Source organism: Phocoena sinus, chromosome 1 (assembly GCF_008692025.1).
Source record: "Phocoena sinus isolate mPhoSin1 chromosome 1, mPhoSin1.pri, whole genome shotgun sequence".
In the NCBI taxonomy this organism is placed as follows: domain Eukaryota; kingdom Metazoa; phylum Chordata; class Mammalia; order Artiodactyla; family Phocoenidae; genus Phocoena; species Phocoena sinus.
This window is the reverse complement of record NC_045763.1, coordinates 108,146,037-108,218,125: the sequence shown is the minus strand read 5'-3', so window position 1 is coordinate 108,218,125 and position 72,089 is coordinate 108,146,037. Positions and strand designations below refer to the sequence as shown.

Genomic DNA, 72,089 nt, shown 5'->3' with positions numbered 1-72,089 from the left:
AAGTTTGTTTTTTTTTCCTTCCAGCACTTAAAGTTACCATTCCATTGTTGTGGACTTCATAGTTTCTGATGAGAAGTCTTTAAACCTTCTTATCTTTTACCTATGTATGTACAATGTGTTTTTCTAGTTGTTCCTATATATGTATGGTGTCTTTTTCTAGTTGATCAATTTTCTAGTTTTCAATAATTTGATTGTTGTATGCCTTATGGTAGTTTGGTGTGTGTGTATTTTGCTTAAGAGTTCATTAAGAGTCTTCATTCTGTGTGTTTATACTTTTCCAAAAAGTTAGAAAATGTTGAGCATTTATTTTTTCAAACATTTTTCTGCCCATCTCTCTCTTATCTCTTTTTGAGACAACAATTTTGGATATACTGTATTACTTAACATTGTCCCACAAGTCACTTAAACTCTTTTTTAACTCTTTTTTTCAACTCTTTTTTTCCTCTTTGATTTTGGATAAATTCTTTTTCAATGTCTTCAAGTTTAATGAAAATTTCTTCTGCAGTCTCTAATCTGCTATTAATCATATCTAGTAATATATATTTCTATTTCTGATATTTTGTCATCTCTAGGAGTTCTATTTATACTTATATCGTCCATTTCTCTCCTTCTATGTTCATTTCTTTTCATTTTTGAACATATAAGCATAATTATATGTTTTAATATTTTTGCCTAACTCCATCATCTATTTTATTTCTGAGTTTGTTTCTGTTATCTGATTTTTCTCCTGGTTATGGGTCATATTTTCCTGTCCTATGTATAATACTTTTTATTAGATGCTGAACATTGTGACTTATCCATTGTTGGTTACTGAATTTTGTTTTTAAAGATTGTTGAACTTTGTTCTCCCTAGAAGCTAAGTGACTTGTGTTCAGTTTGATTCTTTTAAGGCTTGTTTTAAAATTCATTCAGGGCTCTCCCACCTCAGAGGCACAGCACTGACTCCTGGCTGCAGCACCAAGAGCCTTTCATCCACACAGCTCAGAATAAAAGGGAGAAAAAGTAGAAAGAAAGAATTAATAGAAGAAGAAAGAAAGAAAGGAAGGAAGGAAGGAAGAAAGAAAGAAAGGAGGGAGGGAGGGAGGAAGGAAGGAAGGAAGGAAGGAAGGAAGGAAAAAAGAAAGAAAGAAAGAAGATAAAGTAAAATAAAATAAAGTAAGATAAAATATAATAAAGTTATTAAAATAAAAAATAATTATTAAGAAAACAAATTAAAACAAACAAACAAAAAAAACGGACGGATAGAACCCTAGGACAAATGGTGGAAGCAAAGCTATACAGACAAAATCTCACACAGAAGCATACACATATGCACTCACAAAAAGAGGAAAGGGGGAAAAATCATAAATCTTGCTCTCAAAGTCCACCTCCTCAATTTGGGACGATTCGTTGTCTATTCATGTAATCCACAGATGCAGGGTACATCAAGTTGATTGTGGAGCTTTAATCCACTGCTTCTGAGGCTGCTGGAAGAGATTTCCCTTTCTCTTCTTTGTTCTTACAGCTGCCGGGGCTTGGCTTTGGATTTGGCCCCGCCTCTGTGTGTAGGTCGCCGAAAGGCGTCTGTTCTTCGCTCAGACAGGAAGGGGTTAAAGGAGCAGCTGCTTCGGGGACTCTGGCTCACTCAGGCCATGGGGAGGGAGGGGTACGGAGTGCGGGGCGAGCCTGCAGAGGCAGAGGCCGGCGTGACGTTGCACCAGCCTGAGGTGCGCCGTGCATTCTCCCGAGGAAGTTGTCCCTGGATCCCTGGACCCTGGCAGTGGTGGGCTGCACAGGCTCCCTGGAAGGGGGTGTGTGGATAGTGACCTGTGCTCGCACACAGGCTTCTTGGTGTCAGCAGCAGCAGCCTTAGCGTCTCATGCCCGTCTCTGGGGTCTGTGCTGTTAGCCGTGGCTCACGCCCGTCTCTGGAGCTCCTTTAAGCAGTGCTCTTAATCACCTCTCCTCGTGCACCAGGAAACAAAGAGGGAAGAAAAAGTCTCTTGCCTCTTCGGCAGGTCCAGACTTTTCCCCGGACTCCCTCCCGGCTAGCTGTGGTGCACTAACTCCCTGCAGGCTGTGTTCACTCTGCCAACCCCAGTCCTCTTCCTGCGCTCCGACTGAAGCCCGAGCCTCAGCTCCCAGACCCGCCTGCCCTAGCGGGTGAGCCAACAAGCCTCTTGGGCTGATGCGTGCTGGTCTGCACCGATCCTCTGTGCAGGAATCTCTTTTCCTGCACAGAGGTGCTTTGCCCTCCGCACCCCTGTTGCTGCGCTCTCCTCCGTGGCTCCAAAGCTCCCCCCTCCGCCTCCCGCAGTCTCCACCCGTGAAGCGGCTTCCTAGTGTGTGGAAACCTTTCCTCCTTCACAGTTCCCTCCCACTGGTGCAGGTCCCATCCCTATCCTTTTGTCTCTGTTTATTCTTTTTTCTTTTGCCCTACCCAGGTACGTGGGGACTTTCTTGCCTTTTGGGAGGTCTGAGGTCTTCTGCCAGCGTTCAGTAGGTGTTCTGTAGGAGTTGTTCCACGTGTAGATGTATTTCTGGTGTATCTGTGGGAAGGAAGGTTATCTCCACGTCTTAGTCTTCCACCATCTTCCCCTCGTCTCTCCCGCCATCTTCCCCTCGTCTCTCTGTTTTGTATTTTAGATTCCACATGTAAGTGAAATCATACAGTATTTGTTTTTCTCATCTACATCTGATTCATTTGTTATTTTTTCCTGTGTATTGTGTGAGGTATGTTACAATTTTATCTTCCTCCAAATGGTTATCTGGTTGTCCCAATACTATTTATTATAAATTCCATCATTTCCAGTAAGTTGAGATTCCACTGTAATCATACTAATTTTCATTACATTTTTAGGACTTCGTTTTGGACTTTCAATTCTATTCTGTCTGTCAATTAATATAACAGTAGGACACATTTATTCATAGATACTTTATCCTATACTTTTAAATCTGCTTTTCTTATTTAGGCTTTCTTCACTAAATACTAAATACTGTGAAATTTAGTACAAAACTCTTGGGAAACAATGTGGTATTTTTATTTGGATTGCATTAAATATATAAATAAGGGGAAACTAAGGTCATTGTAATATTGACTTATCCAAGTATCTTATTCAATGTGTTTACATTGGTTCAAATATGCTTTTGTATCTTTTAGGGGTATTTTAAAGTTTTCTTTGTGTAGGTTTTGCTCATTTCATGTTGATTTTATTCTTAAGTATTTTATTTTTATTGTCACAATTTTATTTTTTATTAAAGTATAGTTGGTTTACAATATTGTGTTAGTTTCAGGTGTAAAGTGACTCAGCTATATATTTTTCAGATTATTTTCCATTATAGGTTATTACAAGATATTGGATATAGTTCCCTGTGCTGTACAGTAAATCCTTGTCACTTATCTACCTTATGTATAGTAGTTTTTATGTTAATCCCATACTCCTAATTTATCTCTCCCCTCTCTTCCTTTCCCTTTTGGTAACCATAAGTCTGTTTTCTATGTCTGTAAGTCTGTTTCTGTTTTCTATATGGATTCATTTGTATTATTTTTTACATTCCACATATAAGTGATATCATATTTGTCTTTCTGTGTCTGACTTACTTAATTTAGTATGATATTCTCTATGTCCATCCATGTTGCAGCAAATGGTAATATTTCATTTTTTTTATGGCTGAGTTATATTACATCATGTGATATATACATTACATCTTCTTAAACCAATCATCTGTTGATGGGCACTTGGGTTTTTTCCCCATGTATTGACTATTGTAAATAGTGCTGCTACGAACATTGGGTGAGTATATCTTTTAAAATTAGAGTTTTCATCTTTTCTGGATCTATGCCCAGGAGTGGGATCACTGGATCATATGGTAACTCTATTATTAGTTTTGTAAGGAACCTCCATACTGTTTTCCATAGTGGCTGTACCAATTTACATTCCCACAAGCAGTGTAGTGGGGTTCTGTTTTCTCTACACCCACTCCAGCATTTATTATTTGTAGACTTTCTGATGATAGCCATTCTGAGTGGTGTGAGGAGATACCTCACTGTGGTTTTGATTTGCATTTCTCTAATAATTAGTGATGTTGAGCATTTTTCATGTGCCTGTTGGCCATCCATATGGCTTCTTTGGAGAAATATCTATTTAGGTCTTCTGCTCATTTTTTGATTGAGTTGTTTATTTTTTGATACTGAGTTGTATGAGCTGTTTGTATATTTTGGAAATTAAGCCCTTGTTGGTTGCATCGTTTGCAAATATTTTCTCCCAGTCCATAGCCTGTCTTTTCATTTTGTTTATGGTTTCCTTTGCTGTGTCAAAGCTTTTAAGTTTGATTAGGTCCCATTTATTTCTATTTACTTTTATTTCTATTGCTTTGGTAGACTGACCTAAGAAAACTTTGGTGCAATTTATGTCCTAGAATGCTTTGCCTATGTTCTCTTCTAGGAGTGTTATGGTATCATGTCTATATGTAAGTCTTTAAACCATTTTGAGTTTATTTTTCTGTATGGTGTGAGGGTGTTCTAACTTCATTGATTTACATGTGGCTGTCCAGCTTTCCCAACACCACTTTCTAAAGAGATTGTCATTTCCCCATTGTATATTCTTGCCTCCTTTGTCAAAGATTACTTGACTGTAAGTGTGTGGATTTATTTCTGGCCTCTCTATTCTATCCCATTGATCTATATGTCAGTTTTTGTGCCAAAACCACACTGTTTTGATAACTGTATCTTTGTAGTATTGTCTGAAGCCTGGAAGGTTATGCCTCCAGCTTTGTTTTTTCTTCACAATTGCTTTGGCAATTCTGGGTCTTTTATCATTCCATATAAAATTTAGGATTATTTGTTCTAGCTCTGTGAAAAATGTCATCAGTATTTTGATAAGGATCACATTAAATCTGTAGACTGCTTTGGGTAGTATGGCCATTTTAATGATATTAATTCTTCCAATCTAAGAGCATGGGATATCTTTCCATTTCTTTGAGTGATATTCTCTTTCCTTTATCAATGTTTTATACTTTCCAGTGTACAGGTATTTTTTGTTAGAATTTTAAATGTGTTCTTCTTCCTTGATGATTTCTAATCATATATCATTTGTATATATGAAGACTATTGAATTTGTATGTTAAAATTTTATATATTGCTACTTTACTGAGGGTTTTTACTTTTTAATTGCCTGAGTTTATAATTGATTATTTTGTTAAACTCTCATATCACCTTTTAACATAGATAGTCTAACATCACCTTTCCAATTCTTATGTCTCTAACTGTTTTCTCTTTCTAGTTACATTGGCTAAAACCTCCAGGACAATGTTAAATAGTAGAGGAGATAATAGGTATCTTCTTGGTTCTTGACCTTAGTAGAAATGGCTTTAGTGTTTTCCCATTTAGTAAAATATTGGCTGTAGGAGTAAGGTGTATATATTTTATCATGTTTAGGCTGTATCCATCAATTCCTAATTTGAGTATTTTAAAAAATAAAAATGAGGACTTCCCTGGTGGTCCAGTGGTGGAGAGTCTGCCTTCCAGTGCGGGGGACGCAGGCTCGATCCCTGGTTGGGGAACTAAGATCCCACATGCTGCGAGGCAACTGAGCCCGTGCGTCACAACTAGAGAGAGAAAAAACCTGCACACCACAGCTAGAGAGAAGCCTGTGAGCCACAGCTGAGACCCAATGAAGCCAAAAATAATAATAAATAAATATTTTTTTAAAATTTTAAAAAATAAAAATGATTAGTGAAGTTTTTAAAGACATTTGTGGAATCTATGGTGATAATCTTATGCTTTTTTCCCCTTTTGATATGTTAATACAGAGAAGATTACCTCAATTTATGCCATATATATGTAATTTGGTATAGTGAATCTTATTTCATGTGACTTAAGTTTCTCTTTTTTTTTAAGTTTGGCTTAAATGAAGCATAATTGACATATAAAACTATGATATATATTTAGATAGGTATAGCAAGAGAAACAATTTAAAACTGTAGTGTAAGTACAAAACAGTTAATGACAGTTATATTTGTCTTATACCTTTTATCACTGTGAGGTAATTTTCTTTGATGCTTTCTCTTGAATTCTATTTTGTTTAAAATTAACATTTTCTAATCCTAATTCTTGCTGTTAGTATTTCTTTGGCATGTATTTTCCATATATTATTATTTTATTATAATAAGGGAAGTAGTTTGCCATTTAATACAGTGTTGTTCAGCACCTGTGCAATTCTTGCTGGGTGACAACCCAAATGTTAATTGACTTATTTCCAAGTATGTGCAAACCATATTATGATTCTGGGATCAAATTTATGAGCTAGCTAGATGTTTCATTTTCATCATACCTACTATCTCAATTGTTAAAATGAAATGGCTGTTTTCTCATTGTTTGTATTAGTTAATTTTTAAAAATTAATTTAATTAATTAATTTATTTTCGTTGTGTTGGGTCTTCGTTGTTGCGTGCAGGCTTTCTCTAGTTGCAGGGAGCGGGGTCTACTCTTCACTGTGGTGCACAGGCTTCTCATTGTAGTGGCTTCTCTTGTTGTGGAGCACGGGCTCTAGGCACGTGGGCTTCAGTAGTTGTGGTGCACGGGCTCAGTAGTTGTGGCTTGCGGGGCTCTAGAGTGCAGGCTCAGTAGTTGTGCCACACAGGCTTAGTTGCTCCACAGCATGTGGGATCTTCCCAGACCAGGGATCAAACCCGTGTCCAGTGGCAGGTGGATTTTTAACCACTGTGCCACCAGGGAAGTCCTGTATTAGTTAATTTTTGATGTATAACAAATAACCACAAACTCTAAGTGGTCTACAGCAATAAGCATTTATTTCACTCATGGATCTGCAAGTCCTCTGCTTTAGCTGAGGGAGCCCTGCTTCTCACTAAGTTCTGCAGGTCAGCCAGGTATAGCTTTGCTTCACATGTGTTCCACTAAGGTATAGGCTAACAGGATTACAGCTACTCATTGGAAGATCACATGGTGATAGTACGGGGAAAGAAGGCAACTAGAAAGAATTGAGGTCTCAAGACTGAGGCTCAGAATGGCAGACTGTCACCTCTACCCACATTCCATTTATCGAAGCAGGTAATATAGCCAACCCAAAGTCCAAGGGTGAGGATGTGGATACTGTGAAGGGTAAATATTGACACCAGTAATTTAACCTACTACATTTACCATCTACTTTTGTTTCTATTTTTTTTTGTCAGGGATTTTTTTACTTTGTTACATTTACGTATCTCTATATAGGACTATAAAAATAAATCGTATATTCTATTTAACTCCCCATCACCCATCTATTGAGACAGCTAATATATTTAATCTTATTCCAGGTGAATAACGTTTATCCTTTTTTTATTCTTTTAAATTTTGGCTTTATTGAGGTATAATTGATACATAATACTGTAAGATATTTTAAGTGTATATTGTGGTGATTTGATATATGCATACATTATGAAAGGATTTCCTCCAACTAGTTAATTAACACAACCAATACCTCACATATTTATCTTTTTTTTTCCTTTTGGTGAGACATTTAAGTTCTACTCTCTTAGCAAATTTTGATTATATAATAGTGTTATCAACCACAGTCACCATGTTTACATTAGATCTTTAGACCTTATTCATCTTGTAGCTGAAAGTTTGTACCCATTTACCAACCTCTCCCTATTTCTCCCAGCCTCCATCCCTGGAATCCATTTTTCTACTCTCTGAATTTGAGGGTTTTTTTCTTTTAACATTCCACATATAAGTAATACACGCAGTATTAGTTTTTCTCTGTCAGGCTTATTTCACTTACCATAATGCCCTCACAGTCCATCCATGTTGTTGCAAATGTCAAGATTCCCTATTTTCCTCTTTGATATTTTGTACTTAAAAATATAATCAGAAATGGATCACTAGGCCATATGGTAATTTTATTTTTAATTTTTTGAGGAACCTCCATATTGTTTTCCACAGTAGCTGTACCAGTTTACATTCCCACCAACAGTGCACAAGGATTCCCTGTTCTCCACACTCTCCAACACTTGTTATTTCTTGTCTTCTTGATGGTAGCCATTCTAACAGATGTAGGTGGTATCTCACTGTGGTTTTGATTTGTGTTTCCCTGATGGTTAGTGATGTTGATCACTTTTGCATCAACCACTTAGCCATTTGTATGTATTCTTTGGAAAACTGTCTATTCAGTTTCACTGCCTACTTTTTAATTTTATTGTTTGTGCATTTTTGTATTGAGTTGTATGAATTTTAAAAATATTTTTTGGATATTAACCCCTCATCAGATATATGATTTGCAAAAACTTTCCGCTACTCTCTGGGCTCCTTTATCATTTTATTGATGATTTCCTGTACAGAAGCTTTTTAGTTTGATGTAGTCCCATTTATTTACTTTTGCTTTTGTTGCCTTTGTTTTTGGTGCCAACAGTCTCTATTCTGTTCCATCGTCCTATGCATCTGTTTTCATGTCAATATCATACTCTTTTGATTACTATAGATTTGTAATATAGTTTGAAATCACGAAGTGTGATGCTTCCAGCTTTGTTCTTCTTAAGATTGCTTTAGTTATTCACTTATTTAGTTATTTGTGGTTCCATGCAAATTTAAGGATTATTTTTCTATTTCTGTGAAAAAATGTCATTGGAATTTTCACACAGATTGCATCAAAACTGTAAATTGCTTTGGGCTATATAATCATTGTAATAATGTTAACTTTTCCAACCCATGAGAACAGAATATCTTCCCATTTATTTGTGTCTTCTTCAATTTCTTTCATTAATGTCTTATAGTTTTCAGTGTAAAGGTCTTTCACCTCCTTGGTTAAATTTATTCCCAGGTATTTTACTCTTTTTGATGCAATTGTAAATGGATGTGTTTTCTTTATTTCTCTTTCTGAGGGTTTATCAGTGTATAGGAATGCAATAGATTTTTGTATATTGATTTTGTATCCTGCAACTTTACTGAATTTGTTTATTAGTTCTGTGTTTTGGTGGAGTTTTTAGGGTTTTGTGCATATAAGATCATGTCATCTGCAAATAGAGACAGTTTTACTTTTTATTTTCCAATTTGGATGGCTTTTATTTCTTTTTCTTGCTTACACACTCTGGCAAAGGCTTCCAATACTATGTTGAATAAAAGTGGCAAATTGGGCATCCTTGTCCAGCTCCTTATCTTAATGGAAAAGCTTTCAGCTTTTAAACATTGAGATTGATGTTAGCTGTGGGCTTATCATGTGTGGCTTTTTTTTAACTTTTTATTTTATATTGACGTATAGTTGATTAACAATGTTGTGTTAGTTTCAGGTGTACAGCAAAGTGATTCAGTTATACATATACATGTATATATTCTTTTTCAAACTCTTTTCCCATTTAGGTTGTTACATAATATTGAGCAGAGCTCCTTATGCTATACAGTAGGTCCATTTAAAATATAGCAGTGTGTACATATCAATCCCAAACTCTCTAACTATCCCTTTCCCCCACCCTTCCCCCCGGTAACCATAAGTTCCTTCTCTAAGTCTGTGAGTCTGTTTCTGTTTTGTAAATAAGTTCATTTGTATCATTTCTTTTTAGATTCCACATATAAGCGATATCATACGATATTTCTTTCTCTGCCTGGCTTACCTCACTCAGTATGACAGTCTCTCGGTCCATCCATGTTGCTGCAAATGGCATTCTTTCATTCTATTCAATGGCTGAGTAATATTCCATTGTATATATGTACCACATCTTCTTTATCCATTCCTCTGTCGATGGACATTTAGGTTACTTCCATCTCTTGGCTATTATAAATAGTGCTGCAATGAACATTGGTGTGCATGTATCCTTTCAGACCATGTTCTTCTCCAGATATATGCCCAGGAGCAGGATTGCAGGATCATATCATAGTTCTGTTTTTAGTTTTTTAAGGAACCTCAATACTGTTCTCTATAGTGGCTGTACCAATTTACATTCTTACCAGTGTAGGAGGGTTCTCAGCATTTACTGTTTGTGGGTTTTTTGATGATAGCCATTTTGACTGGTGTGAGGTGATATCTCACTGTAGTTTTGATTTGCATTTCTCTAATAGAGAAATAATTATTAAATAATTATTGGAGAAATGCAAATCAAAACTACGAGATATGTGACTTTTTATGCTGAGGTATGTTCCCCCATACCCACTTTGTTGAGAGTTTTTTTTTTTTTAAGTCTTTATTGAATTTGTTACAGTATTGCTTCTGTTTTATGTTTTGGTTTTTTGGCCCTGAGGCATGTGGGATCTTAGCTCCCCAACCAGGGATCGAACCTGCACCCTCTGCACTGGAAGATGAAGTCTTAACCATTGGACCATCAGGGAAGTCCCTGAGAGTTTTTATCATGAATAGATTTGAATGTTGGCAAATGTTTTTTTCTGCATTTGTTGAGATGATCATACAGTTTTTACCCTTCATTTTGTTAATATGGTGTATCGCATTGATTCAACATCTACCATTCAATTGTTCTTGCATTCCCTGGAATAAATCTCACTTCATCATTGTGTAAGATTCTTTTAATGTATTTTTGAATTTGTTTTGCTAATATTTTATTGAGGATTTTTGCATCTATGTTAATCAGGGATATTGACCTGTAATTTTCTTTCCTTGTGGTGTCCTTGTCTGGTTTTTGTATCAAGATAGTACTGGCCTCATAAAATGAGTTTGAAAGTGTTCCCTCATCTTCTATTTTTGGAAGAGTTTGAGAATGATTGATGTTAATTCTTCTTTATATGTTTGGTAGAATTTGCCAGTGAAGCTATCAGGTCCTGGACTTTTCTTTGTTAGGAGGTTTTTAATTACTGTTTAATCTTCATACTAACAATTGGTCTGTTCAGATTTTCTGTTTCCTCATGATTCAGTCTTGGTAGGTTATACACTTCTAGGAATTTACCATTTTTTCTAAGTTGTCCAATTTTTTGACATATTTTTCATAGTATTCTCTTATCCTTTGTATTTATGTGATTATCAGTTGTAATATATCTTCTTTCTTTGTAATTTCACTTGAGTTCTCTTTCTTGGTGTATCTAACTAAAGGTTTGTTTCTTTGGTTTTGGGTTTTTGTGGTTTTTTTTTTTTTAAGCTCTTAGTTTCATTCATCTTTTTAATTTTCTTTTTAGTCTCTATTTTATCTATTTCCACTCTAGTCTTTAGTTCCTTCTTTCCACTAATGTGTTTAATTAGAAGATTACCCCTAAGGCCACAGCTGTGAAGATAAGCTAATTGGCTCCTTTCACAGGAAGGCTGTGGGTTCATCTTACTGGCAGCTGGTTAAGAACTCTTTCTCCATTTGTTACAGTTCTGTGGGACCCCTGAATTTAAGACCCACTGCCACAAGACCCAGGTAATCGAGAGGTGTCCCCTTTGCCTGATAAATCAGCCCCAGTCAGGGCCTTCTGCGGGGGGGGGTGGGTAGCACTGGGAAAGTTTCTCTTCCTGCTTCCTGTGTAACCACACTCATACACAGCTGACTCAAACACAAGTTTCAACTATGTGGGTGCACTTACTTATATGTGGATTTTTCAAATAGTAAATACAACAGTACTACATGATCTGAGATCTGTGGAATCCATGGATGTGGAACTGCAGATACAGAGGAACCACAAGTGTATGGAGGGCTAACTATAAGTTCTACATGGGTTTTCGACTGCACAGAGGGTGGGTGCCCCTAACCCCCACGTTGTTCAAAGGCCAATTGTATTTTATTCCTTTTCCTCCAGTGGTGTATTATATTTTCCTTTCAGGAGGGCTGGACTCTGCAAGTTCTCTCTCATGGCCACTTCAGCACTCACCTAATTCTTGCTCAACAGTAGCAAGAGGCATCCAGGAAGTCTCACTGGCTCTGCTGGTTCCACAGTTTGTATGGAGGTATGTCTGTCTGCTACTGGCTGAACTGGTGGGCAGGATTCTCCTTGGATCCCTTGGGGAAAGGTACAAGATCTGGAAACCCTCATAGAGGCGACCTTGTTCATTATGGATGTACAATTTGTTGATTAATGAGGGGGATTAAAAAGGAGGAATATCTTATGCTGCCACATGCTGATGTCCCTTTCCAACTTATAATCTAAATAAGTAGAGAGTTTCTCTTTACTAACTGGTGTGGAAGTTTTTCAGTGTTAACCAGTAGTGCTCTTGTACCTTGAATATTAGCTGAGAATCAGCACCTTTGCTCCCACCTGTTATATGCCAGAAATGTCAGATAAACTGATAAAATGTGTAGAAAAATTTGGTGTCTTTGGAAAGATTTACTAAAGATGAGTCACCAAAAAATTGATGTCAAATTACATTTGGACAAGATAATTGTAAAAGGTTGAGGAAAAAATCATTTTAAAATATGTAGGACAATGCACTCAGTTGGCAGGTAAGTCTTAAGTTCTTTTACTTGCTAAGTTATGAGAATAGATTTTTAATACTAATCTGTTAAATACAAAGTCAGTTTAACCAAATTAGTTCATACACGTTGCTAGATTTGATTTGTTTTTATGTTATTTAGAATTTTTGTACTTATGTTCATAAGTAAGAATAGCCTATCATTTTCCTTGCTTTTATTGGCTTTGTTTTATTAAGATTATACTGGCCACATGAAATGAATCAGGGATACCACCTCTTTATCTATCTTCTATACAAAAGGAAGTATATACAAAAAGGGAATGACCTTCTGGGTTATTTAGTAGAACTTTTCTGTAAAGTATTTTGGGCCTGGTGTTGCAATATTCATTTGCCTGAAAATATCTATTTTGCTTTAATTCTTAAATGATATTTTAACCAAGTAAATAATTCTAGGTTATTATTTACTTCGCTGAAACGAAGTTTCAGCAATTTGAAGATATTAATCTACTATTTTTTAAAACATCTTTATTGGGGTATAATTGCTTTACAATGGTGTGTTAGTTTCTGCTTTATAACAAAGTGAATCAGTTGTACATATACATATGTTCCCATATCTCTTCCCTCTTGCGTCTCCCTCCCTCCCACCCTCCCTATCCCACCCCTCCAGGCAGTCACAAAGCACCGAGCTGATCTCCCTGTGCTATGCGGCTGCTTCCCACTAGCTATCTACCTTACGTTTGGTAGTGTATATATGTCCATGCCTCTCTCTCGCTTTGTCACAGCTCACCCTTCCCCCTCCCCATATCCTCAAGTCCGTTCTCCAGTAGGTCTGTGTCTTTATTCCTATCTTACCCCTAGGTTCTTCATGACATTTTTGTTTTCTTAAATTCCAAATATATGTGTTAGCATACGGTATTTTTCTCTTTCTGACTTACTTCACTCTGCATGACAGACTCTAGGTCTATCCACCTCATTACAAATAGCTCAATTTCGTTTCTTTTTATGGCTGAGTAATATTCCATTGTATATATGTGCCACATCTTCTTTATCCATTCATCTGTTGATGGACATTTAGGTTGTTTCCATGTCTTGGTTATTGTGAATAGTGCTCCTATGAACATAGTGGTGCATGTGTCTTTTTAAATTATAGTTTTGTCTGGGTATATGCCTAGGAGTTGGATTGCTGGATCATATGGTAATTTCTATTTTTAGTTTTCTGAGGAACCTCCATACTGTTTTCCATAGTGGCTGCACCAGTTTTCATTCCCACCAAAAGTGTAGGAGGGTTCCCTTTTCTCCACACCTTCTCCGGCATTTGTTATTTGTAGACTTTTTAATAATGGTCATTCTGACCAGTGTGAGGTGGTACCTCATTTTAGTTTTGATTTGTATTTCTCTGCTAATTAGTGATGTTGAGCATCTTTTCATGTGTCTATTGGCCATCTGTATTTCTTCTTTGGAGAAATGTCTTTTTAGGTCTTCTGCCCATTTTTCGATTGGGTTTTTTGTTTTTATTGTTGTTGAGTTGTATAAACTGTATATTTTGGAGATTAAGCCCTTGTTGGTTGCATCATTTGCGAATATTTTCTCCCATTCTGTAGTTTGCCTTTTGTTTTGATTGTGGTTTCCTTTGATGTGCAAAGGCTTGTAAGTTTGATTAGGTCCCATTTGCTTATTTTTATTTATTTATTTATTTATTTATTTTGCGGTACACGGGCCTCTCACTGTTGTGGCCTCTTCTGTTGCGGAGCACAGGCTCCGGATGCGCAGGCTCAGCGGCCATGGCTCACGGGCCTAGCTGCTCCGCGGCATGTGGGATCTTCCCAGACCGGGGCACGAACCCGTGTCCCTTGCATCGGCAGGCGGACTCCCAACCACTGCGCCACCAGGGAAGCCCCCATTTGTTTATTTTTGTTTTTATTTCTATTGCCTTGGGAGACTGAGCTAAGAAAATATTGATACAATTTACGTCAGAGAATGTTTTGCCTATGTTCTTCTAGGAGTTTTATGATGTCATGTCTTACAGTTATGTCTTTAAGTCATTTTGAGTTTATTTTTGTGTATGGTGAGAGGGAGTGTTCTAACTTCATTGATTTACATGTGGCTGTCCAACTTTCCCAACACTACTTGCTGAAGAGACTGTCTTTTTGCCATTGTATATTCTTGCCTCCTTTGTCAAAGATTAATTGTCCATAGGTGTGTGGGTTTATTTCTGGGCTCTCTATGCTGTTCCATTCATCCATATGTCTGTTTCTGTGCCCAAACCATACTGTTTTGATTACTGTCAGTTTGTAGTATAGTTTGAAGTCTTGGAGGGTTATGCCTCCTGCTTTGTTCTTTTTCTTCAGGATTGTTTTCACAATTCAGTGTCTTTTATGGTGAGGAACTCTAACATTTAATGGCTGGGTGTTTGGGGCTGAATTGTGTCTTCCAAAATTCATGTGTTGAAGCCTTAATCCCCAGTACCTCTGAATGTGACTATATTTGTAGATCGTGCCTTTAGAGAGGCATTAAGTTAAAGTCAGGCCATTAGGATGGGGCCTAATTCAATCTGACTGGTGTCCTTGTAAGAGGAAATTTGGAAATACAGATACCGGGGTATGCACGCACAGAGGAAACAACTTGTGAGGATACAACAAGAGGGTGGCCATCTGCAAGCCAAGGGGAGGGGTCTCAGAAAAAGCCAACCCTTCTGACATCTTGATTTTGGACTTCAAGCTTCCTGAACTGTGAGAAAATACATTTATTGTTGTCACCCAGTCTGTGGTATTTTGTAATGGCAGCCTTAACAAACTAATACACTAGGTAAAAAGGAGACCATGGGAGAAAACTGTGCAAAGATGATAAAAGATAAGTTCCTGGATTATTGTGTCACAGAAGAGTATCTTGTCGCAGAAGCCAAGGCAGTAGTGTTTCAAAAAGAGGGAAGCAGTGGACAGTGTTGAACTCTACTCAGAGGTCAAGATGAGAACTGAAAAATGTTCTTTGGATTTAGCGACTTGGAGGTCATTGGTATTCTTAACACAGACTCTCTTGGTGGAGTGAAAGTGCAGAAAGTCAGAATGGTGTGGGTTAGAGTCAGTGGGAGGTGAAGAAACAAAAGCAGTGTAGATGGGACAACTCTTTGGAGGTTGGGCTGTGACGGGGGAGGGAATGAGGATTTAGGGAGTTCTTTAAAAAAAATTTTTTTTTATTATGTAAAAAAATTTTTGGCTGCGTCAGGTCTGAGTTGTGGCACATGGGATCTTTTGTTGCGGTGTGCGGGCTTCTCTCTAGCTGTGGCGTGCAGACTTCTCTCTAGCTGTGGTGCGCGGGCTCCAGAGCGCGTGGGATCAGTTGTTGTGGCCTGTGAGCTTAGTTGCCCTGTGGCATGTGGGGTCTTAGTTCCCCGACCAGGGATTGAACCAGCGTTCCCTGCATTGCAAAACGGATTCTTAACCACTGGACCACTAGGGAAGTCCCTAGGGAGTTCTTTTTAATGAGTGACTTGACCTTGTTTATAAGTCAATGGAAAGACTCTAATTTAAAGAACAAACTGAATATATAAGAGAAAGTAATTGGTAGAATAACATTCTTGAGAAGGCTAGAGGGGACAGAGTTCACAGCAGACATGGGGGAAGGGGGCAGTTGACCTTTTTGTTAACATAAGAGAAGAAAAGGATAGAAGGATTGTTGTTCATTTTCTGGCTGGTGAAGGTCCTAGGTTTTTAAGCAATCTTTGCTTCCTAAAATGAAATCTCAGTTCAACTTTGCCTTGTAACTAGTGTCATTTCCTCTCATGTTCTGGCATTTAGTTGGTTGGTTGTCTTATTTTCAGTGTGGTTGTGAGTCTTCACCTTAATGCCACTGGTATTTGAGTGAGAAGTTGGGAGAAGCTTCAAAGGCCAGTTGCTAGTCAAGACACCATAAAAATGACAAGTTTGTATATTCTCAAGTTTTACGTTTAAGTACTTATGCCATCTGGCATTTACGATATATTAAGGAAGTCTAATACTTTTCCCAACTTGCTAGCCAGTTATCCACATACCATTTTAAATTCAGTATTTGAGTACCTATTAATTGATTTGTGTGATAGGGAAAATAAATGAGAAATCACCTTTCTCAAAGGCCTTAGTATTTAGGCAGTAATTAAATAAATATACCAATGAGTATAATATGTCAACAAATTAAGTGCCATAAACCCAATTATCATTTGTAGTTCAACCACAGAGAGGTTAGATTTTTCTGGATTCTTAAAGAATCAGATTTGATAGGGGACAATAGTGGGTTGGAGATACGGGAGGGGATTTAGAGGGTGCAGGGTGTCCAGGGAGGGACCAGAATGAGCAAAGCCTCAAGCAAGAAACTGTAGGATGTCTTTGGGAAATTAGGTTAAATTATGGTGGAAGACAAGTAATGCTCGAGTGAGTTTATTCTTCACTTAGCAGACAGCAAAAGAAAACACATTGGCCTAGAGATGGTTCAGGGCTCTAAAATGGGTGATTCAAGCTATACTTGAAGAGGATTAATTAACTTAGAATGTAGTTTAGATTGATGGGACAAAAAATTAAACAACAGGCATGTTACAAAGTGAAGGAAAGTTTATTAAAAGTCAAGAAAATATGTAAGATTGTACATAATGAAAATTTCAAGTTTAAGTTCCTCACTGTCTCAATAAGCAGGGCTTTTTAAAATTGATGTTTATGGTACAAACTTCACAAAAGCTCATCCGTGAACAAAATCTTATATTGTCCTCTTGGCCCTATCTTGGTCTCCTCAGAGGGGAGGGCCAGATGGCATCAAAGATGCTGTGGAAGAAAGGGGACAGAACCCTTGGGATAAACAAAGTAGGTAGCTTCTCTCATTCTTCCTTCTCAGACAGTGACACCCTTTGATGGGAAGAGTGAAGGGGTTATGAGACAGGAAAGACATACGGAGATAAAGCAGGGCAGCATTTTTGACTGATGAGCTAGGAGAGGTCAGAAAGGAAAGCAGGGGGCTGCCACTAACAGGTGACCTCATGTTTAAGGGAGAAAGTGCTACATGAGTTTTCTGATCTCTTTCTGTGTTGTTTTGCCCAGTTTACCAGGGGGCAGACAGTCATGGCCTAGGGCCTTCATCCAGAGAAAAGGCCCATATGGTTGGAGCAAGTGGGACAGAATAGGGTGAAAAGGAGCCCCTTTCTTTTCAAAAAAATACCTGTGCCCCTAAAAATGTCAGTTATGCTCCCTCTGGGGGTGAGTTACCCCTTCTGATGCCCCTCTCAGATGTTCAGAAACATCTACAGCTAGCCCTATGCACTCTGATATCCAAAGAAGTACAGCTTTTCAGAAGGGTAGACAGCTTGTGGGCAATCAAGTTTTCCTTGCATCTGCTTATACCTCGCCTGTTTGGACTCTGGCTGCTTTTGAAGGGCCGGCAGCTTACTTATGCATTGGCTTAGATTTCTCTACATTCTCCCTTTTCGGAGTTCCAATTCTGCTTCTAAGACTTAAGATGCCAGACAAGAGGTTAAAGTTATTATAATCACCCATGTGTCAAACGCTGGTGGTTAAGAGTAATAGATAGGAGGCAATAAAAATGAAAGTAAAAAGGAAATTTTAGGAAAAACAAATTAAGGAATCATGAATTTAGGGTCTAATAGGTCTTCAAAACAGATGCTAAATTGTTGAAGGGTGAAGGCGCCCAGAGGGAGTCAAATAGAACAGTACAAGCCAGGTGCCAACAGCACTACTCTCCTTAGAAGGTCATGGTCCCAGCTCTGAGACTTACAGCCTCAAAGCAGCAGAAATCAGGCTGGCTGAGGATAGTCAGCCAAGACTGAGACTTCATGTACCAAGTGTGAAAAGCCATAGCTTACACGGGTGTCTCCTCCTAAGACTCCTTCTCCTGTGGTTCTCTGCCCCCTGCCCTCCCCAGTCTGACATTCCCTGTCAGCTTTGTGCCATTTCCACAATTCCCTTATTTCTTGAAGCTGAACTGATTCGGTGGGAGGGGGAGTGATCTTCTGGTTTCTCTGAAGTCACATTTGACAGGCCTCTGGGCCAACATGTGTTCTTCTAGCTCTGAATGCTGAGCAGGATGGAGAGAAGGGCAGGAGGGGCTCCACACGTCTGGATCAGGAATCTCATTTCTCAGCCTTTCCCCTCGGAGACCTATCTTTCCAAAGCACGAACTGGCTGAAGGTGCTTCCTTCCCCTAGAGCCACCCTGTTCTCCTATTACCTTTCCTTTCTCCTTAATCCACTCACCTTTCTCACTATAAAGAAATCAGTCTGATGGAGGGGACGAAAACTAGACTGAGGGGAAAGAAAGCAAAGAAACCATTAGAGATAGAAAATGTATTTATTATTATGCAAATAGCTGTGCAAACTGGGGCCCTGGCAAGCTGCCAAAGGATTTTCCCAAATATCTCGTGCATCCCTGTATTACACGCACCACATCAGTACCACATCCAAGAGAACAAAATTCGAATTCAGAAAACAGAGTACCTCAGAGGCCCACCAGATCCTGATTCCTTTTTGAAATATTCTATTACAGTAGCTTTGAGCAAACATCTTAGCTGGTTGCTGAAGGCTGGATCTGATGCTGAGCCGATTGTTAAGGCACCGGCTGTCCTAAGGAGGAAGATGAGGCCTGTGGATGAAGGATGGCAGCCTTGCTTCTAGGAAAGTAGTAGCTGATAAGGACAGTCAAGGAATATATATTTCATCACTTTAAAAAACTTTAAAACTTTTTAAAATCAACTTTACTAAAACTACTAGTTCTTTAGTAATTATTGAAATAACCACTCCAGAAGTAGCACGCCTTAGTTTCTTTTTACCGTATCATAAATCTTTCCAATATTGTTCGTACTTATTACTGTAGAATTATTATCTGATATACTAAAACTCTTTTGATACTGCTTGAATTGTGCAAGTGTATAAAACATAACTTCTCTAAGTTTTTACATTGGTTTAAATAAACCACCACTGAGTGAATTCATTTCAGTAAGTATCTAAGTAAAAAGATGAAATTTCTGTATAATTATAGCACTTGGGGGCCAATTCAGCTTCTTCTAGTAATTCTGGACTCAGTACAGTTCAAACAATGCTAACTTATACAGCAAGCAGGTCATTAGAAGAAAATACTAGTCCAGCAAATCTACATTATATCCTCATGGTCAAAATGAATTTCACCCTGCTCCTTAAGAATACACTGAATGGGTTCAGAAATAAAACAGTTCACTTGTTTGTTTGCTTGTTTGTTTATTTTAGTGAACAGAGTGAAGTTCTTAGAATCAGGCCTTGGTCTATGGGCCTGAAGGATCTACAGAGAACTGATGTGAAAAAGATTCAGTATGTTAGCAAATGGCAATTCTTCAATTAATTCCCCTCTTCATATATCTTTTAATTTAGCTGTTGGCACCCAGAAACGCTTGGGTATATTTACCTCCTTGGATATATACAAGTTAGAAAATGCTCCTTAGTTTTTTCTCATTGAAGAGGGGAAGACTGAAAAACATGGCAGAAGAAGACTTGGCCTTGGATTAAATAATGATACCAGAAAAATGCAAGACATTTTCCCCTTCTGAGCTGGAAGTGCACACCATCAGGATAACAAAAGGATACATGTAAGTTGGGATGCCTCTTGAGGCCAAGTGTTTCCGAATAAGTCGCTCAGTACCATACCAGTTAAAACCTTCCGTGGCATGTCCAATGCGTGGAAGATGGACACTTGCTGTTAAAAAAAAAAAAAGAATCATGATGTCTTCATTCATCAAATTGATTAATGTGTATAAAATATACATAGGAGATAATAACATATTCTGGGCTTCCCTGGTGGCGCAGTGGTTGAGAGTCCGCCTGCCGATGCAGGGGACACGGGTTCGTGCCCCGGTCCGGGAAGATCCCACGTGCCGCGGAGCGGCTGGGCCCGTGAGCCATGGCCACTGAGCCTGCGCGTCCGGAGCCTGTGCTCCGCAACGGGAGAGGCCACAGCAGTGAGAGGCCCGCGTACCGCAAAAAAAAAAAAAAAAAAAAAAAAAAAAAAAAAAAAAATAACATATTCTGAGTCACTTTGTGGTTTCCAATGAACAAAATGTATATAATCTTGGTGTGTCCCACTCAAAGCATATGATTATAATGTCAAAAATATTCTGGGGAGGGGTTGTAATAGGGGAAAATTAAATTAATTCTATTGAACACAAGGACCTACAGGCTCTGGAAATAAGTAGGTACTATAGAAATAAAATACGATCAATGATCAAGATGTAATTAAAATAAGGAAAGATTCTTTAACAAGTCAAGGGGACTTCCCTGGTGGCGCAGTGGTTAAGAATCCGCCTGCCAGTGCAGGGGACGTGGGTTTGATACCTGGTTTGGGAAGATCCCACATGGTGCGGAGCAACTAAGCCTGTGTGCCACAACTACTGAGGCTGCGTTCTAGAGCCCTCGAGCCACAACTACTGAGCCCCCGCGCCTAGAGCCTGTGCTCCGCAACAAGAGAAGCCGCTGCAATGAGACGCCCGTGCACCGCAACGACGGCGTAGCCCCCACTCGCTGCAACTAGAGAAAGCCCGTGCACAGCAATGAAAACCCAATGCAGCCAAAAATAATAAAATAAATTTATTTTTAAAAAGTCAATCAGTTCAAGAAACTGTGAGACAGCACACTGGGCTTAGAAACAAAACTGAACTCGGGTTTTTGGCAGAGAACTGTCTGCTAATGCGGACTGGGACTCTCCAAGAGGCGTTTCACAACTGCATTATGACCAGTTTACTTCATCTCTGGTCCTTTACTTCCTCATCTGTAAAATAATACAAATACCCAAGTGGATGCAGGCGGTCCACAGAGATAATGGATACAAAAGTGCTGTAGAAAGGAAAAGTGCTTTGCAAATACAAGATGCGGAGGTTGTTACTTCTGTGATCTCTCATACTGGGGCTTACCTTTACCATGTATGCTGAATGGGGTCTTGACATTTCTTACCTCCCTTTAAAAATCACATCATATGCTTGGGAGCAGAAATTCATCTATCCCTGAGCACAAGTGGAAGAGCTTACCTTTCTTTTTCTTTGCTGCTAAAAATATCTTCTTCAGGCCCTCGTCTAGGGCTGCCATCTTAATGCCAGACAGGACATTGGCACGATCACGGTGCTGGGCCACAATCAAGGCCAACTAGGAGGAATGATCATTAGCTGGGTGGGAGCAGGAGTACTTTCAAGGGGAGGTGATGGGAGTCAAAGTTCAGCTCTGATAAACTGATGTGGTTGTTTACTTACCAAATCTTGCCCTTTGCTTCTTGACTCTTTATCATCAATAGGAAATAAAAGGACACCTCCCAAACTCAAATCTGAGGTAAAACAAAAGGGAGCAACAGAAAGAACACAAAGTTCACTACAGAATGAGATCCCTGAGGAAGGACCACTCTGAATCCTCCTTATGTCTTGCCTTTTCCAAATCCACTCAGGTATGGGTAAGAGTGGCACCCTGTCTTGTTCCTGATATTAGAGGAAAAGCTTTCAATTCTTGTGGAATGTAATGTTAGCTGTGGGTTTGCTGTATACGGCCTTTTATATTATACTGAAGTATGTTCCTTCTATACCCAATCTGCAGAGGGTATGTTATCGAAAGGATGTTGTATTTTCTCAAATGATTTCTCTGCATCTATTGAGATGATCACTTTTATCTTTCATTCTGTAAACATGGTGTATAACATTTATTGATTTGTGTATGTGAACCATCCCTACATCCCAGGGAAAATTCCTACTAGGTCATGGAATGTAATCCTTTTAATGAGTTCCTGAATTAGGTTTGCTAATATTTCCCTGAGAATTTTTGCATCAATGTTTACCAGAGATATTGGTCTATAGTGTTGTTTTCTTGTAGTGTCCTTATCTGGCTTTGATATTGGTAATACTGGCCTCACAGAATGAGTTTGGAAGTGTTCCCTCCTCTTCAATTTTCTGGAAGAGTTTGAGAAGGACTGATGTTAATTCTCCTTTGAATGTTTGGTAGAATTTGCCAGTGAAGCCATCTGGTCCTGGAGTTTCCTGTGTTGGGAGGTTTCTAATTACTGAGTCAATCTCTTTACTCATCATTGATTTGCTCAGACTTTCTAGTTCTTACTGGCTCAGTCTTGGTAGGTTGTAGATTCTATGAACTTATCCATTTCTTCTAGGTTATCTAATTTGTTGGTGTACAATTATTCATGGTAGTCTCTTATGATTCTATGTATTTCTGTAGGGTCAGTTATAATTTCTTTTCTGGTTTTATTTGAGTCTTTCCTCTTTTTCTTAGTCTTGCTAAAGGTTGATCAATTTTGTTTATCTTTTTGAAAAACTAGCTCTTAGTTTCATTGACCTTTTGTTTTTCTGGTCTCTATTTCATTTATTTCTGCTCTGAATTTTATGTCCTTTATTCTGCTAACTTTGGGCTTAATTTACTCCTCTTTTCTAATTCCTTGAAGGGTAAAGTTAGGTTGACTATTTGTGATCTTTCTAATTTCTTAACATTTGCATTTATTACTATAAGCTTCCCTCTCAGAACTGTTTTTGCAGCGCCCCATAGGTTTTGGCATGTTGCATTTCTATTTTCACTTTTTTGAAATACTCTTTGATTTTCCTGTTGGTTTTTTCTTTGACCCATTGGTTGTTCAGGAGTGCGTTGTTTAGTTTGCACACACTTGCAGATTTTCCAGCTTTCCTCATTTTATTTCTAGTTTCATACCACTGTGAACACAAAAGATACTTGGTATGATTTCAATTGTCTTATTTTGCTAAGACTTGTTTTTTGCTCTATCATACGATGTCTCCTTGAAAATGTTCCACGTGCACTTAAGAACGTGTATTCTGCTGCTGTTGGATGGAATGTTCTATAGATGCCTGTTAGGTCCACTGGGTCAAATGTTTGGTTCAAGCCCATCATTTCCTTGTTGATTTTGTCTGGATGATTTACGTATCACTGACAGTGGAGTATTGAAGTCCCCTATTATTATTGTATTGTAGTCTATTTCTCCCTTCGTATCTATTAATATTTGCTTAATGTATTTAGGTACACAGATGTTATGTGCATATATGTTTACAACTGTTATATCTTCTTGATGAATTGATCCCTGTATCATTATATAATGACCCTTTTGTTTCTTATTACCATTTTTGGCTTAGAGTCTATTTCGTATGATATAAATATAGCTACTTCCACTTTCTTTTAGTTTCCACTTGCATGGAATATATTTTTCCATCTCTTCACTTTGAGTCTACATGTGTCTTTAAGGCCCAAGTGGGTCTCTTATAGGCGGTATATAGTTGGGTCTTGTTATTTTTATCCATCTAGCCACTCTGTGCCTTTTGATTGATGAATTCAATCCATTTACATTTTATTTATTTATTTTTGGCTGTGCTGGGTCTTCATTGCTGCACATGGGCTTTCTCTAGTTGTGGCTAGTGGGGGCTACTCTTCACTGTGGTGCATGGGCTTCTCATTGCGGTGGCTTCTCTTATTGTGAAGCACAGGCTCTAGGTACGCAGGCTCAGTAGTTGTGGCACAGGGGCTTAGTTGCTCTGCAGCATGTGGGATCTTCCCAGACCAGGGCTCGAACCCGTGTCCCCTGAATTGGCAGGCGGATTCTTAACCACTGTGCCACCAGGGAAGTCCCCAATCCATTTACATTTAAAGTAATTATACGTAAGGACTTACTAATGTCATCTTGTGCTTTCCAGTGGTTTTGTATTTCCATTGTTTCTCTTTCCCTCTGTTTTCTGCCTACCTTTGTAAATTGGTTATTTTTGTGGTATACTCTGGTTCCCCTTTCTCTGTCTTTTGTGGATCTGCTCTGGGTTTTTGCTTTGTGGTTACTATGGCGCTTACATGAAACATCTTATAGACAGAACAGTGTTCAATTGCCTATAAAAGCTCCACCCTTTTACTCCTCCCTTTTATATTATACATGTAACAATTTACCTCTTTTTATATTATTCATTAGCAATTTATAGTAGCTATAGTTATTTTTACTACTCTTTTCCTTTAACCTTTACATTACAGTTGAGTGGTTAACACACCATCCTAACAGTGAGTTCGTTTTCTAAATCTGACTCTATATATTTTACCTTTACCAGTGTGTTGTGTACTTTCGTATGTGTTCATGTCACTGATTAGTGTCTTTTCATTTTGGCTTGAAGAACTCCTTTCAGCATTTCTTGCAAGGCAGGTCTAGTGGTGGTGAATTCCCTCAGCTTTTGTTTGCCTAGGAAAGCCTTTATCTCTCCTTCATACCCAATAGATAACTTTGCTGGTAAAGTATTCTCGGCTGGAAATTTTGATCTTTCAACACTTTGAATATGTCATTCCACTCTCACGACCTGTAGAGTTTCTGCTGGGAAATCTGCTGATAGCCTAATAGGGGTTCCTTTGTAGGTTGCATTCTTGTTTTCCCTGGCTGCTTTTAAGATCCTTTATCATTGATTTTTGACAGTTTCATTATAATGTGTCTTGGAGAACGTCTTTTTGCCTTGAGATTATAGGGTGATCTATTAGCTTCATGGACATGTATGTCCAAGACTTTCCCTGGGTTTGGAAAGTTCTCAGCTATTATTTCTTAAACTCTTTGTCCCCTTCTCCTTCTAGAAGCCCAATTTTTCTGATATTTGTGTTTTCTTGTTTCAATCTCATAACTCACATAAGCTTGCTTTGCTCTTTTAAAATTTCTGTTCTTTCATCTCTTCTGTGTTATTTCAAAATTCCTATCTCCCGAAGTCACTTATTCTTTCTTCCATATGGTCTCCCCTGCTATAGCTGCTCTCTATTGCATTCTTCATCTCATCCACTGACTTCTTCAGCTCTACGATTTGTTTTGTTTTTTAAAATTTCAATCTCTTTGAAAAGACGTCATTATGTTAACATATTTTATTCCTGATTTTACTGAGTTGCCTGAGTCTTCTTGTAAAATTCATTGAGTTTCTTTATAACTGCTATTCTGAATTCTTTGTCAGTCAGATCATAATATTCTGTGCCTCTGAGCACAGTTGCTAGAGAACTGTCATTTTCTTTTTGTGATGCCATATTTCCTTGATTTTCCATATTCCTGGTACATGCTGGTGCTTTTGAATCTGAAGTAGTGGATACGTCCTAAACTCTGTGCTCATTACCGTCAGCAGATGGGGTATTATGTTCTATGGTTTTGATATTATCTCGGTTTTTCCTATGTGTTTGTGCTCCACTCTTCTTGCTCTGTCTTGTGGCCAAATTTTTAAGCTTTTGTGTCTTCTCTGATTCTTACAATTCACCAGGTTGGCTGCACACCTTTTTTCCCCAGAAGGTGGAAACCAAGTTTGCGGTTTCTTCCCTGCCCATCAACAGGACCTGTTTTGAGTGGGCTCCTGGTCTAGCAGAGCTCGCTCTCATGGACACACTGCGGAGCAAGCACAGGGAGCCAGCAGCAGAGTTGGGGGGAGGTGTGGGTTTAACACTTGGTGCATTGGGAGTGCCCACACACCTGGTAGGGAGATCCCCAGCATGGTACCCCCCAGGGGTCCTTGAGTGAACTTCCTACTGAGCACGTCTTTGACACCATTTGAAATTCTTATCTGACTCTTTCCCAATATCCTTCCTTCCCACAGTCGTGGAGCTCCCACCTTAGTACTCCAGATGCTGGCGGAGAGAAACAGGTTTTTCCAGCTGTGTTCCACCTGGTGAGGGTAGCTGGGTGCCTCTGCCAGAAAAATCTCTTACCACCTCAGCTGCAAGCAAACTCGTATTTTTCTTTTTCTCCAACGGTGTGCCAGAGTCTCCCTTCAGGAAGGCTGGACTTCTGCAAGTTCTGTGTGTGAGTAACTGCCCAAGGCAGCACTCACCTGATTTTTGCCCTACAGCAGTGAGAGGGGTCTAGGCAGTTTTGCTGGCTCCATTGGTTCCTTGCCTATACAGAGGTGGGTCTGTCTCTTACCAGTTGCAGTGGTGGGTGAGTCTTCTCTTGGGTCTCCCAAAAGACCCACCAAAGCACCTTTGTTCATGTTTAGATGTCTAAACTGTCAGTTAAAAAGGGAGATTAAAGAAGGAATGTCTTATGCAACCATGTCACCCCCTTCACGCCTGAATTTTTATGATCTAATTCAGTGCCTCTCAAACGCTGCCTACAAAGTACTCCTGTAGGCACTGGAGAGTGAATGCAAAACCCAGAGGCATCCAGGCTGGGAGGGGGTGGGGCACTATGAACGTAAAATTCCTTCAGAAGAGTCTTACGTTTGTCTTAAACTATTCAAATATTGTATTCTACCATACTTACATATTTGTATTTGTATATTTTCCTACCTCACCCAAATCAAACCAAATTCTCTAGAGAAATGAGCTAATTTAATTCTATGGCTTTGCATACTCCAATTTTTTTTTTTTTGGCCTACTCCAGTTTGAACCTTTTGTCCTCTCAATCCATCCTGCATACCCCAATTGTTCAGGTCATTCTAAAATATTTGCTCTGCTATGCCATTCTTCTACTCAAATCTCCCATATCTAGCCACTAGCCATTGGATAAGGTACTGCCTAGAATGGCCTCTCCCTGGACAAGTCATGTACGGTCTTCTATAATGTGGCCCAAATCTCTCTTCTTTGAAATCTAACTCTCCTCTATTCCTCAGCCTAAACCCTCTATTCCAGCCTGTCTGACCTATACAACATTCCCCAAAAACATTCACTGTGTAGCTGCAGGGATCATTCAATACCCCATACTGGGAACGGTGGAGTTACAGGGATACCAAAAAGAATGAGACATGGTTATGGACTCTCCTGCCCTTTCTCTCCACCTATTTAAATTCAACCCAACCTACCCTTCTAGGCCTAAGAGAACTTTCACCACTTTCCATGAAGGCCTCCCTGATAACTCAAGCCCACTTTTCATCTACCCTGCTCTACCTTATTTCAGTCCTTCTTCAGAAAACAGTGCACACCCCCATCTCTGTTTCCTTACTGACCACTTACGCCTTAACTCTGTGCAACCAGGTTTTACTTTTCACACTCTCTCCAAGTGCTCCAAGGTCATGTGACTGCCCTTGGGGCAAATCCAATGGCCTTTTCCCAATGCTCATCCTCACTTCAGTGTCTGACACTACAGACCACTTCTTGACATCTCTCTTCCCTTGTACCTCAAAACACTCCATTCTCAAGGTTCTCTTATTTTTCTGACAATTCCTTCTTTCTCCCCTTCTTGCCTCTGCTCCTAAGTGGAGGTGTTTTCCATGCTCTATTCTCTGCCCTCCCATTCCTCACTCAAATGGGAACTTCTCAGCCGGCATCTCTAACTCTGACCTCCTCCTGAATTCTCTCCTTTTCCAGCTGCCCAATCAATATCTAGATCTGGGTTAATTATTTCACACATATTAAGCCCTGTAATATGTAATCTGTTTTAGTAGGAAGAGGATTCATGCTACGTCCTTACATCCCCTTCTACCCTGGAGAAGTGAGCAGAAGAATTAGGAAAAAAACAATCTCTAAGAAATGTGAAGAGCCCTCCTCCACTGGACGAGATCCTTTATTTCCTACGGAACTTGAGAGGCTAATCACAATAATCACTTACTCCTCTTGCCACTTTGTGATCTCCACACATAACAGGAGGTGCCCTGGCCCCTCCCTATGCCAAGGCGGAAGAGTGTTCAGCTTCCAAGCTCCCCTGCCCCGCACAGCTCTACTTCTGCCTCCAGGGAGTGTTACTTCATAATACAACCTCCTTCCCTTCAGCACCCAGGTCTTGTTAGCACTTCAGTGGTATGTCTCAGTTCTCTCCCACAGCAGTCTGACATTTTCAGGAGATATTCCCTCAAGAAGATGGAGTCAATTGGGTAAACAATGAAATGATCTTCAAGCCAACACTTTAACATGCTTGCGGGGATTGACATTTATCAAAGTACTTGCACATTCATTCATTATCCTCATTATAGTCCCATGTGGTGGGTGGAATAAGTATTATTCACAAATTACAAATAAGAAAACAGACATAGGGAGGGGAAGGGATTGCCTCAAAGTCACATATCAACCAGCTGACTGATGACAGAATGCGGCCCCAACTGGCTCGTCCCGCTCCTCACTAGTGCTTTTTAACGCACCTAATACTTGTCCTAAGCGTCCTCTCCCCTCTTCTCCCATCCCTAGCCCTTCTCTCTGCTTTGCTTCTTACCTTTCATTTTCCCAGCCAGCTCATATATTTTTCTTGGCTCAGCAGATCTTTTTTCCAGAGCTGTGAATAAACCACCTCTGCCCCAGCGGCCGGAGTCATCTGATAGAAGAAACAGAAAATTTTCTTCTATAGGAGGCAAAGTCCAGTCCACAATTTAAAGAAACAAAGGTACACCGAAGAGACCTGTAGAAGAATGATTTTTCAAAGAGCAGAAGAAACTAATCTCCTGCACATATTATACACTGGACTTCTCAAATATGTTTAGGTTTTCTGGAATATACTTGGCCATCATAACAGAAAAGCATCAAAAAAATTAGTGTTCTGAAAGCAGAATCCCTGCGGTACTTCTGTAATTCCTGGGAGATGGCTGAGGAAAGATGCAGAGCAGATGTAATACAACAGCACACAACTCCCATTTTACACGTAAGAAAATGGAAAGGTTAAATGACTTATTCAAGCTGGTACTAACACAGCTAGTTAGTACCTGGTATTTACAGTCATTCATTCATTCAATCATACTATAAATATTTGTTAGTATTACATATCAAGAACTGTTTTAGGCACTAGGGTTACAGCAGTGGACAAAAAGAAATCCCTACTCCCATGAAGCTATTTTCTAGTTCAATGAAACAAATAAGCAAATACACAGGCAATACATCAGGTGGTGATGTATCATCAAGTAAAATAAGGTAAGAAAGTGGCTAGAGAAGAATAGAGGGGTGAGGACGGGGTCTGGGCAATCAATAGAGACCTCTCTGAGATGCAAACAGTTGAACAATGCTTGATGTGGCGAAGTGGGGAAAGAGGGCTCCAGACAAAGGAAGTAAAAAGTACAAAGGTCATGAGGGAAGAACATGCTTGGAGTTTGGAAAGGATTCGTTTGTCTTATACATGTTACCTCCTTGTACTCTCTTAAAAACCTTGCGCAGAGAACAGGGCAGATCTTATACCATTATACAGATAAGGAAGTTGGGGCCCAGAGAGGCTGGGCTGCTCAACCGGATAAACAAGAGGGACAAGAGTCAAATCCCAGTCTCCTGGTTCTAAAATTCACTCTTTTTGACCACACAAGACTACACTGGGCCCATTAGTCACCCCTAAACCAGGGTCCTGCCTCATCTTCCCCAGACCTTGGTACCATAAAGACTCAGGCCCCATTTCTCCTACCTACACAGTGCACGATGACAGCATCCTCCGCCCCAGCCTGTGGGTGGGTGACATCACCGCTTACATACTTGATGGAGGTCGAGTCCGGGTCCTCACAATCCAGTTGGGCAGAGCGTTCGTCTTCCCAGTCCTCCAGGTCCTCTGGTTCGCTCTCGTCGGAAGGCAGGCAGAAGGACTGGTAATCGTTGGACTCCCACCAAGCCATCCTTCAACAGGCCAGAGAGGAAAGGAAATTAACTGGGCTTATCACAGTTTCCCTTGGAGCACAGCTTGTACTGCTATTCACAAACAGTAAGTGCCAAGTGGAGATGCAAATAGAAACTCACCCTGTTTTCTGCCTATTTGTAAATAAACAAGAAGCCTTTACTGATTAGCCTAACTGCCTCCTGACTACACTTCAAAAATGAGCAGCCACCGGATGTCACTGTTTTTAAGAACATGTGAGTAAAAGGGAATGTTCAAGTAAACTACTCTCCTTAGGCAGCTGAAATAAAATGCTAAAATTTTCTAGCTTCAACTGAATGCATCTTCTCTGCCTTAGGCACTCAGGACTGTTCTCTTAAGTAGACTAACTGTTAAGGTTAACGTTTAACCTTTAAAAATGTATTCTAGTACCAGCAGGAACTACCAGCTTTACAGACATTTTCTGCAATTGTAAAGTGATGTTCAACTGTGGACTCACTATGCAACAGTGATTCCTTTACCAACTGGGAACCTCAGCTTTATTAATAATACAATCGAGTAACACATACATACTTTTTCTTATGTTCTGCTTCTTCCTTGCTCCTCTTCTTCTCCTCTAATAGTTTCTTTCTCTTGGCTGCTGCTTCTTGTCTTTTCTTCCTCCTGTCCTCCAGCTCTTCTGGGCTCAGAATCCGCTTCCTTTTGGTAGACCCCTCCACAAGGCCTGGGATGAGAACCTGTAGGAAGAACAAGCTCCATAACCAGGAAAGCTGGGGGCTACCTGTTCCTTCACGAGTTTCATTCATCCCTAAAACACACTTTGAACAGAAGCAACGTGCTTAATATTTCACAAGACATTGCATCTCCACGTCACCTTGGGTGGTGGGAAGTGGTAGCAAGACACTTCAGTTAAGACATTTTATAGGCATGGTAACCAGGATACTGTGCTCTAAACTCAGCCAAAGCACTGCCATGGTTAGTACAGCAATACATCATTTTGATTAATTTCATTAGGAATAAGGTACTTCAGAAAATAACTTCTTTTTTAAAAAATTGAAGGCATACCCTGCAGGATGCTATTTTAGGTTTAACCATGTTTAATGGAAATCTTCCTCAATGTATTATATCATTCTGCCTTAAACAGAATATTTCAACATCATGATTATCTTAATGACAACTAGCATTTAATGAGCACAGATTAAGTGCCAAATACGGTGGACATTACACACAACACTTATGATTGCCATCCTCTCTTAATGACATAGGGTCATGATTGTCAGCAGCAGGGTATGGTATTTTGGTGTTAATACAGTGATCCCTTCAGGGGTGGCTTAGACAGACAAGGCTGCTATCACCTGCATTAAACGGTAAAATATACACTCCTTGTTATTATTTTTATGCCAACTTCTTACATAGTTTTTATACTAGGGTACAATCAATGATACTTGTATTTCAACAAACACTTACACACTTATTTCTTAACCAATCACTCCCAGCATCATTGTTTGTTCTCTTAGGATGAACATCTGAAAGAATTTATCCTTACACAAATTAATAGTTCTTACACTGCCTTTATGTCGGAGTAACCGGCCCTCTTGACTAGTCTTCTCCAAAAGGGTTTTGTGAAGATTCACCAGTTGCTCAAATGATTTTCTGTCTTCTTTACTAGGCTCCTTAGAATAATCTTTACCTTCAAATAAGTACATGTGGTTTTCTAAAAACATAAAACACAAAGAGAAAAATGTTAGATACTAAAGAAAAATACATTGATTCTAGTCAAAGCATAACCAGGGCGAACAAAAGAGCAGCCCGTGTTCTAAATGGGCTAAGACTAGCTTGTGAGGAAGGTACTGGATTTCTGGTCTCACTAATGCTGATGGGTTGGGATCCACATGGGGATCTCGTGTATTTACTTTTCAAAGGAGAGAGCATGGTAAAGCCCTTTTGGTCCATCTCTAGATGGTCTGTGAGTCTCTGCTGGATGCCTCCACCCTGCTGAGTTCCGGAACACTCATCACTCGTTCATTCCACACAACTCCCCAGCATAAATCTCACTGACATTAAGATTATCTAATAAAGGTAACCAAGAGCATATTTTTTAAATTCTAAACACACCTTTAACACTCAACTTTTCCCCTCCTTTGCTGTAAAATTAAAAGGAACAAGTAGAAAATCTAGGAGGGAATAAAGAAGCACATAAACAATCCCTTAGATTTACAATATTCTTTGTAGATCTCATGAAGCATCTTCATGAGCCTCACCACAGTTCTGATATAACTAACCCCACTTAAGAAAGGGAAAACTGAGGCTCAGACAGTGATCAGGAGACTCCCCAGTTCTCATTGCTAATAAGTGAAGAAGGCAGGATTTCCTGACTCTAAGGCCAATGTTCTCTTTTCAGTACATTACTGTTCTCTATAGAAGGATGGAAAGGTAACAGGCCAGCAGATAACAATTACAGTAACAACAATAATGGTGACAGTGTAAACTTGAACAGCATTTTATGCTATGTGTTTTGCAACTGTGTAAAAGAGTAAAGCAGGTACTAATAGCACCGTTTTACAGAGGAGGACCCAAAGGCTCAAAGAGGTTGGGTGACGTGCCAAGATCATGAATCACATGATAAAGAGAAGTCATAACAAGCCAAGACTAGCAACCAGAGAGAGGTGAGACAATGATTCTAAAGTGAAACATATTTAATAGCACATGTTACCAAAAATGTATTTTCACAGCATTATAAAATCAGCTGTAGGTATGCTTTTCCCAGAGAGTTCGAAAGCAAAACATTTTCATTCTCAAGAGATCAACTGCTTCACACTTGTACCCAAATCCAACCAGCTGTAATTCTAATTGGCATTTGCTAATTAAATCAGCAGGGGGGCTTTCAATGAGGTGCTCTACCAACAAGTGGAAAAAAAAAATAAAGAGTCGAGAAGTGTAAAATATCAACATATGTATCTTCATGCAATTCTCAACTTACGAACGTGATTTAAAAAAAAAAAAAAAAGCCCGGCATTCAAGATAAAGCCACCCTGCTTTCTATTTAATTTTGATAGGGGATGCTGTAATTACTAGTCTTCCATATTTATTTGTATTCTTTTAACCATGCTATCTGTCTTCAGTCTGCAGCCCAGAGAAGTATAGAGACCACAGGCTTAGACACTTATCTATAGCCTGTCAATGGAATCACCTACCACAGAGTGAACTCTATACTCACTGATCAAAGACAAAATTCAAAATTTTAATACAACTGGGAAATCTTTTCTGGCAGCTGGACTGCCTGAAAAAAAAATATATTTCTCAGTTCAACTGCCAAAAAATTGTAATTATCTTTCTGGAAAACAGTGAAATTTTATTTTATTCTATTAAACGTTAGGAAAATAGGCTGAAATTAATCTAGATGAGTGCAGAAATGGGTGCAAGCTTCAGTACTTAATGTAATCAAAATGCAACTTAAAAATAGGACCACATACATCTATTTCTTTTCCCACCTAAAATAACTACATGGCAGTAAAGGGATTTTAAAAAGATATATGAGACGACAGTGGATGAAAAGGTCAATAACTCTTTAGAAAATAGAAGTGGCTGGAGGGATGATAACAGAGTGAAAGGAACAATGGAAGCAAAACACAGGTGCCTAGTCAGGGGGTGATTATAAGAACACAGACCCTTTCAATCCCCCAAAAGCTTAGAACTTACCATGGATGAGGAACTGAGGGGTGGGGGAACTGAGGGAAAATCTGCACACCAAATACAGGAGTGCCCTGAACCCCTTTACTCACGTTGTCTCCTCAATCTGAGCAAACAGGTTATTCCGACCCTTACCCACCTCTTCCAAGAAAGATATTAAAGGATTTGTCTCTGGAGAAACGGAGTTGCCCAGAGAAAAGACTTCGAACACAGACATCTGGGAAGGTCCCCTTCTGTGTGAAAGACAGCTCACCAACCAGTGATGCTGGAATAAGCCCCGGGAGCCCAGATACCTGCTCAGGCCGGAGCTGCCCATCAGCTTTGGCATTTCACCAGCACACGTGAACAGACAGCCAGAGCACACCAGGTATTTCAGGAAAACTACCGACAAGGACAAGAAAAATTTTTTAAAAAGAAGGAGAAGCAATCGGAGAAAAGAGAGACAACACAGCGAGTAGAGGAATACTTTGTTAAAAGATACAATAAATATTCTCCCTGGAATACTTTTTAAAAGCTATAATAAATGTCTTCAGAGAGGATGTTATATCCCTAGAATGAGAACAAGATACATTTAAAACAACAAGCAGAGAATAAGAAAGAGTTCTTGAAGAATAAAAATGGGATGCTAATATTAAAAAATTTAAAAGCTAAACTACGAGGAAAGTCAAAGAGCACTGTCTTGTAGAATCACGCCAGCTGCTGACGTTCCAATCTCCCCAAACATCCTATAAAAACCATACAGAACAACAATGATACCAAAACCACCCTGAACCCACGCCAACTACAAAACTAGGAGGCAGAGAGTACTACAAACTTCAATTTGCAGGTAGGTAGAGAAATGAACATCTCAAACCAGCTGAGTTGGCTCCCAAGCCCACGCTGGAGTAGAGTCAGGCAGACACCGCAAAGAGGCAGCGGGGTTCTACCAACGTCAGACACAGATCAAATTTATCCCACTCGAGAAGGACACACCCCAAATGTGAAAATAATGAAGAAAGGTCTGAGACCTGGCAGATCAGAGCAGCGGCTACTAAGGAATTGGAAGGAAGGAACTAGAAAGTAGTTGCAGCTTACAATTTGGGAAGGCACTGCTTCTGGGGGAAAGAGACAACCTAGAAGGGGAAGACGTGCTTTGACAGTTTGGTGGCAAAGGGAAAGAAGGAAGCAAGTGATGGAAATTCAGGGTCCTACAGAAACAAATGAGAATCACAAAACCGAAGTCATGCCAGCCCACTCTCCACCCAATAAAAGGAAGCAGCGTCGGGTAAAGAAACTGCCCTTCTCTGTATGAATGGAATAAGGTACTCTTGAATTAAGAAGCCTAGTAAGACTATCAGACCTCTCACCCCAGTCTGCACTGAATCTCTGTTGCCACTGGTATGGGAAAATAAAGTCATTTCAAAATAACCCTAAGACAACAGGGAACATCCTTACAAAGCTACTATGTGAAAAAAAACATTTCAAATAAGAAATTAAAATACTATAGATATAGAAATGGACAAAAGACAAATGTTGACCCAAATCAGAAAGAAAAAGACAAGATCATCTCATGATCATATATATTGCTTCACTAAAAAAATTAAAATTAATGGTACCTCACTTCACAGAGCGGTGAAATGGTATAAGGCACATAAGTTCACACTTAATGCTCAACTGGTGTTAACTATAATTTAAAAAATAACTCATTCTGCTATTCAGAAAAGGGATCACTATGTGCAGCATCATACTAAGGACTGAAGGATTTACTAATAAACAAAGGAGAAGATGCTTGCCATCAAGGGAGGAAAAAACACAAATTAAAACCCTTGAGATTGATACTACCATAAGCATTAGCATCATCAATTTGGTTCAAAGTTCAGATACAAGGGAACAGCCAGACAATTTCCAATCAGCCTAGGAAGAGTTCTTGAACCACGTTAAGTCTTAAACAGTGTGCCCAGGATGAGAATAGGGCTGGACAGGAAAAGGATGTCCCAGGAGCAGTATCCAGGACTTTCCCTGGGGACCCATCTCACTCATGTTCTAGCCTGGGGTGGCCGTGCCATTGGCTCTGCTCTCACCCCCCACTTACTTCCTTCCTCTTGTTCTCTGCTTCTTTCTTCTGCTGTCGGCAGGGCACCAGAGATCCACTGGCCATCTTTTGTTTCTCCCAGGATAGACTCCAGGTCTATTTCATCCATGGTGCTCCCCTCAGAGGACAGCAGTTTATCCAAACCGAATTTGAGTATCTCACTCAACTTGAATGAAGAAAACAAAAAGTCCAGTTGGCCCTCATGAAAACAAACATTGGATATCAGTGATTTGCAAAGTGGCTTAACGACACCAGGCACACTCCTCCTCCGATGGTCAGCCTTCTTTCTCTCCCCATGACGGATGACACCAATGGGGCTGTTTTGTAGTTGGATGATGGGTAAGCAGAGAGTGATAAATGATAGTCAGAGATGCTGACTTTAACGATTCTCAATAAACAAAAAATCTGAGCCTCCAAGTTTTCTTTTTTTGAATAACAGCCATTTCCTGCATTATCTTAGCACTTCTCATGGAGTCTTTTTCACAGGCAATCCCAGCAGCCACGTGAGAAGTCACAGACCCTGTTAGCTACTCTCCCATCCCTTCCACTGCCAAACTTCTTGGAACGAGAGGGCTACATGGGGTACTTCTTAAGTGACTTCTTTCCTTTGGCAATTTTGTTCCTGCCACAGTGCTCTATGGAAAACGCCTTCACAAAGACCAGTAACAACTCCCAACCACTAGACCTGAAAGCCCTTTCTCAATTCTAATGTTGCTGGACATTCCTCTAGCATTGCACTACCCTGCTTCTCTTTCCTTCTCTCTAATGTACCCTCAGCCTATCCCTAGGGCTGCAGGAACCACCTAAAAAGTTCAGATCATCTTTCCTGGCTTTAGCTTCCTACTTCCAACTCTGTACTTCCCTAAGTGATAACTCTGAGACCCTGAACCAAGCCGCATTCACATCTTGGCTCATTTGCATCTTGTCTCTTTAGACTGGGTCAGTTATCTCCAGATGGTGTATTTTGTGAGTAACTTGGAAATCTTAATGTATTCTGTATCAGCTTGAAAAAAATTTAGGCAGCTCACCTAAGCATCAAACAAACCTGGATACACTGATCTTTAACCTGGATATATATATATAACAAGGCGACTGGCACCAAAAATAGAAGAAAGCCAACTATTTATGAAAAGGACTGGTCCGTCCTGGGACACTCCCTTCAGTCTACCTTATATTTATGCTTTCACTTGTGAGGTGTCTCAGTCACCAAGGGACTACATGTGTTTTTAGAGAAGCAATATATTACAGTAATTAACGGCATGTGCTTGGAAGTTAGAGAGTACTTGGACTGGCGTCCTAATAAATGAGTGCCCTAGGGCAAATTATTTAAAATGGGAATAAAGAGAGTGCCTACCGCATTCTCTTGTTATTCATATTTACGGAAACAATCGGAGAGAAGCACTTCATATGATACTTAGCACACAGTAGGTGTTCAATAAATGTTCACTACATCTGCATCTGCCTCTCTCTGTTTCTATTACGTTCCTCCTGCAGGATAACAAACCTTCCTTCCTTGAGGACTTCAGGATCCTATACTTCTTAAATTTACTAAACAGTTACATCTTTTACTATTGGATTCTTTTTATTCTACAAACAAACCCTGCTTTCTTCTGAGACAAGGGCATTGGGTTGTTACCTTTGCTTTTGGCAACCAAAGAGATAACTTGCAGAGTCTTGGCAGGGAAGAGAGAAATCAAACATTAGAGCCAGAATGTAACCTTCTGATAACCACCTTCCAAGCTGGGCAAGATTCCAACAGAGCCCCTCTCAAATAGCCAGGGGTCTATGTTCCCACTAGTATTTGGCCCACAGCACAGAGGCATGTCTACTCAATCACATGGACATGCCCAGCAGCCCGCATCACAAGGACACCCCGACTGAATCCCCTGAGCCCCTCCAGCACTGGGAGAGAGTTCCAACTTCTCACTGACAACCCCTCCTCCTCCCACACCCAGAATGTGGGCACTCCAAGGCTCTGCCATCTATTCCCACCACCAGACCCAACGCTGAACTTGTCACTCTCAAGGTTCTATGGGAGAACTCGTGCATGAAGAACTATATTTAAGAGTCTCTGCAGTCTGTCCCTACCTCTCGCTCAAGCTTTCATCTTACATTTGTAATTGCCTTTTGGATAATGTGAAAAAAATACGTACAGCCGGCCCTGCCACCAGCATGGATAAGCGTGCACACATCAATTGGGAACCAAAGGAAGAACAGAGAAAGAAAAAAAACACACTTTGCACCTTGAGATAAACAAAAATCAAACAAGTAAATGCATAAAACCCAGGGATACTTTCTAGTTCTAGACCTAAAATAAAAGAAACCTTGAGCCTTTCCTGTAAGTTACCTACTCACTAACAAAACCAATGTGAGCCCTGTCTTTTGCAAAGCTGATGTGTAAAGATATGCACTGGTCTTTGTGGATATGATAGCCATGTGAGAAAATGTTTTTTTAACCAGACTAACTGTAAACTGGGTAATTCTGCTTATAATAGTGTTTAACTTTTTTTTCCTTTAAATACTTGTTGTATTGATATTTTCTGTTTGATAAACTAGTCCCTTTAAAACCTACTCTCTTACAAACTTTTGCAAATGAAATTTTTGTCTCTGGGTTTTCCTCTAATAATAGTTTTGTTTATATTTTATTTTTTACTGCAAACTGTTGACTAAAGCATAAATTATCTTCCCTTCCTAAAACTCTGCCTACCTTCTTTCTTCCTAATTTCTATCCTCATCATCCAGGGTTAAGACCTTACAGACATCTTTGAATTTTCCATCTCCCTAGCTTCCCACCTCTAAGCAGCCGACTCCTGTCATTTCTTCTTTTGTAATGTTGCTCACTCCAGACCCTCCCACTGCTACTGCCCCATCAGAGGTCTATTACTCACTTCACACCTGGATCTTTCCAGTATCCTAGGAGTTGGTCTCTCCACTTCCAGCCCCTTATCCCTGGGTCAAAATGGGAGAACCTGGGATATATCATAATATGGGTTCTAATTTTAACCCAAGGGCTGCTACAGAATATCTCTAAGCCGTCTTCCAGAAGACAGCTTTTTCTAAAGTCTTCCAGGCCAGCACTTGCTTCCTATCCTGCGTCCCCTTCTTCAAGCAATTAACTCTAGTTCTTTCGTCTATTTTTCCTATGGCATAATTTTGAATTCCTGATCTTGTCCACCTTCCTCTGAGTATGAAGAAGGTGATGTAGAGCGCTGATCAAAGGGTTTGGGGTTAAGATGGAGGTATGAGATTAATCATTATTTATTATGCTGAGCTGTTTATCTAATTCTCTGAAGGCCCCCTGAGGTAACTTGTGGTATCCTCACTTTTAGAAAAACAAAGGTTAAGAGATCTGCTCAAAGCCACTCAGCCAATAAGTGGCAAGGCTTGGATTTGAATCCAAGCAGAGGGATCCAAAGCCCATCCTCATTCTGTATTTTTCTGCCTTTATATATCAGATTCATTTTAGCTCCCACAGCAGCTTGCACACAGTAGATACGATGGCCGGTAGGAATTTGGCCAGAGAACAAATGTGTGGTTGGGGAGAGTAGGTGGTTAATTCATTTACTTTCTCATCCACAGGAGCACTGACTAACACCAGGACATATTCTAAAGTGAAGAATACGTTTTACCTGGAGGTCAGCATGCGCAGCAGGTTTCTGGGCTCCCAGAGTAAAATGGCCCCCTTCTATGATGGTGTTGGTGAGCTGCAGCTTGGAGGCTGCTTTTCTACAGACTATTTCTTCCACAGTGTCTCGGCCAATCAGCCGAATGACTTTAACGGACCTGGACAGAAGTCAAAGGAAAGGAACGCGCTAACATAGAAGGGTCTGCAAAGAAGGGCACAAGCATGCAAGGTCAATACACCTAAAAGAAAACAAACCCAAAATGCCATGTTCAGGGTACAACTAAAGGGAAGTGGTTGTATGTGAACCTGGGCATTTGTTAGACAGATCCGGCCTCTAATTCTCACTGAACCTTTCCAAAAAAGTCAAGGGAGGGATGATGAGATGGCCATAACTGGGGCTCCTTATCTGTGGTGGAGGAAAACTTTTGGGAGATCTAAATCATCCTCAGGCCAAAGGGTAAGACTTATCTTTTTAGCTTAGCTCCATAAAGCCATAACTTCATTTTTTAACTGAATTAGACCTTAACTCAGGAAGGATGAGATAAATAACTTCTAAAGCTTCCTTCTAGTCCTTTCACAATTTGACTTTTTTTTTTTTTTTTTTTTTTTTGTACGCGGGCCTCTCACTGTTGTGGCCTCTCCCGTTGCGGAGCACAGGCTCCGGACGCGCAGGCTCAGCGGCCATGGCTCACAGGCCCAGCCGCTCCGCGGCATGTGGGATCCTCCCAGACCGGAGCCCGAACCCATGTCCCCTGCATCGGCAGGCGGACTCTCAACCACTGCGCCACCAGGGAAGCCCGACTTTGCTCTTTTTAACAAAGCAAGTATGGAATAATAACATGCCCATCCCAGTACTACTCGTGAGTGAGCAACAGAGCTGGGCTAAAACCTAGCAGTCTCTCGCCCTCCAGTCTAGGACTGTCACCAGCCCAAACTCTTCACCTTCCTCCCCAACCCAGAACTGCTCAGGAGCCAAGGAAGTGGGACCGTGCTATGCTTAAATCTCTCACTTGTTCTGGCCAATTCGGTGAGCCCTGGCAGCTGCTTGCAAGTCATTCTGCGGATTGAAATCACTATCAACAAAAATCACGGTATCTGCTGCCGTTAAGTTCATGCCAACTCCACCTGAAAACAATGCAGAAAAGAATGTTATCAGTAGCACATGGGCTAGGGACCAGACAATAAAGACGCAGGGCTACAGTGGCCAGATTGATAAACCGAGAGCAGCCAAAACAATTGGCTTCATCCTTCAAACTGACACCCCCATCCCCAACTCCAGACAGAGCCTTGGAGTGGTTAAAAGTCCTACCTGGGCTCCTATCACCTGACTTGGGAAAGTTTAACGACTGAAAGGAACAGAATGAGGGCAGCAGGGGCAAGGAGCAAAAGTGGGTACTTAAGTTCATGCCCTGAAGCCATCTTAAATCTCTTCTGTTTAAAAATCTTCATTGCAATTTGTTTAGAATCGTCTATAGAAAAGGCCACATGCTCTTTCAGAACCAGTTTTAAGTATGAGTGAGGTCTGCTGTGGGCAACATTAAGAGAAGAGCTCTTAACGTCCACTGCAAGGTACAACTAAGCAGTAAGACCCCCGATACAAGTTAATGAGAAGAGGGGATACGCCATTTATTACACTCCCAAGAGGAGCGGGGAAGCTACCTCCCTCTGACTGGAGAAAACTTCAGTTAAGTCTCTTCTGTATGTGTTTCCACATTAATCAAAGACAAGGTAACAAAACCAACCAAAGGACAAGAACACTCCCTGGGACAACTTTCCGGTCTTTCTTCAGCGCTGTAAGAAAAGGGCTGCGGAGGCTCCTTGGACTACAGGAATTAATTAAGAGAACCATGAAGGCAAATTACAGCCTTCTCTTTGATTAATGTGGAAACAAGTACAAAACTGACTCCCTCTTTGCAGGGTCGTTACAGCTCGTTGCTGAAACAAGCAAGCCTGAAACGGCTTGTTCCAAGAGCCAAAATTAAGGACTAACTTTTGAGACAGGCTACTGTCTCTATGCTGGATCTCAAGACAAGCCAGGCAGGAATATTCTAATTAAACCCTTCATATAAAATTAAAGTTGGAATAAAGAGATAATAAAGACTGTTTACTGCGAGATGCTAAATTATACTTAGTAATAATGATGGCTACCCGGGTGCTGTGCTTTACTCCTTGCCAGGCACTGTTTCAATAAGCACTTTACATATATTAACTCCTTTAATCCTCGCAACAATCCTATGAGCAGTTACTGTTATTATGCTCATTTTATAGATGTTGAAATGGAAGCACAGAGAGGTTAAGGGATTTACTGGAAGTTGCACAGCTGGAAAGAGAAAGTACCAGATTCGGTGCCACATGGTCTGGCTCCAGAGCCTATGCTTTTTACCCACTATTCCATAATACCTCCCAGGCACTTGTTTCATTAAAGTGTGCTCCCTAAAAATTTTCTTCTTCTTCTTGGGTTAATGTTGCCTAAGTTCAACTCTTCTTCATGAAGGGGTGATATTTTATAAATAAGTTGTAGCCAGACTTCTTTGGGACATATTCATGAGCTATCACTGCCACCTGGTGGCGATATGAATCAATCAGAAATATTTGAAAGTTGGAGGGAAACTGCTGAATAAATGATAATGATGCAAATCTACAGCTAAAAAGCAAGAGCAAACAGGACAGTGTTTGGAAAAGACTCATGTCCAGAACTGCTTTGGCTTCTAAAAGATCACTGTGTCTCAACTAATTCTGAGTACTCCAAGGAGATTAGCTGAAAAGCAGAGATCTCTTTCTTCCTAATTATAGACGTTTCAAACAATGCTGCTCTCTGAATATGAAGATGATGAAATCAGTAAAGCATAACTAGGGCTGTTTTCCCAACAGTGATGATGTTTGCCCTGATCCTTTCGGTCTCTCCTAAGTCTACTCCTGAGACAACTAATGACAGGAACAAATGGCTGAGATCCAGGGTGCAGTCGATGATCTTGGAAGCAAGTGGGGTCAAATGAATCTGACCAGATCTTCACAATACAGAGGTGAGACGTACACAGGCAGAACAATCTCCTTGTGGTCAAGGAGTATATCTAACACTTCTTTTTTATACCCTATAGTACTAGGCGCTTAATAAATGCTTACTAAGTAAGCCTGAACTCTCTTCTCATAAAGATATTGATCTCCCTTTATTTATAGAGGACACATATCCCTTCAGAGCTCCTGCATCTATTCCATCAAGATTTAGGTCCACAAAAAATAAAATAATGAAACTTAAGATTCTATGAGTTTAAAACTAACTTAAGGTCTGCTTGTTCCATGACATGAGAATAATTTCATCTCCAAGAGCTGATGTATTATTTAAAGAAATGAAAACATTCTGTAACTGGTAAAACACTATAAATGTCATGTATAATATTTTTAACAAGTTTATACAGGCAATGTTATAAATAATTCTAACAAGCTGGCAATTCCATTATCACATTTTTTAACACTAGATTTTTATTAAGCTTTTACAACACTATTCAAGAGCTACTTGTAGGAAGGACAACTAGTAGACAGGTTGCTATCTCATTTCATGGCTGGGAAGGTAAGCTGTCTCTATCAAATGTGACTAAAATTTTGCAGAAAATCATAGGAATCTTTCAGGATAATCCCAGGTCAATAGTCAAAGCAGATTAGAATTACTTTCCAATGACCCCAGGTTTTAGCCTTACTTCCTTGATGACATGAAAGCTTAGATCAGTTGGATAGAAAAGAACACCACACTAAAAGTCCAGCACCTGGATAAACTGATGTCATCTGCCTCAGTTCCCCCTTTTTTACACTCCTCAGTAATAACCTCACCTTTCAGAGAATTAAGGAAGAACATACTAATGGTTAGGACGTAAAGGTACCGTGTCACCCCTTATTTGTCTGCTTTGGTCAGTGTCTATGCGGCCTACCTGCCCTGGTACTCAGGAGAAAAATAAAGATGGGCTGCTGTCCAAAGTTCTTGATGGCCAGGTGTCTCTCTTCTCCTCTCACGGAGCCATCCACACGCTCATAGCTGTAGCCTTCACACAGAGGGAGAAAACAGAGAAACATTAACCATTTCCAAGTATTCTCTGTGGAATTAAACACTGTCAGCTCAAAACCAAATGCTAATTTGTCCCTTCTCATATACAGGCATGCCCCTACTGTAAGCAATCTTCCTTTGGTTCTGAATACTGTTCTTACACTGCTTTCCTCTGTAACAGCCCCACACCCCAGGTAACTCTTCAGGGGCCTATCTGGACTGTTAAAAGTCTAAAAGTCTTGAGCAATGTAGTGGTCAAGGGATGTCACCTCTATAATCCATGTAGTCTTGGAGAATATCCAACATCTGGGTCATTTGAGAGAAAAGTAAAACTCGATGGCCCCTGGCAAGAAAAAGAAAAGGAAAACTGCCAATTCTGATAGTATTTAAGGTGGGTTTCGCTCAGGTGACACTTACCAAAGAATGCAAGTTTATAAAGAAATGAAATACTGAAGCAGAAATATAAATGTCATAATCATTTACAGAGACTTCTTCAGTAATGCAAAATGCTTTATGTAAGGATATTAACTGCACATGTAGCTGTATCCTTAGAGCAGTTCTCAAACTAGAGTGGGGATATTCCCAGGAGCATGTGTCAATGCACCAGAGGGTGTAGGAAGACTGGATAACCAAGACACCTCTTTCTAGGATGTCAAATACTAAATGGAAAGAAATATACACTTTTAACAGCAAAATAAAAAAGATTTGTGAAGAGAAAAATGCAAAATTCAAATGTACAAAAAACAAAACAAAAATTGATAACCCTAAAGAGCTTGTGGTTGGCAATCTATATAGCTCTTCTCTACTTGGGGGTGAAAGTTACTATCCTTTCAATGTATAGCATTATTGGTTAAAAATTCTGAGAAACATCACTTTAGAGAAGCAAGGGGCAGGTGGCATCTCATATCCCATGTGATACATGAGAAAATTTATGTAGGGAGAGGAGAGAGGAAAGGAGGAGGTAAAATGGATTAAGTCAAGAACAAATTCAAGGGAATTCCCTGGCGGTCCAATGGTTAGGACTCTGTGCTTTCACTGCTGGTTGAGGAGCTAAGATCCCACAAGCTGCGCAGTACAACCAAAACAAAAAAACAAAGTCAAGCTTAGAGCCCCATGCTATCAGCCATTATCTGACCATCACAGAGAGTGAAGTGAGTCAAGACGAGAAAAACAAGTATCGCATATTAACAAATATATGTGGAATCTAGAAAAATGGTATAGATGATCTCATTGGCAAAGCAGAAATAGAGACACAGACGTAGAGAACAAACATATGGACACCAAGGGGGGAAAGGGAGGGGTGGGATGAATTGGAAGATTGGGATTGACATATATACACTATTGATACTATGTATAAAGTAGATAACTAATGAAAAAGAAAAAAAGTTTGTGTAAACAAAGAAGCACAGCACTGTCAAAACAACATTCTCATTAGGAAAGCTAATTTAATCTGATTTTGCAATGGGTGTAGATGAACAATTATGAACAACTCCTTCAAGACTCTAGCCCCAGATTGGTAGAAATCGCACTGAACTTAAAATTGAGGACCTCAGTTCTAATCCCATCTCTGTCATTTGCTAGCTGTGGTGGCCTCAGACAAGCCACACAACTTCTCTGGGCCTGTTTCATCACCTGTGAAAGGAAAAGGTTGGAGAGAAGATATTTACAGGTCCTTCTCCAACACTAAGACACTTAGAGTAGATACATCATAGCCAATAAAATATAGTAAGATGTGCAGTTATTTGACTTGCACATTCCTAATGCTGGACAGTTTTGCCAAATCTGAGGTTTTAGGTTGGTTCAGGCCTTCTTGGGTCAGTTGTCCCTAAGGGATAACTTTGAAATCCTTGGGAAACTAGGATTTTTCTAGACTCCTCTGTCCCTCTGGGGATCAGAAAGATCAGATACAGGCTGGACACCAGACCACTGAACACTTAGCAGAACCTGTAAAGGCTCCAGAAGTGACTTGGTCATCCGATGCCCGACCCATGTCTCAGGGAAAGAGTCCCCAAGTTCTCCCTGGGTTCAAACCAAGCCCCACAGTTAACAGAAGTAAATATTTACTAAGCACTGATTATGTGCCAATTCAATGCAAGGTACCAGCAGGAAATGAAACAAGAAATGCTTGATGTTATCTCTGTCCCTGTGGAACTAAATATAGCTGGAGTGAGATGGTTAATATACAGCAATTAACCAGACAGCAGATTAAGGCAGCACATTGCCAAGCACTGGATTAGGATCCTAAGTGCTGTATGAAATCAGGAAAGGAAAGGATGATTATGGAGGGGATGGTGTGGGATGGGATGGAATGGAATGGCGGGGGCGGCGGTTGTAGTTGCAGAGAAGATGGAACCTGAATCAGGGTCTTGAAAAAAGGAGAATTGGGATTAGTCTCAAGAAACCAGTGAGTTGTTCCTTATTCTGGTTTTAACAGTCACCAGCTCAGAGCAGAAAATATGAAACTACCACCTACTTGGAATACAGGAATGCCAGCAGCTTATCCAGAAGGTGAAGTTTCCCACTGGCCTCTATCAGGTGACCTCCAATTTCAAAAGGCTCTGGTTCCACACCTGGAAAAGAAAGAACGCACTCCCCGTAAATGTATCCCCAGTCAGGGCAGACTGAACAGAAAAGCCAATAGCCGAGGCTACAGAGAGGCCAAGCTCCTTCTAACTGATAAAGGGCCCAAGTCTCATATCTCTTTGAGGCATTTCATAATTATTTTTTACATGATGATCTCAGCACTGCCTAACATCAATCACAGAGCCTGGCACACCCAATATGCCTAAGAAATGTTTACCCAAGGAAGAAACCCACTCTTTAGGAAGCTGATGCTAAAGACCAAAGAGACCCAAAATTGAAATCTTCAGGCTCTCACTCTAGAAAACAAATCAAGAAATAGGCTTAGATGTATAAATGAGTCATTCTCAAGGTGGGGATAGTAGAATAACCTGGAGGGCTTCCTTCAAAATCTACATGTTCCCAATGCACCATCTCTTAAAAAAAAAAGCTCTGATATGCACCTAATTAAGATTCTGTGACATTTTAAAACAATTCATACTGCTACTTGGCAAAGACTTCCTTAAGATGACTTGGCAAACCCTCCACACTGATCCTATCAATAACAGAGCCCTCAGAGCCACAAAAAGTCTGGAATGGTCCCAAAGGCTACCAATCAGAGTGAATTTAAAAAAAAAATTTTTTTTGAATGAACATGAAAACACTACATATCAAAATGTATAGAATGCAACTAAAGTAGCACTTAAGAGGGAAATTTACAGACATCCATAAGATGAAAGGGAAGCAGCAAAGGAGGCTGAGAAGGAGCAGATGTAAGGCAGGTGGAAAAGCGAGACAAAGTATTGTCCCAGAAGCCAAAGGATAAAGGTGTCTCAAGACGCAATCAATTACGTCAAGGTTTTGAGAGATTAATTAAAATGTGAACTGACAACTATTGGTTGAGCCACTCAGAGACCACTGGTGAACTAGGAATGGTAGTGATAAAAGGCTCAACAAGTGGGTTCAAGACCAAGGGGCATCCAATCATAAAGAAATGATCAGATAATGATTCACTTTGTTATAGAGCAGAAACTAACACAACGCTGTAAAGCAATTATACTCCGATAAAGATGTTAAAAAAAAAGAAATGATCAGATAAATTCAGATTATGAGACATCCCATAAAACAACCTGCCCTGATTCTTCAAAACTATAAGTGAATTAAATTTTTAAAAAACGACAAAAAGGGGTTCCCTGGTGGCACAGTGGTTGAGAGTCCGCCTGCCGATGCAGGGGACATGGGTTTGTGCCCCAGTCTGGGAAGATCCCACATGCCGCGGAGCAGCTGGGCCCGTGAGCCATGGCCGCTGAGCCCGCACATCCGAAGCCTGTGCTCCGCAACGGGAGAGGCCACAACAGCGAGAGGCCCGCGTACCGCAAAAAAAAAAAAAAGACAAATGCAATGCTTGATCTATGACTAGATCTTGAATTTAAAAAAAAGACAGACACGAGACAGATTCACAGGAGAGAAGTATACACATTATTTCCCATAAGTTTTTACATGACACAGGGAGCTCTCCTAAGGAAATGAAGAAAGACCCAGAAAAGTGGCAAAATTTAAACACTTTTCTATTGTGCTGAACAAAGAGAGGCAATTGTGAAAAAGGAACCACACTATGTGGGAAAGGCTAAGGAGAATGAGAATTGTGCTTAACGAGGCCTATTTGTACAGAATAGAGAATTTGTACAGAGAATGAGAGCATTCTCCAATTTCTGCCTTTGAGTATAACGATGTCACTCTCCTCCCAACAAAGGGAGGAGGTCTTCATGGTGGGAGGGGATGGGGGATGGATATGTTATCCTTTCTGCACCTGCTGTTTTGGGGGTTGGATTGTTTGTTTCATTTTTGCTGTTGTTTCTTTTTTAAGTGTCCGTAGCTCAAAACAATAAAAAAATGTAAATCAGATAATGTCACTCCTCTGATTAAAATTCTCCTGTGTTTTCCCATTGTATCTAAAACAAAAATAAAATTACTTTAAAAAAAGAAAAGAAAAAAGAAAACAAAGTCATAAGGGATGTTTAGGAGACAACTGAAGAAATCTGAATATGAACAATACATAAGATAATATCAACATGAAACATTAACAGGAGAAAATGGGGGGAAATAGACAGTAAGTATAGGCAAATCTTTTGAAGAATTCTGCTGTGAAGTTGGCCACAGAAATGACAACAAAAAGTAATGTGGGAAAAAAGGGCACTGCCTCACCATCAAATAAATATGGGTGATCCACACACTTTCGAAGCTGGGACAAGACATTCTGAAGTTTAACTTTCTTTGCCATCTCATTTTCAAACGCGTCTGAAATTTTAAAGAGAGAGAGAGAGAGAGAGAGATGGACTACTGGAAAACAACAGAAAAAACCCTCTAAGTTTCCATACATAACCTTACTCATTTCAATAATATATCTTTCAAACCTATATTAACTTCCCAAATTTCACTGGATCGCATTAAGAATTAATAGCACATCGATATAACGTTTTCTTAACCATCACCTTGTTTCAAGAAAGAAGCCTAACTATAAAACAAACTCGGGGGTACTTTGTTACTCTTTTGCAGAATTCTAAATTTCCTTCTTCATCTGCTATTCTGGAGCCAAGGGACAAAACAGTGCAAATTAAGAGATCTGTCTATCCCTATCTCTCCCTTCCCAGTCCCGATTCCTTCCAGAGAGTACTGTGCTGGCCAAAAAGTTCATTCGGGTAACGTCTTACAGAAAAACCCAAATGAACTTTCTGGCCAACCCAATATGATTTAACCGAAACGTTTTGCAATGTGTTAAATATGTGTCAGGATAGGAAAATGAAAGGCATGACTGGGACACCTAGAAGAGTTTGCTTAACTAAAGGCAATAAAGAAAACCAGGAGCAGGGGGATGGGGAGGAAATTTCACAAATGCACCAACCAATAAAGTCTGAGTTATATTAAAGATACTCTGCAGCTGACCCGAATATTATTCAGAATACAAAATTCCATCCCATAGTCTTGCTATACAAAGTGAGTGTGATTATAAAATATTTCCTTGCATGCAAATCACATCCTCATTTAGTTTCTAAATGGACAAGTGCCCTCTGATTACCTAGGTCTTTCATCAAAATGGCCTTGTAGTATTTTTTCTGCAGCGCTGACATGCCATGGTATATCACTACTTCCGTCTTCTTGGGAAGCTCTGTGGCTACCTCAGCTTTCACTCGCCTCAGCAGAAATGGCTGCAAGAGTTTGTATAGTTCACTTGCTGTATGAGGGAAACACACACACACACACAAGTAGTGTGGGACAAAAGCAAGACCAAGGCAATGAATTACTAGAGAACATACAACAGTTTTCCTTTTTTTTTTTTTTTTTTTTTTCGGTATGCAGACCTCTCACTGTTGTGGCCTCTCCCGTTGCGGAGCGCAGGCTCAGCGGCCATGGCTCACGGGCCCAGCCGCTCTGCGGCATGTGGGATCTTCCCGGTCCGGGGCACGAACCCGTGTCCCCTGCATCGGCAGGTGGACTCTCAACCACTGCGCCACCAGGGAAGCTCACAACAGTTTATTTTTGTTTCTCATTTTCATGCCAATTCTGGGTTCTAGGCCAGCACGGTAATTTTTCATAGTGTTTCTTCCTTATTGGGTTCTTCTTTCCAGCTCCTTCTGATTCTTACTAATAATTTCATTTGCATAGAGCTAGTCTGTTTCCAGGATACTTCTGCATTTGATCAGCATAACAGCTCAGAAATATAGGGCAATAGGTAATATTGTCTCTATCTGTATAACTAAGTTAAGTGAAGCTCAGAGGAATTAAACCCCTTATCCAAAGTCACATAGCTGGCTCTAATGTTGCTAGCACTCAAACTTAGTTCTTTGACTTCAACGCCCTTGTTCCTTCCCCAGCTGTTGTGAACTTCAAAAACTAGCCTAAATTGGAATTCCACTGCATGTAGGATTGCCAGATATGGCAAATAAAAATACAAGTGCCCAGTTAAATTTGAATTTGATAAACAAATAATTTTTTTAATATCAGTATGTTCTGTGTAATATTTGACTGGGTGTCATATATTTTATCTAGCAACCCTAAACATGGGAACAATCAGAGCAGGTTCCCCAGGTAAATTTCAGCCTGTGGTGTGGGGATCTCTGCTGTGAGGAGCCTTTCCAACTCACACTCACCTAGTAGATACATACCCACTAGTTGGCATGCCTACCACTTGCTTTGAATAATCATCCTGGGATAATATCACAGAGATAGACAGGACAATCCTATGAGGCAGGGGGGCAAAGGTACAAGAGGAAGACTACAAATGGTGACTGTACAAACAAGGAAGGCTTCCCCCTGTACTTCCACCACCATCCATCCCAGACTTTTGGTTTTGGTGCAGCGTTAAAAGAAACACCAGTGCTGTGGAAAGCTGAATGACAGTTTCAGACTATAGCACCCATGTACTTTTCTGCCTCAGGGAGTAGCGTGAGAAGTTAACAATGTCCTTATAGAAATTACATGTTGGAAAAAAAAGGTCTGCAAATCAGCAGATATTATTTCTTCTGAAAATGACCCAAATAAGTGCGACTATAGAATCATGTAACAAACGAGTAAGAGAGTCATGAATAGCAGGAGTTGGGAACAGCAGGAGGGCTCTGACATCACCTTACCTTTGTGCGGCTCTGTATCTCCCCGGAAGGTGTCCTCTGTTTATCGATTCTCTTTCTTTTCTGTCTATAACCCTTATGCACTAGGGAAGTCTCTGGGCCAGACCTCTTGGGCATGATTTGTAAGAAGGGAACTTACCTGACTCAGACTCTTTCTCAATATCCTGGTAACGCTGAATGAAATCTTCCACCTGCTCCTTGGAAAAGAGATCAGGCTCCACAAAACTGAGGAGAGAGTAGAGCTCTCGAAGGCTGTTCTGGATGGGAGTTCCGGTCAACAGGAGACTGAAGACGACTGAAAACTCAAATATATAAATAAAGAAAGTGAAAAATCCATAACCCTGGAAAGCAAGACTGAGTTACCCATCACAGCCTTTACAAAGAGAGGCATGATTTAATGAAATGACTAAAGGGACATGAAATCAGAAGGCTCAGGTTCAAAATGTATATAACTGTTTGATGTAGGAAATAATACCTCTTCAATTTCGACTGTAAGAAAGGGTAATAATCCTGTGAAGGAGATACCATTATAAGGTAAGTAAAATCATATTTTGAACGCTAAAGTACTGCATGAGTATTGAATATGGGTACTGTTATTCAATCTATGTGGGAATTCAAACACACATCATATACCCAAGCAGTCTGAGAAGCCCAAAGCAATAGCAGCAGGACCCACCACTATAAGCAAGAAGCAAGAATATCTCTTTTAAAAGAATGTCCTTTTGTAAAACTTTACAGGTGCAGCCAATGCAAGGCATCAAGACTTCTGGACATTTCTGGACCATATAGAGTCCAAAATGGAAACAAACTCTTTAAATTTTGAGCAAAAGATGGGAACACCAAGAATAATAGACTAATGAAGTAAAAGGTTAGGAAAAACAATAACAACAGATATTAGGTAAAGCAAAGGACAACCTCTGAACTAACATTAACAAGAACTTAGACCACTTGAGTTAAATAATACAGCACCAAGAGAAAGCCATATCCTATGTATATATGTTAAACATCAAAATACATTATGTATGAGTGTATGTATCTATATAGATACACATATACACTGTACTTTGATATTTAAAGTAATATATTTTTATTTTTTAAACAATATATATGCATATTTATGTTTGGGTATACACAGCACTGCAAAGGATGTGGCAGCATATACACCAAATGTTAACATATGCAGTGGAGTAGGATTTTTGGTAGCATTCACTTTTCTTCTTGTGTTTCTGTATTTTGATTTGGGAGGGGGTCATAAGAAGATACTGCTTTTGGGAATTCCCCAGCAGTCCAGTGGTTAGGACTCCGTGCTTTCACTGCCAAGGGTGCAGGTTTAATCCCTGGTCAGGGAACTAAGATCCCACAAGCCACACAGTGCGGCCAAAAATTTTAAAAATTAAATTAAATTAAAAAAAGGAGACAATGCTTTTGAAATAAGAAAAGGTGATAAATGAAACGACACAATCAATTAAAATTGATTTCAAAATCTTTTTTGGGGGGGCACTCTCCCTTTTTTCGTTTCTTTTTAAATTGTCTAATCAATGTCCATTCATGCCTGCTCTGCTTGTAGGACAGTGTTTTCATAGTAGTTCAACAATAAAGGTTTCCAATAACCAAATCACATTTTTAAAATATGTGCTCACCAAGCAAAGAACTAAAGTGACTAAAATAATGAGGTCAACAAAGATAATCAAGGTTGTCAGTCACTAAAATCAACTTACACTATCACATGAGTTAACATTTTTATTCAAAGCAGTGTCCATCTTGGCATCAAAACTTATACTCGGGAAAAAAAAAAAAAAAGAAGTCCAGAGATGGGGCTTCCCTGGTGGCACAGTGGCTAAGAATCTGCCTGCCAATGCAGGGGACATGGGTTCAAGCCCTGGTCCAGGAAGATCCCACATGCCTCAGAGCAACTAAGCCCGCGTGCCACAACTACTGAAGCCCACACACCTAGAGCCCTTGCTCCGCAACAAGAGAAGCCACTGCAATGAGAAGCCCGTGCAATGCAACAAAGAGTAACCCTCCCTTCGCAGCAACTAGAGAAAGCCCGCGCACAGCAACGAAGACCCAACGCAGCCAAATACAAATAAATAAATAAATTTATAAAAAAAAAAAAAGTCCGGAGACAATTTGTTTGTGTACAATATTTTGTAAACATTTTTGTATAAAATATTTTGCAAATATTTTCTACATTATTAAAATATTCTTCTGCATAACTTTTCATGGCAGCCTTACTTTGTAAGTGTACTATATGCATAAATTGTATAACCAATTCCTTATATTCACGTTTAGGTTGCTTCCAACTTTTACAAACAAGCTCAAAACACCATTAGGAAGGAGGAAAAGGCACTACCCTTCTCCCCACCAATCAATAAATGTGAGTAATCAGATACAGAGAGCAGACTTGTGGTTGCCAAGGGGAAGGGGGGTGGGGGAGGGATAGATTGGGAGTTTGGAATTAGCAGATACAAACTATTACACATAGAATCGATAAACAACAAGTTCCTACTGCATAAAACAGGGAACTCTATTCAATATCCTGTAATAAACCATAACGGAAGAGAAAAAAAATTAAAATTATTAAAATGAGTGTTTTTTTCTGACCAACTAGTTGTCTGCAATTCAAACCTCACCTAAAAAGGAATACTTAGATGATGCAGAACAATTTCCTCACTTAGCCCCTCTGAGCCTTAGTTTCCTTATGAGTAAGAAGAAGAGGCTCTGGAACCGGCAACAGACTTTAGCTTCCCCCACTCCAAGCTCAGGGTCCTTTTACTACACCTGCTTCTCTTCTCCCATAGTAAATCAGTAAACTGGCACGGTAGTTTATGAAGCAGTCTCTTATAAGGTTAGGTGCCAGGATATGACAACCTCTTGGGAAAGAGATACTGTTATGAGTCCCTAAAAAGAACGTAAAGGACACTACAGAGCAGAGGGGCCCCCACTAATGGACAGCAATCTTTGAGACTGTGCTAATAATAGACAGTGGCCATATCTGCATTAACACGAAAAACTGCAACTTTTAGCCAATAAATATAGAATTAAAACCTAAGACTTTCTCCAGAAGACCTCTAAATTTATTAATTGATCTATTTTAGGATAGGGACCAAAATTCAGTGACAGTCCCAGACATTCACACGTGGGGGTCTCATGAACGAATAAGCCTTTACTAGGTCAACAAGGAGAAGGGCACTTCATACTCACAAGCTGTTCCACTGGCTCCTCAGAAAAGAGGGCATATCTAGGGCTACAATGACATTTCTCATCTATTTTGCCGGAATGGTGCCAGAGATTAAGAGAATGAAATAAGATCAAGGGTGTCATACTCAAAAGTATGACAAAGACAGGAGAGATTGGAGGGACTATTCAACGGTGTGAAATCAGTCTCTTCACGACTCCGTAAACTGTCAAATTTTTTAAACAGGTAAATGGGGGAGGGGTACAATATGTCAGATATGTTTGTTACTGCAGACAGAAAAACTACAGTAAGATTATTTTTAAAGAAATTGCCTCTTTGAAGAAGATCAAAAAGATAGTTGAGGGCTTCCCTGGTGGCGCAGTGGTTGAGAGTCCGCCTGCCGATGCAGGGGACATGGGTTCATGCCCCGGTCTGGGAAGATCCCACATGCTGCAGAGCAGCTGGGCCCATGAGCCATGGCCGCTGAGCCTGCGCATCCAGAGCCCGTGCTCCGCAACAGGAGAGGCCACAACAGGGAGAGGCCCGCGTACCGCAAAAAAAAAAAAAAAAAAAAAGACAAGTTGAAACATTTCCAAAAATACAATGTATTTTCCTGGGGTAGACTCTTACTCATTTGATAACCAGATTTTAGTAAACATCACCTCCTGTGTAAAAGACAAGAGGAAGAAGTTAAGCCATATTAAGTACTACTTGTCACCATAAATGTTCACTGAGCCCTGCAGAAATCTCACTGAAAAAAAATATTTCAACTGAATTGGCTTTATACAGGACTAAACTAATATTTTTTAAAAGGGAGTTATATAAAAGCTAAGAGTATCCTGGGAGTTTACCTCTGAAAGTGTCTTATGCAGCAAGGAGCTTTGGTTTTTCAACCTGTGAGCTTCATCCACAACAAGAACACTCCAAGGGAAGCTGTGAGGGAAAAATCCAAGCTTTCAGTTTTATGTAACTCAAACATATACCTCACAACCAAAAGTCTTACTACAAAACCATGACTATTGCTAGGAAGACTAATAGCAAGTCCATTCTATTAGAAACACACCCAAATTGCCTTCTTATCTGAGAGCTAACCATGTACATAAGACAATCTGGATAAGGTAGTAAAATTAAGGAAATTTATGGGAAAGATCTGTGCATTGAAGGCAGAAAGAAAGGAGTTGGAGACATAAAGCAAAAGAAAACACTTATGACCACCTACTATGTGCCAGACACTCAGCTTGGGGCTTGAGGTATGTTATTTAAACCAAAAATATAAAGTAAGCAGACATTATTGCGCCCATTTTACCAACACAGACTAAAGCTCAGAAAGATAGATGACTTGGTCAAGGTCATAAAGCTAGTATGAGGCAGAACTGAGCTTCAGACCCAGAAGAAAAGCCAAGAGACACTGGTGTCACAGTAGCTAAAAGAGTATGATTTTAAGATGGGGACGTGGTGAACAGGATCAAATGTTACACAGTAGGATACATCATTGTCTCTGTTAATGTGGCAGTCGTTGGTAGCCGTGCCGGAGCACTTCTGCAGCATAACAGTTACGACCACAAACTCTCAAGAGGCTGTAGTCATAAAAGCACATCCTCTGCATATACTCCTGGGAAGCTGTTTTTCCCACCAAAAAAATTCAAAATATGGAAAAATATGTATGTATGAATATGTTCCAAGCTCCATTATTTAAAACAGCAAAAAAATTGAAAATAATAATAATAGGTCCAATAATGGGTGACGAAATACAGCATTTTAAATGATAAATATGATTATGTTACAATATACAGGCCTCTATAACTAAAAAAGGTATTATATATCTTTTTCACAAATGTGAAAAACATGCAAAAGATAATAAAGTGGAAGTTATAAGGTTTTTAACTTTTTATTTCATTTGTAAACATTCTATACTGCCATTACATTATTTTTATACTTAAAAAACTAAATGTATATACAAGTAAAGCAGAATATTGGGAAGACAGTAGGTATGGAAATAAAAATCCCTCAAATATTAGAGGAAGATATTGAGCAGAGGTTGGCCTTACGAGGAGGAAGCCTTCTTCTTCTGAGGCCACAAAGAAAATCCAAAAAACGGGTAAAAATCCAGCAGGAATTGGGATCATTCCTGCTGGGTAGCAAGACCAGGGGCTGCACTGAAGGATAACAAAGAATAAGAGTGCAACTGATGTTGGACACTGGTCACGAGATAAGGTGTGAAAGCAGCTGCAGTACAGTGCCTGGCTCCTGTCTGAATTAGCATTCAAAATAAATTAGGTATTAACCTATTAAGATTATTATGCCATTATTAAGGTACTAAGAACTAGATATTCAGGTTTTTACACACCGCAAGCATCCAATAAAAAGTGTATTCAATGAAACAGACTTCAGGGAGGTGGATCTGGGCTCAGTGAAAGAAGGAGGTCAAGTCACTCATCAAAGGACATGCCAAGGGATGTTCCCTGGAGAGGATGAGGCAGAGGGAATTCCAGCACTGAACAGAAAGTAGGACAAAGTAACTTCTAGTCCCCTTGATCCAAAGATTTTGTAAGTCTGCTGTCAAAAAATTTTCTGATTTTTCATATTGTTACACGCACAGCCTCAGCTCTCTATGACAAGCCTCTTTAGGGCAAAGATTACATTACACTCCCTGGCTGTTCTCAGAGTGTGCAGTACAGTAATACAAAGTATAACTTTGCCAAATACATGAACCTAGTTGCAGGGCAGGAATAAAGAGGCAGACACAGAGAATGGACTTGAGGACACGGGGTGGGAGGGGGAAGCTGGGGCGAAGTGAGAGTAGCATTGACATAATATACACTACCGAATGTAAAATAGTTAGCTAGTGGGAAGCAGCAGCATAGCACAGGGAGATCAGCCTGGTGCTTCGCGATGACCTAGAGGGGTGGGATAGGGAGGGTGGGAGGGAGGCTCAAGAGGGAGGGAATATGGGGACATGTGTGTGCATACGGCTGATTCACTTTGGTGTGCAACAGAACCTAACACAGTACTGTGAAACAACTACACTCCCATAAAGATCTATTAAAAAAAAAAGAACAAATCCGTGTTCTTAGAGTTCATACTAAGTAAACATTATAGATGTCTCTTTACTATTTAGGTTCTTAAATTCACCTGGAATGGATTGAAGGCAGATGATCTAATATAGAAAGACTGTATTTCTGCTGAAAATGTGAAACTCCAGTGTACCTAGATACTTTGTAAAGCTCTCTTATAAAGAAGCTCCCCAGCACTGAGTGGTGGGTTTGGATGTCTGCTTTGCAATTTACTAGCAATGTGCCCTGGGATGGGTCACCTAATCTCTTACCTTTCTCATCTATAAAACAGATGAGGGCTTCCCTGGTGGCGCAGTGGTTGAGAATCTGCCTGCCAATGCAGGGGACACGGGTTCGAGCCCTGGTCTGGGAGGATCCCACATGCCGCAGAGCGACTAGGCCCGTGAGCCACAATTACTGAGCCTGCACGTCTGGAGCCTGTGCTCCGCAACAAGAGAGGCCGCGATAGTGAGAGGCCCGTGCACTGTGATGAAGAGTGGCCCACACTTGCCACAACTAGAGAAAGCCCTCGCACAGAAACGAAGACCCAACACAGCCATAAATAAATAAAATTAAAAAAAAAAAAAAAAAAAAAAATTAAAAAAAAAAAAAAAACAGATGATAATACCCACCTTAGGGTTTTCATGAAGATTAAATAGGATAATTTATGTAAAGTACCCAATAACATCTATCTCCCAATCTTCTTGTCTTTTGAGACTTCCAATATATTGCCTTGTAATATGGATACCTCTACCCTTCTTACCCCTCTACTGGAGTTTATGTCCTCTTAGCGTCACTCTATGGTTTACTTTCCTAGTATTGCTGATAACTCCCAGAACAGTGTCTTTCCAGGGGACAGATCTTCAATAAATATTAAGTTGGATATTAATAATAAAAAAGAAGTGAGAGGGAATGCATATCCTTTTCCTAAGTAAGGTAATATGCTTACTTAAATGAAACTTAAGTGAAACAAAACACTAGATGGAAGTCATGAAATCTATGACTGAGCCTTTAGTGTTTCAAAATAAGATGAAAATAAAAATCCAACTCAGAAGAACCTGGATAGGAAATAACATTCAAAATATTGATAAAGCACATTGAAAAGTTTCTAAATATTAAAGACGCAAACCCCACCTAACCATGTCATAACTACACATGAATGAAACTCTGTTAACATAACTTCTTATTCACCTAAAACTAGCTCTTGTTTGATTTACATGGTGACTGTTGTCTTAACCACATACTGCAACACCTCATCCCTATTGCCAGGTAGTACTAAGAGTTACATCTACGTTTCCTGTACTTCACAAGCTGAGGAGAGGCCTGAAAGCCAATTCACTGGAAAGAAGTATACTTAAAAATCCCTTTCTAAAAAGCTAATTTTATAGTACTCACTGCTCTTTTAGGATACTTCCAGGAAAAGGCTCAAATAATTCACCTGCTATGTTGCAGTAAAATCTCCACACTGCAGTCCTGAAAGGTGTCTGTGCAAGTTGTGATGTAAAGAATTAGTATCTATTAACCACCCACCACGTATACCTTATCTTATTTAATCCTCACAACAAACATCCAAGGTAAAAATTTCATTATCCCCATTTTACAGATGAAGAAGCTGAGGTTCACAGAGGTTAAGTAATGAAACCACAGATTTACACCTAAAGAGTAGGGGGTTAGACTGTAAGACTCCTGCCACGCCACACACCAGATAAGACTCACGGATGACACATCAGGATAAAACACAAAGTGCTAAAATGTGAAGTAAAGAAATGACTTTCACGATACATTTAAGACAATTTCTGAAGTAGTGCAACATACTCACGACTTTAGAAACAATGCATCTTTCAAGCAAATCTGTAAAATTAAGGAAGACACATTACAAAGACTGATATTGATATAACTCTGGTATTAATAAGCTAGCTTTTTATTAACTCTCCTAAACTACAGGATTTAGCTAAGTCTTATCCATTCACTACGTAAGAAATTCTGAGCATAACTTCTAAGTAGCACCATCTTACAGACAAACAAAGGGAGGCATGAATGAGTGGAAGGTCTTGCTTACAGTGACCTGGACAGTCTTAGCTTGAAGAACAAGGACTTAAACAGGGACTGGAACTAAGTGTCCTCCTTTCCCACCCTCCAGTAACAAGAGATGATGCCTCAGCCCAAAAAGCCCTTTCCCCTGCCTGCCTGCCTCCTTCTACTCATCGGCCAAGAGGCAGCTCAAGTAGTACCTACCTGGGAAGCCTTCCCCTTTGATCCACCAGGGCAGAGAGGGAGAAATAGCTAACTAACTTGGAGCACAATGGTCTTTCGCTTCCTTTGCTCACAGCTTCTCTGTGAGAATCTAATAAAAGTAGACCTTCTTCTCAGAACAATATGAACACTCAAAAAAAAAATTAAATATAATTCCAGTAGATTCTACAACTTCTAAGGTCCCAGGTTAAGAGTTCTGGCTGTAGAAAAACAAACAGATACCTCATAGGTAGTTAGCAGCACATGAAAATGTGACTCCTTCCTTAGGTCTTGCTGTAGGTGGGCTCTCTCCTCCTTGTCACCTGAATATGTTACACAGGAAAGACCTGGAGCAAATCTGAATCCAAGAAAAAAGGTAGATGAACACAAACATAGAGCCGTGGAAAAGGGGTGCACGTCTGGAAAATTACTTTTCATGGAAGGATTGCAGATGTGTAGACCCCAGGATGCCCTGCAGTCAGAATGAGTCCTGGGACCCTGAAATCTTACCTACAGTAATGGGTAAACCTAAGGGTAAGTCCCCGTGTGAAGAGGGAGACGTGTCAGATAAACATCTAAAAGGGCCTTGTGTTAACTGTAAAAAGAAAACTATTTTTCCACATTCGTTACTTTCTATGAAGTGTCACTATATCGCTATGAAAAAGATGGTTTCTTCCTTAGTTCAGCAAAATTTACTATAAATGAGTACTGACCTTCAAATTGACAAAAGGTAACAATAACATCCATTGGACCCTCCCCCATCAGATCCTCAGTCTCTATCTACACTGCCTCATGTCAGAGTTTTCTGGAATAAACTCATTGCTTAGGACAATATGTTGTTTTATCATATTTCACATAGCACCTAGAAAACAAAAATGTGAAAAATAAAATTTCAGCCACATCTTCTCTTGTACCTCTCAATCTCTTCTTTCCAGTTGCTCAAAACAGACAAGGGACAAAGAATCAGAAATGGTCCTTCATCATTTAATCTTCCTGCCAAGTAAATGAAGAGAGCAATAGTCTGGAACACAGAAAAGGAAGACGGTTTTGACCACATTTCCACATGAGAAACAACGATAAAGTTCCCACAACCTTGTAGAGAACACTTACAATCGCATCAAAAATAATAAAACACAAACACAAATTGTTGTAGAAGACTTGCTTTGCAAAAAACAAAAATAATGTACAATCCTCCACACATTAGGAGAGTCACCCATTCCTAGAGTGAAATCAGGTAAGCCTCAATATGACTGCCAAAGAAATTTATGGTACTCAATTACATCAACAGTCAACAAGCAATGGTACTCAAAATTTATGTAACTGAACCTTTTATACAAAGGAAAACATCAGGAAAGACAATAGAAATCAATGAAAACAATGCAAATGACGCACAAGGTCAGGAATGCTCTAAAAACATAAGGTAAGAAGTATCAAGACTTGACTGCAAAGAGGCCCAACCATGTGGTGGCCTCTTGCTGTTGGCCAGGATCTCCTAAGAGACAATGTTTTCCTTCCTCCCTCCATGTGCATTGATGGTGCACCTTCTGTTTACTAGGCACTATTCTGAGCTCTGGTATATAAGAGTGAACAAAACAAACAAAACTCCTAGTTCTCCTGGGGCACACATTCCAGTGAGGAAAACAAACAATAATATAGCCTCATAAACTCAGGTCAGGGTCTAAACTGAAAATCTTTGTAAAGCCCAATAGCCTATTTTAGGATATGGCTATACACACTTTTGACTTTTAAATTTTCTTTAAAAGGTTGCTGTGATATATAGAGAAAATAGCACTCTTTTATAAAACAAAAAGTTTGAGGGCCCACCATCCCCAATGGCTGAACTGTTTCTTAGAAAAATCTATCCTAAGGATATAATCCAAAATCCTAAGAGAGCTATACAAGCCCAAAAATGTTCACATAGAGGTTAATTTAAATATCACAAAAGAGGGGAACTCTCCATTCCTCATCTGCAGAACATTCAAGTAAATTACGATCAATTCTCTTGATGGACCATTATGCAGCCAATAGAAAATAATCACTGTGAAGAATATAAAATATAAAGAATATAAAATGGAAAATAACAATGACTATTAGATTAATAAAATGCAAACTATATGTGCACTATAATTTCAACCACGTAAAACACATATTGCTATTCATGATTATGGCTAGAGTGCTATGGTTACAGGTTTTAACTGATAATACATTAATTTCATAATGGAAATATTTTTCTTTTTTAACTACCCATGGCTTCCCAGCCCGGATTGTGCCCGGACAACCACCCAGTAAGTATTTACTGAATTAAAACCATTCTGTTTAGTTTTTGCTGAAGACACTATTTAGAGAAAATTTATCTTTTATTATCTTAAACCAGCTATCTACAAAACAAATTTGGATTCACTACTGGATTCTTCCAAACATTCAAGGAAGAAACAGTAACAACTCTACACAAACTCTTACATAAATCTGAAAAGGAAGGGATACTTCTCAACTCACTTTATGAAGCCAGATTTACCCCAATACCAAAACCATACAAAGACATTACTCAATGCAAAATTACACAGATGCAAAAATTCTAAACAAAATTTTAATAAGATGAATTTGGAGGTGTGATTTTTAGGGCACTTAAAGTAGAGCTATATGAACACCCTGGGAAAGGCAAAGGACAAGTGGAATTTGCTGGCTCTGAATGAAGTCTGGGCGATTCCAATGTCCATGGCACAGGAGACTGCATAGAGGGCTCTGGACCTGAGTACAGGAGTCCGTTAGCCCCCCTCCCAGAAACACTGGGAAACTTACCTTTGTTCCATAGCTCTCAGTTCAGGAATATACTAGAACCAGAATTATTGCCTGAGACACCTGAGGGTAATAAATGAGGTACCTGGGGCTACCATGCTGGGAGGTCATACTGTATCCTGAATAACCCCAAGATTGATGAGGTACACCTGGATTAGATTAAGGTGTCTCCAACACATGGTCAGCCCAGACTCTGAGCAGAACTGCTCCAGCTGGAATGTTTACGGATGTGAGGTTAGAGGGGGCAGGTTAAGCTTCTAAAAGGATTAACAAGAACTTTACTCACTCTGTGGGTTCACTGATGAAACCTTTTTGGAATCAAGAAACCTACAGTTCCATGCTTTCTGCTCAAGTCGCCTCTGCTGTGTATCCTGACTGCACTGACTTTCTTTGGCACTTTATAGATGAATAAACCTTGTGTGATGAACCCAAGGAGTATCTGTGTCTGGACTTTTCATCAATCCAAGCCTACCACTGACATCTGTCAACATGAGCTGTATTGGTGATCATCCTACTGGAAGCATCAATGTCAACATGCAACCTGCTAATCAATGCCCAAGGAAGTCACATCTAATTCTCCAGGTGTCTAGACTATATCCTACGATTAGATGGCCAAGGCATTTTGGAAAACATAGAGTATTTCCTCTGTACTTCTGTAGCATGGCAGAGAAATGGGAATTAGCCCCATCACCCACTGAAGAAGGGAGACTAATATGAGAAATGATCCAGTTATCTTAACTACATAAAATATTACTAAGGAGGGCAGCGTCAATTTGATTCCTGGGACAGGTATATTTGCTTTATATAAAGAAAAACCCTGCCCATTAATTGTAATTCTGTATGTCAAGGGACAGATAAAATAAAGGTAGTGACACAGTTCAAAACCATCCCCATGACGAGAAAAGTCAAGTCCAAGGTCATGATCTCTTAACAAAGGTTCAGGCATTTTACCTCTTAGTATAAAAATACATACCAACAGCTGGCAGCTAAAGACAGTAATGAGTCGTGAGGAGGTACTTCAGTAGAGGTGAACAGTACTCACTCCACAGTAACATACCTGGCAGGTCTTACCCAAGCCCATCTCATCTCCCAGTATGCAGCCATTCTGACAATGGAAGCGTTGGGCTAGCCAGTTGACTCCCTCCAGCTGATAAGGGCGTAGATGGATCCCTAGAAATAAAAAAAGCAGCAAGTCCGAAGAGCAGACATTTAAGCGTACACACAGGCTATGCTTAAGACTTCGACTAAAGAACACAGCCTAAATTCCCATACCCCAAACCTTACTGGCCATATCCTTTGCTGAGAAGTTACAGATATGCAAATATTTGCTGACTTCCTAACTACTTTTTGAGCAGACTTAATCACCACTATAATCAAAGCCCTAAAACAGCCTGTCAGTGTTACAGGATCAACTTGACAGTTGAGAAAGTCAGCCTGGGATTGGGCCTCTAGACTGCCTGAGTCTCATGCCTGTGTCCATTCTAGGAAATGAGGTTTTACTGATGTGATGTAACAGCAAGCAACACATGGACTGGACATGTGTCTGCCTGCTTAATTGCAACGATGTAAATTTGCCCTCAGGTGCTAAAGGAAAAAAATCAAGACAGGACTAGATTAAATCATGCTTCAATCAAGAAGCAGTGCTGTTAAGAATGGAAACAATGTTACATAGAGGGTGTTTTAACAGTGCACAGGGACAACAGAAAATGTCTGAAATCCACATAGAGCTTCTGGGGCCTCTCTTTCTCTCTCTCTCTCTCTCTCTCTCTCTCGATAAAAAAAATCCAATTTCAGAGAACAGTCATATCTTTGGGAGACGGAAGACCCCAAACATACTTTATAGAAAAACTATTAACAAAAGTACAACTCTGGTTTGAACTCATGACATTTAAAAAGAAACTAAACAATATATAATTGTAGAACATTAAAAAGACTGATGAATTATTTTTATTAAGCACTTACTAAATACCACGGTGAGTAGTAAACACTGTACATAAGTTACCCCACTTAATGCTGATAATGATCCCATGCACTAGGTATTATCCACATACTGTATGTTAGAAAATTCAGAAAATCAAAGAAGATTAAAATGTTAAATCTGGAGACTTCTGCTTTGGGGAAGATGGAGATGTTCTTTTCCCCATTCTTCTTGCTAATATAACTAAAAATCCTGAATATTACAAAGAAAATGAACATAATAAGATGACTCTGAAAAGGTGGGGTGAAGAAGGCAGACTGGTTAGTAACCTCGAAACCCAGCAAACAACACAGTGATGAGTTCCCTGGGTTTCTTTTGGCCTCATAAATCCAGACTTAGAGGTGAAGAAATTGGCCACCCAGAAATGCCAATGGACATAGAAAGAAAAACAAAAAAAGCCCACAAAAGCCTACTCCCACTAGCCAAAGGAAAGGGACTGCCTAGAGAGACAGAAAATGTAAACTTTTAGACAATAACCACACCAGTTAAGCCAAACACCATAGGGAAAAAAACGTGGCCCACCCACATCAGCAAAGGCCAAGTGGGAGCCTAGACGTCCACCCTCAAGAGGCTGTAATGAAGTTCCCCAACATCCCCAGAAGGAAGGTACCAGAGAGGGCTAGGTAGGGAGCCAGGATTTTCATCCCCACTCACCAATAATGAGGCCATCCCCACTCCATTTCTCCCTCCCATGCAGGTCAATGGAGACCACGCAGTGAGCCTGGACTTCTACCCCTACTAGATCTTATGAGCCCCCTCCCCAACTACCCCTAGAAATGGTGTCAAAGGAGGCCCAGTGGAGACTCAGGACTTTTATCACTGCCTAGAGGTAATGAGACCACTCTTACCAGTGTCAGTGGGGACCAAGTTGGGAGCCAGTACTCTCATTCTCACCCAGAAGTAAGGAGGAACCCCCTCCCTATCCCCACGTATCAAGAGAAGCTCGGGGTGGGGGAGCCTGACTTCTATTTCCACCTGGTAGTAACAAAGCAGCAACCCCCCTTCCCCTGTCAGAGCAGCATGAAACAGACAATTGAACAGAAGGTTTAAATAAGATCCTGAGTCTCAAAACATAAGACAAAAATTTCCAGGTTTCAATAAAAAAGATCATACATTATACCAAGAACCAGGAAGGTTTCAAACTGAATGAAAATAGATAATCCACAGATGCCAACATCCAGATGACACAGATGTTACACTTATTTTAAAGCAGCAATGATAAAAATGCTTCAACAAGCAACCATGAACAGGCTTAAAACAACTGAAAAAATAGAAAGCCTCAGTAAAGAAATAGAAAGTCTCAGCAAAGAAAAAGAAGATATTTAAAAATACAATAACCAAAGTAAAGAGCTCAGAGAACGTTCTTGATAGAAGAATGGAGAGAAGAAAGAATCAGTGAACTGTAAGACAGAACCATAGAAATTACTCAACCTGAACAATGGAGAGAAAACAGACTGAAAACAAATGAACAGAGCTTCAGGGAACTGCAAGTCTCTAACAAAAGAACTACATTCATTCATTGGCATCCTAGAAAGAGATGAGAAACAGGACAGGGCTAAAAAAGAGTACTCACAACAATGGGTGAAAACTTCCCACATTTGGCAAAAGACCTACAGATTCAAGGTGAATGAACTTCAAACATAATAAAAGAATAAATCCAAAGAAATATACACCAAGACACATAATAATTAACTTCTTAAAAACTAAAGACAAAGAAAATATCTTGAAAGCAGCCAGAGAAAAATGACATAAGTTACCTAGAGGGGAAAAACCAGGAGGCCATTACCCCAACTGTCAGCTCCAGGACCCTACTGCCTCAGCTGCAATCCATAACAGCAAAGTGGATGCTCAGTACCCTACCCAACCCCACTGAGGTTAAGAGTCACGGCCAAGGGAAATGTAGAAAATTAAAATCCCTCAGGAACTGCAGCCTTTCTCCCTCACTTTCCTCTTCCAAATCTTCCACAGTCATCTGCTAGGTGGGAGTCAAGTCACATGCACAACACAACTCCAGGCAAGTCTCAGAAATGTAGTCTTTTTCTTTCTAACCTCTAGGAGGCAGTAAGGCATGCTTGGGGGTTGGGGAAGAAATAAATTTGAGGGATTTCCCTGGTGGCACAGTGGATATGCCCCTGTGCTCACACTGCAGGGGACCCAGGTTCAATCCCTGGTCAGGGCACTAGATCCCACATGCATGCCGCAACTAAAGAGCCTGGCTGCCACAACGAAGAAGCCCACAAGCCACAACAAAGACTCGATGAGGGACTTCCCTGGTGGCGCAGTGGTCAAGAATCTGCCTGCCAATGCAGGGGACACAGGTTCAAGCCCTGGTCCGGGAAAATCCCATATGCCACAGAGCAGCTAAGCACGTGCGCCACAACTACTGAGCCTGCGCTCTAAAGCCTGCAAGCCACAACTACTGAGTCCGCATGCCACAACTACTGAAGCCTGTGCGCCTAGAGCCTGTGCTCTGCAACAAGAGAAGCCACTGCAACGAGAAGCCCGTGCATTGCAACAAGGTGTAGCCCCTGCTCGCCGCAACTAGAGAAAGCCCATGCGCAGCAACAGAGACCCAGCACAGCCACAAATGAATGAATGAATGAATGAATAAAATAAAATAAACTCCAAATGGATTAAAGACCTAAATGTAAGACCGGACACTACAGAACTCTTAAAGGAAAACATAGGAAGAACACTCTTGGACATGAATCACAGCAATATCTTTTTTGACCCACCTACTATAGTAATGGAAATAAAAACAAAAATAAACAAATGGGACCTAATGAAACTTAAAAGCTTTTGTATAGCAAAGGAAACCATAAACAAAAAATGATAACCCTCAGAATAAGAGAAAACATTTGCAAATGAATCAACCAAGTATTAATCTCCAATATATACAAGCAGCTCATGCAGCTCAATATCAAAAAAACAAATAACCCAATGAAAGAATGAGCCGAAGACCTGAATAGACATTTCTGCAAAGAAGACATACAGATGGCCAAGAGGTACATGAAAACATGCTCAACATCACTAATTATAAGAGAAAAGCAAATCAAAACTACAACGAGGCATCACCTTACACCGGTTAGAATGGGCATCATCAGAAAATCTGCAAACAATAAATGCTGGAGAGGGTGTGGAGAAAAGGGAACCCTCTTGCACTGTTGGTGGGAATGTAAATTGATACAGCCACTGTGGAGAACAGTATGGAGGTTCCTTAAAAAACTAACAATAGAATTATCATATGACCCAGCAATCCCACTACTGGGCATATACCCTAAGAAAACGATAATTCAAAAAGACACATGCACCCCAATGTTAATTGCAGTACTATTTACAAGTCATGGAAGCAACCTAGATGCCCATCGACAGATGAATGGATAAAGAAGATGTGGTACATATACACAATGGAATATTATTTAGTCATAAAAAGGAACGAAACTGGTTCATTTGTAGAGATGTGGATGGACCTAGACGCTGTCATACAGAGTGAAGTAAGAAAGAAAAACAAATACCGCACATTAATGCATATTTGTGGAATCTAGAAAAATGGTACAGATGAACCGGTTTGCAAGGCAGAAATAGAGACACAGATGTAGGGAACAAACGTATGGACACCAAGGAGGGAAAGGTGGGGTTGGATGAATTGGGAGGTTGGGATTAACATATATACACTAATATGTATAAAATAGATAACTAATGAGAACCTGCTGTATAGCACAGGGAATTCCACTTCGCTGTACAGTAGAAACTAACACAACACTGGAAAACTACTATACCCCAATTAAAAAAAAATTCATAGCAATAATAAATATTTGATTCCAAGGATATTTTTTAGTATTATTTAAAAGAGCAAAAAAAGAACCTAAATACCTAAATAGAATGGCTGGCTAAATTACAGCACATCCATACACTGAAATAGTCTGTATCTAATAAATATGATACTGAAGAAGACTAAATGATAATAAGGAAAAAAATTATGGTTTCCAAAAAGTATGTACATGAAACCCCATCTTTGCACTTCTCCCTCAGTCCCTGCTCCACCCTGGAAAAGAAAGAAAAAAAAATTACATACACACATATGCATGCACAGACCAAGGACTGGCAGGATAGATAATAAGATGTTAACAGTAATAGGATTATGTATATTACTGTTTTTTCTTTATGCATAAAATATTACCCTAAATGATTTACAGAGAAAATGTACTACTTCTGTCAATCAGAAGGAAAAAAAAAATCAGTAACCATGTTTAATCAACTCACAAAGAATAGTTTCTAAGAATATTAATTTATTCTGGCAAATAGAAATAGGAATTTCAAGTTATAAGATTAAATGGGAGCTTCCCTGGTGGCGCAGTGGTTGAGTGTTCTGCCTGCCGGTGCAGGGGACACGGGTTCGTGCCCCGGTCCGGGAAGATCCCACATGCCGCAGAGCGGCTGGGCCCATGAGCCATGGCTGCCGAGCCTGCACGTCCGGAGCCTGTGCTCCGCAGCGGGAGAGGCCACAACAGTGAGAGGCCCGCGTACCGCAAAAAAAAAAAAAAAAGATTAAATGGTTATTCCTCTGAGTATACCTATCTTCTAATTTTTCTTTCCCCCCACTATCCACTTATCCATGCCCACCACCAAGCTTCCACATTTGTCTATTTACTTCTTCATTCACTCACTCTAATTCATCCAGGCAAACTTGCAACCTCTTATCTATCTTCTCAATTTCACTACAGTAACAGCACTGGTCCATGTGTATATTTCTCCAAGTGTATTACGGACAGTCCAGTATCAATGTGCACATTAGAACTAGCCTTCTCTCACACATAGTATCATACCCAAAACACATGCAAGGAAATAGGCAAACACACAAATAATCACGTATAAACTTTGGCTCTATAAACATATAAATTGTACACCAAACTTAAAAGCATCAGTCTGTAAATTCATATTTAAGTTGGATACATACTCCTCACAGACACAGAGATACCATTTTCATAGACTCAGAGCCTCAAGAAGGGAGAGTTCTTTCTCTTCCACGTCTGTATCCTATCCATTTATCTCTTCCCATCCCTCTTCTAAGTTGGACATAGAACTGACACTTTTGTTTCATTCATAACAAAACCTCACACTTCCTTCGTATTTGGCACACAGTATGAGTTCAATAAATACTTGTTTATATTTTTGAAATCACTCACAGACTCCAGTCTAGAAACTCTAGGAGAGCAGGGCCTACATTTGTATCCTCATCTCTGCACCTAACATCTTGTAGCATGTGGCTCTCAGTAGCACTCAATAAACAATGAGTTAACGACTATATCATTATTATTGATCCAACAGTAAAACAGTTAAGGCACAGCACTGCGTTCCCCATTTTAAAAATAAAACGAAATGGGAAAGGTTAGGTGGTGAGTCAAGAGCAGGCCGGGAAATAGGACCTGGGTCTCTCCATCCTATGACCTCCATCCAGAGATGCGGTCTGCCCCCCTGCCTGCAGACCTGAGGGGGATTCAAGTTTTCGCGCTTCAAAGTTTCTAGGGAAAAGCTACTATAAATAAAATAGCTACATGCAGTAATGAATTTATGAACTTTGCTTAGCTGCATACTTCAAATTAGAGCTTTGAGGGAGAATTAACCAGTGGAGTATTATCAAAGAAATGCGCGCGCACGGTAAACGAAGAAGAAAAGTGAAGCTTGGATCAGAGTTCTGATAGTTTTACACAAGCAACTAGTTAAACCTCCCAAGCCAGGCATCCAAACCCACCGGAACAGAAATTTTAAACCCACACCCTTGGGGCGCCAGGACGCCCTCCGCTTCTTCGGAGAGGACAGTCCTACCTTCCGGACAGGGGCCTCATGAAGTTCCCCCTCCCCAGGGCCAGCGTGCCGGGTGGCGGGGGCCGCGGGCGGGCCTCGCTTCCCTGCCGGGAAACACATTCCTCCCGCGTCCGCGGGCCCCGCGCGCTGCGCAGGCGGGGTAACGGCTACCTGGCCCCAGGCGGAGTTCCTCTCCGCCCAGCCCCACCGCAGGGGCGAGAAGGGAAGGCCCTGTTGTCCGTAGGTTAAAAACCCACAAGACGGTCCACCCGCGGCGCCGCCGGACCGTTCCTGGCGCCGGGTCCCGGGCCGGGAGAGGAGAGTCCCGAAGAGTCGGGCGGCGTAGCCGGAAGTTCCCCCGTGGCCACTGACCTGTCAGGCCCCACTGCCGCAAGTCCTGCTCCTGCACCCGCGCCGCCTCGACTCGGCTCTCGCTCTGAAGAGTCTGTAGAAAGCCGGGCATGCCGCCCTCGCGGGTCGCAGCGCCCTCACGCTCCATCCAGCCACTGCGAAGCTCCGCCCTACGCCGCCCCGCGCGCTTCCTTCCCGACGTTCGCGGCCTAACCCCCGGGCGCCGCCGCCGCCAGAGGGCGCGTCCGGCGCTGAGGTCTGGGCGCGGAGAGAGCCGGAAGGTATCCTACCCGCTGTTGAGGAGCGCTTGCAGCCGGGTGTGCGTGGGGCCGCTCGATTCTCACAGTTTATGCCCTCTCTAGGCAACTGATGACTTGAAACACTTGTCACTCACTTATTATTTAATCAACATTGACTGTCATGTGCCAGGTGCTCTGCTGGGCTCTGGGGTTATAGCATTCAATAAGACATTGTCTCTGCCCCTCAGCAATTCACAGCAAGATTGTAAAGTTCAGTTTACACGAGTAATAAATTGGCTTGGGCCCTGAAATCCTCTTACTTACTCCCTGTTGTCTGTAGGCTGGAACTTCTGAATGGTAGAAAATTAAAATCATGAAAGATGTCTTTGCCACAATGGGTTTCTTAAGTGAATTATGGGGAGCAAATTGACGCGATGTGTTAGATTGTGAGTCACCATGACTCAACATAAACTTTAAGTGGATTTAAGATGTAGTGATTTATGATTAGTTGTGTACCACTAATACAAATATTATAACAACCAAATACCTGCATTTATTGATGCGTTAGAGTTGCTGTCTCATTTAATCCTCCCGATAATCCTATAAATAGGTACCATAATTGTTCCTACATCACAGTTGAAGAAACTGTGACTTGGAATGGTAATTGACAAAGCTGGAACAGGAACCATGTTATTCTCTGGGTAATGTCATAAGAATACTGAATTACCATTTAGGTTAATCTTGGTGCTTCCACCTTCAGTAAACACAGATTAAAGTTGCACTCCCCACATCTTCACCCCCTTTAAATAAAGGGGGGAACTTAGCTACAAAGGAGATGTCTTCAGGTTGGTTTATTCATAAAAACTCAAACAAAGCACTGTTTGTGAAGCTAGCTTTGTGTCTTGAGTCATTCTGTAAATGCTGATTGAACATCTACTATGTGCCAAGCACTCTTTTGGCACTGGAGATAGAGGCCACTGATCTCATCTGTAGAACACTTAAGTAAATTATACTTATATTAAGTTTATAGTTTAAGCTTATATTTCAAAAGGAGGAGACAAGTAATAAGCAAATAAAATCAGGTAGTGATCAACTTTAAGGTGAAAGAGAAAGTCACTTAATGGGGCTACACTGATTTCCTACCTGGGTATTTTCTCAAAACCTTAACATAGACTTGTGCCCTTTGCTGGCTTCTCTGGAGGGGCCTCTGTCCTATGTGGCTGCTCCTGAGTGGCGTTTGCATCCTGGTCTCTGTGTTTGAATTATTTCTTCCCCTCTAGGCTCTGTGGGTAGACTTATCCACTAAAGCAGCAATATCAACCACCTGCAGTTCAAACAAAAGGGTGTTCATTATTTTTAACTTAAAGTACATTTGTTTTTGTATAATACCAGAGGTAGGATACTAGCTATAAGCTAAGTGTTCTGTTGGTATATTTAGTCTGGCATCTAAAGCACAGCTAAGTAACTGTATAAAGGTAACTGAGAGACTCCAAGTCAGCTACTTGAGATGATGCCAATAAGTCTACTCTGAATGCTGTATGAAAAGTCTATAGAAGAGAGCAGAGTGGAAGCAGGAAGACCAGTTAGGAGACCGTTGCAGGTGTCTGGGCAAGAGATGATAGTTGTTGGGTCACTGTGGTGGTAGTGGAGTGGTGAGAGGTGGTAACATACTAGATATTTTTAAAAGGTAGAGCCGGGCTTCCCTGGTGGCGCAGTGGTTGAGAGTCCACCTGCCCAGGGGACACAGGTTCGTGCCCCAGTCCGGGAAGATCCCACATGCCATGGAGTGGCTGGGCCCGTGAGCCATGGCCGCTGAGCGTGTGCATCCGGGGCCTGTGCGCCGCAATGGGAAAGGCCACAACAGTGAGAGGCCTGCATACCACAAAAAAAAAAAAAAAAAAAAAAGTAGAACCTATAAAATACACTGATTCAGGGACTTCCCTGGTGGCGCCCTGCCAGTGCAGGGGACACAGGTTCGAGCCCTGGTCCAGGAAGATCCCACATGCCAAGGAGCTGCTAAGCCTGCGTGCCACAGCTGCTGAGCCTGTGCTCTAGAGCCCGTGAGCCACAACTACCGAGCCT

General features: G+C 40.4%; 1 protein-coding gene across 7 annotated transcripts; it reads right to left on the bottom strand.

The window, feature by feature from the left end:
* Positions 1 to 18,602: 18,602 nt before the first annotated feature.
* Positions 18,603 to 69,973, bottom strand: CHD1L (chromodomain helicase DNA binding protein 1 like). 7 transcript variants are annotated; one of them, XR_004346208.1, is made up of 23 exons: positions 69,790 to 69,948; positions 62,692 to 62,804; positions 59,753 to 59,859; positions 59,082 to 59,196; positions 58,426 to 58,457; positions 54,405 to 54,486; positions 50,515 to 50,677; positions 48,827 to 48,982; positions 47,956 to 48,048; positions 45,665 to 45,761; positions 43,461 to 43,534; positions 43,079 to 43,189; positions 40,166 to 40,280; positions 39,160 to 39,313; positions 35,531 to 35,696; positions 31,335 to 31,483; positions 30,343 to 30,506; positions 29,591 to 29,792; positions 28,420 to 28,518; positions 21,539 to 21,609; positions 21,320 to 21,434; positions 19,887 to 19,995; positions 18,603 to 18,955 (listed from the first exon to the last, which is right to left on the bottom strand). XR_004346208.1 is itself a non-coding variant. In XM_032608411.1 (23 exons), exons 1-23 carry the CDS (start codon positions 69,914 to 69,916, stop codon positions 18,877 to 18,879), a joined length of 2,697 nt encoding a protein of 898 aa, XP_032464302.1. In that variant the 5' UTR covers positions 69,917 to 69,948; the 3' UTR covers positions 18,603 to 18,876. The 7 variants fall into 7 exon arrangements, 5 of the variants coding, with proteins under 5 accessions (XP_032464302.1, XP_032464338.1, XP_032464312.1 ...); XM_032608411.1 differs by having other exon boundaries at positions 29,587 to 29,792; XM_032608447.1 differs by having other exon boundaries at positions 29,587 to 29,792; positions 50,515 to 50,670; positions 69,790 to 69,935.
* Positions 69,974 to 72,089: the final 2,116 nt, after the last annotated feature.

Bases quoted from the DNA above. Each gene is read 5' to 3' on its own strand.
- CHD1L (XM_032608411.1), bottom strand. From the start codon at position 69,916: ATGGAGCGTGAGGGCGCTGCGACCCGCGAGGGCGGCATGCCCGGCTTT. The intron at 45,762-47,955 runs GTGAGGCAGTGC...TTTCTTTTCCAG, and splicing joins TCACCCATATTTATTTGATG to GTGTGGAACCAGAGCCTTTT. The intron at 19,996-21,319 runs GTAAGCTCTTCC...TTTTTTTAACAG, and splicing joins AGCAGCAAAGAAAAAGAAAG to CAAGTGTCCATCTTCCACGC.